Here is a 53,964-nt window from a genome sequence, read left to right on the forward strand (position 1 = left end):
TTGGTGTTCTAGACCTGTGGATCCTCCCCTTAGGCTGGGGGGAGGTCCTTTAGAAGTGGGCGGGCTTCGCCCGCCCACCCCTGGGATGCCAATAGGCTAACATACCTGTTTCTCAGTACTTTATTGTAGCCATCTGGCCTTGCCCCATCACAATGTATATACAGTTTAATTCCAGTTACCCTAATTCCTGTATTCTGAAAACCCTAGTTATTTGAGTCCAAAGTCTGTCCCCCATGTAGCCCTATGTTACTTAATAGCACTTCCATTTATTGGAATGCTCAGTTGTACCTTGTGTCTGTGGGTGTGTGCACATAATATAAAATATACTCTATGTATCTTACATTCCAAAAGCTGTCTCTTTAAGTTAAAAAATAGTCTGGAAAAACTTGTTGAACTTTGCTGATTCCTCACTTAGAAAGACATGTACATAAAAGTAAGATACAATTTTAGTCCTTCTCTACCTTAGGGACAGATTTTTTAAGAGTGCCTTGAGTCCAATTGCATAAACAACTGTGAATACACATGTGTACACCCTCTTTTTAGGAATCTAAATGGCTATTTTAAATATACAAATATATTTGATGTTCACAATTGCAATAGTTGCACACTGTAACAGGGTCCACGACCTGCCCCTCTTCCTGGGGCCCGCCAATAGGGCTCGGAGAGGCCTCTGGGTTGTGCAACACCTGTCTTTGTTTAGTTAATGTTGTCGCACCACCAGTGTCCATCTATATACAACTTTACAGGTTTGGTTACCTCCTTTACAGGAAGAGTCAGCCTTCAGTTGAGAGGCCTCTAGCTCCTTACCTGGCTGGCTCCCTCCCAGCCTTTATAGCCTTTGGCTTGTCAAGCTGACAGGTGTTGCCAATTCTCAGGTCTTGTCCAGCAGCCCCAATCTGCTTCCCTTGATTGGAGCTGACTGCGCATGGGCTACAGCATCCTGCTACACACACACATTTAAGCATGCACCTGATAGTGGACCTCAGTTCTCCGTTTCTGAAAACTTGCCTCCTCAATCACTGTGTGCTTCAGGTTTGGTCTCTTGATCTCTAGCAGAAAGTGAAACACTGATATTTATACAACCCATCTAACTTCTTTTTTCTTTAAGGGGCATGTTCTAATAGTATTATCATATGTTGTAAATTAGGATTTTGACATCTGTTGAATGCATATTGTCTAATAATAGACATATCAAAAGTTTGGTGTATTATACTGGTCAACTGAAACAAATGAGTTAGTCCAGTTGGAAAACAGCAACTGTTTAATAAACTAAGTAGTTAAAGATAGGCATGTTAGAAACATCCTAGTCTAGTGGTCATCTAACTTAATATTTTGTCTTTTGGTGGTGACCCGTTCCAGCTGCTTCAGAGAAAAGTGCAATAAACCTCATTATAAACAATTCTAGAATAAACTGCTTATAGAAAGTTTCTTCCTTACCACAGGCCAATTAAGATTAGGTTGTCTTAAATCCTGAAACATGAGAAGCTCTGTCTCATGTAATTGAGGCTATTATCCATATAAATGTCTAATATTTTGTTCAATCTTATTAAACTCATGGCCTCAATGCTATCTTGTGGCAGTGAGTTCCACAGGCTTATGCACTGTGTAAAACATCAGTTTTAATTAGCTTTAAATTTGTTGCCTTTCAGTTTCACCTCGGTCTTGTTTTATAGGAAAGGTAAATAGGAGTGCCTGACTGACCTCATTCATTATGTACAGTCCTCAATCATATCCCCCTTCATTGGTCCTGTCTCCAGACTAAACCATCCCAATCTTTTTTAATATTTCTTTTTTGAGATGTAGTTGCCAGAGGTGAGCATAGTAATCAAGGTGATCATGAGCAATGTATATAATGAAACTATATAGTGTTCTGAGTATTTTCTGAACTAAATATGTTCTCAGTGGTAGCTGCTAATAGCTGCATTCTTTTGAAGATCTGGCCACTTGTCTAAATTCCGGTGGTTGCTACTAGTTACATAGTTTGAACATATTATGGTTATTAATATAACTTGCTTTGTTTATAAACTACTTAAGTGAAATATTTCTAGACAAGGAAAGGAGCAAAGGATATTAGGGTTGCCTAGCTACCTAATGAAACATGTTGATTATCTTAAGTTTTACATCAGCTTTTGCCTTACACAGACAAGTGCTAGTAAAAACCAAGTCTCCTAATATCTTGTAGGCAAGGTTTAAAATACTCTCTGGTACAGGTGAAATTTATCCAGGAATTTAAATCACTGCATTGGGATATTAGTTCTTGGATTTTTATGCTACATATATAGAGGTGAGAGGCTATTTTAGGGCTCTTGTAAAGGTGTCTGGAAGATGCTGATGTTACTGTGGGGGCCCAAGGATTTGAAATAGGCTTCAGAAAAGCTGAACTGCCAGTTTTGATATAGCCAGAAGGGAAAAGGGAGAAAAGAGAGGAGAGGAAGTGGGGATACATGATTGATCTTTTCCTCCGCCCTTTTCTCAGCTCTTCATTTCTTCATTCTTAGCTCTTCTTTCAAAACTCCATTTATAAAAAAGAAATACTCCAATAGAACTTTGTTTATTTGAGAAGTACATGTTTTTTAAAAAGTTCAAACACACAAAATATAATTACAGGCAAAACAAATACAGGACAATGCTATATCAAAAAGACAAGTTCCTTTAACAGATCCCTGTAGTTGCTCCTCGTCTTTAAAATCAATTTTTCTAATTTGTAAATAAAAGTAACTGGAATTTGTATTGTTCAAACTTTGTTTTTAGTCTTTGAGTGCAATTAAGAAGCAGATGTGCTCAGAAAACCTTCCAAAAACAAAGATGTTTTCCTCCCTAATTACGGAGTGATTTCCTCCTCCTCACCCCCAATTATCCATAGAAAGTACAATACTACAGACTTTGGTGATTATTTGCAACAGGTCATTTTTCATTTTAAAATAGTTTAAAATAGTTATAGGATAGTAACTTTGCACTATCCTGTAACTATGGATTTTATGTCTGGCATGGCTTGTGTTACTGTATAATCAAAAGAAGACGGGAAGTTGCTAGTACTATGGTGGTATTTCTACAGGCAGCACAGAAAAAAGATGCAACACATTTTACACATGGAAAATAGACATAGGCTATTCTGTCTACTTGGTCATATAAAAGAACCTAAAACTATTGTAAATAGACCTACAAGACATCTCTGGCTACCAACTAATAGCAAAGTACAATCGATTTGAGGATTGTGAGCCCAATTTGTAAACAGGCACAACTCATTAAAGATAATTGAGTGGTGCTAGTTTACACTATTAGTAAATTTGCCTAGTATGCCTAAAAACATCTGTTTTATAGTCAGACAGTATCTTAGTGAATTGCTCCTATCATAGTTAATGGTACTATCTTCATCCACAATTTATTACACAAATCAGATAAATATATAAGAAAGGTCTGATCATGCTCTCAGTTGGTCCAACCTTGCAGTGAAGTTAATGGCCATTTTGCCCAAGTAAACGTGCAATATCAAAAGCTGTGATGGTGCAAAATGTCTGGAAGATGTGCAAGTACTGTTCTTCTGGCATGCTGGAGTAACCACATGAGCCAGCAGTGCACCCTTATTCTCATCAGACGTCTTGTAGTTACCCTTTGCTGCTAAATATTTAGCCATTTACTGTTCATTCATCAATTCTTTTAAGTTTTAAAAGAATTGAAAGTCAAAGTGAGAATATATTTTTGGTAAACATTTTTACATATTATATAAGCCCCAAGGAGGAGGGCTGTGCAACTCTGAACCCAGTGGGAGAGACTACAGGCCAGAGAGGCCAGGACTGAGAGGGAACAAACCTCAAGGAGGAGGGCTGTGTGACTTCTGAAGCCCAGGGAAGATTTTCTATTTCAAGTTTATTTGTATTTAATAAAGTAGAATCCCAGTAGGGGAATTTTGTCTTGTCCCTTTTTGAGCTGTGTGACATTCCCAAGAATCCTGACAGAAGGGTAACTCAAACAAGGGGTGCCCGCAGGGCCACACTAGGTCAGGAGGGCAACAGCCTGCCACAAGCATATAATTACCAATGGGCAGAATCTGACCCCTATTACTGCATCACTGAATATCTTTTGAGCAATATGCTTATTCTACCAAACCAAGAATATCAACAGTAGCTCTTAAAATCAAAGTAAGAAATCATATTACTATACAACTGTACATTATTGCATTAAAGAGTTAAAATCATGTCATTCTCTGGACACAAACATTTATCTTAAAAAAATTGTTTAAAACACATTTTTACATTAATTTAGAGCCAAGATAACATAATTATATTTATAGCCTTCCTGATTGAAAAGGAAGTGGACTATATTCTTGAAAATGAATCCCCTTGGATGCTGTAATCTTCATAACCTCTCCGTTTAAAGCATCATCTTCAATAATCATTAACAGTCCTTTGGCAATTAGTGATGGGCTACAGAAAAATAAACATTTTTTCCATTTTGAAAATCAGACCTGGCACAGAATACCTTCTGGGTTATCTTAGTTTGACAGCATAATGCACTGGAAATTGTGGAAAAAGTATGTTCTAAACCAAGTATAAATAAAGGTTTGCATAAACGCTTGCAAAATGAACCATCTACAATTTGTATAGATCTACTTCCAGGTCTTTTGGAACTATAGCAGAAGTAGCAAGAGCATTTCTGGAAGGATATGGGGTCATCATAATTTGGATATGCAAAAAATATACAACTGCTACTTTGCAAGTGAGCCCTTATAGGTCTAGTCATTGGTAAATACTTCAGATGTTTAGTTGCCTCTTAGATTACTATCAAAGTTCCCTGAGTGTGATAAATGCTATAGGAAAATGCTTCACTCTACTGCACTGCCGATCTCCTCTGTTATGTATTCTGTATTTGTTTCCCCAAACATGCTTCCATTGACATTAACTGGAGAGCAGTGCAAATTAGAGAGGAGAATTTTACCCTCTGTAATTTGCAATAGTGAATGTAAAAGTTCAATGCTACTCAGTGAAAGCAAGTGATGTCTGAAAAAGCATGGGCAAACCACTATGGTGTTATGCTTTGAGGTACTGCATGAATCACTATCATCTTTGAGACTGGGTGTGAACATACCATTCTGTTAACAAACTGTCAGGATGAGTTAACCATAACCTTTACTCCACCTCAGGTAAAAGTGGATAGTGAATCCTCCCAGGATTTTGGACTAAGTGGGCTGGAGGGGTTTGGCTGTGATTAGGTAGGAAGGAAGAACGTATAGCAATTGAGAAGGCAGAAAACTGGCAGACTCAGAGTGACAGACAGTCTGAAGGAGCAGCTGAAAGCATGGTGTTTGACAGCGGAAGAGACCTGGGGAAAGATTTGAGTTAGCGGTGCAGGCTGAGAAGAGTGCTCTTGCTGCTGTGAGGAAAAGAAGCTGTTTCCTGCTATTTGATTCCTTTTGTGTTCAGAGACACAGAACTTTGTACATTCTTTGTAAATAAATAATATTTAATCAAAGAAAATATCAGACTCAATCAATTTCTACTTCCAACTGGAACAACCCCAAGGCCCTGAAATTTGATTAGCTGCTTGGTTTGAAAAGGGACAACAATGATAACATGGTTGAGTCCCTTTCTTTCAGTTGCCTTCTCTTTTGTCTCACATGTGATTTGTGCAGAAATACAGTACAGACATTGGTTATGCTGCCTGCTGTGGATCAGCTGCCTGTGGCACTACTACTTACTTTCCCTTCAACTATAGAAGACAAAAGAATATTATGTGTAGCTTCACTTACTCCATAACACCATAGAACTTCATCATGTCTTTGATCTCATCCTTGTATTCATAATATTGTCCCATATTCTCTTCTTTATCAATAGACTGAAGAATTGGTGTGTTAACGAACCCTGGACAAATTGTATTTAGTCGCACGCCATAATTTCCCATTTGAGCCGCCATCTACAAAAGTGTCAGACACATTGTGTTCATTTTCAGCATTTTGTGAATCTTTACAAAGGCTAGTAAACATGTTGCTTGATACAATCAGACAATCAGCAAAACTAACAGTAGCATATTAGCCCTTTATTTATCAATGGTTGATGTTGGCAAAAAGCATAAGAGGGCTCTGAGGGTGGCAAACTGGCTATTGATCTTGGTCTTACTTATGGCCTTTTATGATAGGTGCATGTGTGTGTCTTTCTGATTATTTTATATACATAAAAAATTGTTTTACATAAAATTGGTGCTCAAAGCAGAAACTAATTTGGTTCATGGTTGGGCGAGGTCGACATGAAGAAGATGAAGGCCATAAAAAGGAGTGTCACTTGCATCAATGCATATGAGGGTACGTCTACACTACAGGATTATTCTGATTTTACATAAACCGGTTTTATAAAACAGATTGTATAAAGTCGAGTGCACGCGGCCACACGAAGCACATTAATTCGGTGGTGTGCGTCCATGGTCTGAGGCTAGCGTCGATTTCCGGAGTGTTGCACTGTGGGTAGCTATTCCGTAGCTATCCCATAGTTCCCGCAGTCTCCCCCGCTTAGAAATCTTGGGTTGAAGAAGCCCAGTGGCTGATGGGGCAAAAATTCTTGTCGGCGGGTGTCTGGTAAAATGTTCGTCATTCCTTCCCCTCCGGGGAAAGCAACGACAGATAATCATTTCGCGCCCTTTTTCCCTGGATTGCCCTGGCAGATCCATAGCATGGCAAACATGGAGCCAGCCGTTCAGCTTTTTTTTTTACAGTCACCGTATTGTTACTGGATGCGCGGACAAGAGGTGATACTCCAGCGTACACAGCAGCATTCATTGCTTTTGGCATGGATAGGCAGACGGTTATCAGTCGTTTCATTGTACATCTGCTGCCGGTGGTAAATTGGCAATAAGATGATGGGTTTATCTGTTCCTCTGTACTGTTCTGGTTTATCATGGTGCCCCTGGGCTGAGTCGTGGGGGTGCCAAAGGGCAAAAAAATGGGAAAGACTCCCTGAATCAATTCCCTCTTATGGTTTCTAAAATAGAGTCAGTCCTGCCTAGAATGGGGCAAGTGTGCTAGGAACCAGTGTATCAGAGAGACAGCTGCTCCGTGTCAGATCCCGCAGAAATGATGAGCTACATGCCATTTACGGGGGGCCCTGCCAACAAACCCCAACTGGTGCTTCCCTCCTCCCCCAACCTTCCTGGGCTACCATGGCAGTTCCCCCCGCCACCTTTGTGGCATGAAGTTATAAAGAATGCAGGGATAAGAAAACGTGACTTTGTTAGGAGATGAAATGAGGCGGAGGCAGCCTCCGGTGCTATGACAGTCCAGGCAGGACATTAAGCGGTATGGGGGAGAGGAGCCAGCATGCCACTGCATTTGCTAGTCCAGGCAGTACGAATCTTTTCTAAACATGAAAGGGAGGGGGCTGATGGAGCTCAGCCCCCAGTTGCTATGATGAGGACGGTTACCAGCCGTTCTGTACCATTACTGGGAATGACCAGGAATCATTCCTATTTTTACCCAGGTGCCCCCAGCCGACCTCACCTGAGGCAAGCCAGGAGCACTCACAGGCTGATGGTGACGACGATATCAGTCATACTGTATGGTCTGCACCAGGGAGGGAGAGGAACGGATACTGCTCTTCACTGCTGCAGCATCACGTCTCACCACACCAGCATTCAGTAGGACATAGGGTGAATGAAAAAAGTCAGAAAAATGATTTCTTTCCCTTTTCTTTCACGTGGTGGGGGAAGGAGTAAATTGACGAGCTATACCCTGAACCACGCTGGACAATTGTGTTTGAACTACAGCATGGGAGCTCAGCAAGAATGCAAATAGTTTTCAGAGAATGCTGTTGGGACTGTGGGATAGCTGGAGTCTCGTACCCTTCCCTCCTTCCCTCCATGGTTCCATTTTGATTCTTTGGCTTTCCGTTATGCTTGTCACGGCAGCACTGTGTAGCCTGAGATTTTTCAAACGCTTTGGCATTTCGTCTTCTGTAATGGGAGCTCTGATAGAACAGATTTTGTCTCCCCCATACACGAGCAATCCTGTTATCTTCTGTACGGTCCATGCTGGAGCTCTTCTTGGATTTGGGACTGATCACCAACCCGCGGCTGATCAGAACTCCCACGTGGCAAACAGGAAATGTTCAAAAAAGTTCGTGGGACTTTCCTGTTACCTGGCCACTGGCATCGAGTTCAAGATTGCTGTCCAGGAGACGGTCACATGGTGGCATGTGGATACCCCCCGGGAGGCCAATAACTGTCGATTTGTGCCACACTCACCTAAACCGATATGGTAATACCGTTATTTTACCGCTACTTCCCCGTTTGGGAGGGTACAAATACCGATTTAAAGAGCCCTTTATATAGATATAAAGGGCCTTGTAGTGTGGATGGGTGCACAGTTAAATCAGTTTAATGCTGCTAAAATCGGTTTAAAGGCGTAGTGTAGACCAGGCCTGAGTCTTGATTACGTTCTAGATTGTATTCTTTAATCTATAAAGTCAGATGAACAATTATACTAATAGCTCCTGGACAAGACTACCTCAGGTTACTAGCAAAAATTCAGCTTGTGTACCCCAAGATTTCTTGGCATCATTACCAGTTAAAGAAATGGTGGTGGTATTGATGCTTGAATGTTTCAGGAAAAGTTTGAACAATATATTCTTTAGCAAGCCAAGACCTTGCATATACCCCATATTTTGCTGAGGATTATTCTGACAGAAATCTGAACATTTTCTTTCCTTAAAACAGATTTTTTTTGGATCTTTTCTCATCAGCAATGTCAGCTACAACTATCAGCATTATGGCTGGTATAATGATATAACCTTATACAAAAGAAGCAATTGACATCCTAAAAGTAACCCCAGCAAACCTTGTTTTTTTTTCCTAATAGATAAAAAACTTTTTCATAAGAAAACACAATAACATGACTATCTCAAACCACACCAAATTCCAGCCCCAAACTTTTGAATATTTTCCACTCACCTCCCTCACCACAGAAAATTGGGATTCCGTCCCTTGTCCTAGAATGACTCTCTTTTTGACTGCCTGTTCACCACTAAATTGTTTAATCTGAGGTTTACCATTTTTACTGGAGCCTTATCCAGAATCATCTTTAGGAGCTGTCCTCCTAAATCTGGCGCAATCAACTAGAGTCCTAAAAGTTCTAAATTTCACCTGCCTGTGTCAGGCTGCACCTTCTTCTCCGTTAGCTGGTAAGTATTTTAAGTCCTATTGTGTTTCTCCAGTGTTTTATTTTCTTGCGTTCATTAGGAAGTAACATATGCTCTCATTTTACCACAGTTTTTGTTGTTTGAATATTATATTTTTTAAATCATGCAAAAAATTAAATTATATACTGTCATGTGCAGACTGTGGCCAAGGTGTGGTATATGACTCCTATTCCCAAACTAATCTGCATTAGTTAACCCTAGAAGATTCAGAGGTTTGGGAAAACGTTTTAAAAGTCTGCATGCTTAGCTAAGTATATCTCAGCTTCTTTGGGCTGGAAATTTGACTAGAAATCTCATGTGAAGGGGCTATTCTCAAATTGTGCACACAACTGGTCTATGCAAATACATGATCTTGTTATCCTCATACTTCCTTCAAGCCCTTTCCCTCTACTAGTATCTTGCCATAAATTAGACAGAAGTTTCTTGTGCCAGTATTTGGGGTATTCAGAGAAAGTTCTTTGTACAACAGCCAGCATAGGCTCCATCCTGAATTCGAGTCTTCCATTGTTACTACCACACCAATGTTAAGTAATCAGAACACCTGAGTCAGCCTTAATAATGGGGAGCACTTTTCATATTCAAATCATTTTCCCCACATTTGCCAATTTACAGAAGGAGAAACTAAAATAAATTGTCCAAGGTTGTCTATTTGATTGATTGTCTTTATCCTTTCTCTATATCACCCTCATTGCCGTTACCTAAGAAGAGTATTGCCCAAAGCTTGTATTGATCACAAACCCCACATACACCTCCATTATTACCCCCGTGAAATGAAGGAGTCTCCAGCTACCACCTTAAAAGCTTTTATTAAAACAAAACAAAACCCCACACAGCACTTCTATAGGCACTGTTTTCACTTGCATTGCTATAGAGAGGGAAACTGAGAAAGTAAGCTTGTTCTCAAGGAACTACTGATAGTGTTTTTGGCTACATATACTCACAGCTATAGACCGGGTGAATCCAATTATGCCATGCTTTGTAGCACAGTACACTGGTTGGTGTGCAGCAGGCATGAGTCCTTGAAAAATGAAAAGAGAGTTGAATATACACATTAATAATCAATACCTGTTGAGATGATAACATGCACAATCAAATGTAGCAGTCATTACTAGTTAAAATTTCTTAATTCTAGTTGTAATTTTGAGGTCAAACTGGGGAAAAGGAAAGGGTAAAAGACCAGCCAAAAAACAAATAAACAAAAACTCCAGAATAGAACAAAAAGGCAAGAGAGAGTAAGGAGACAGGAAGAGACGCATAAGAAGAGAACAGCATTGTTCACAGTCTAGCTGGAAGAGCATGTCAAGTGGGGTACTGCAGGGATTGGGGCTGGGGCTGGTTCTATTCAATAGCTTCATAAATTATTTGAATAATGGTGTAGAGAGGGCATAAAAGTGTTATAAAGTTTGTGGATGATATCAAGCTTGGATGGGTTGCAAATGCTTTAGAGGACAGGATTAGAATTTAAAATGATCTTGACAAACTGGAAAAATGGTCTGAAATAAATAGGATGAAATTCAATGACAACAAATGCAAAGTACTACACTTAAGCAGGATTGATCACTTGCATAAATACAAAATTGGAAATGACTGTCTAGGAAGGAGTACTGCAGCACAGGATATGGGGGTTATAGTGGATCACAAACTAAATATGAGTCAACAATGTAATACTGTTGCAAAATAAGTGATCATCATTTTGAGATGTATTAGCAGCAGTATTTCAAGCAAGACTTGAGAAGTAATTCTTCCACTCCATTCAACATTGATAAGGCTTAACTGGAGTACTGTGTCCTATTCTAGGCACCACACCTCTGAGTTAATGATAGAAGAAGTGGCACTGGGAAACACAAGATATCTAAGTGAAGAAGGCATGAAGATGAGAGTGCGAAAAGACAGGGAACAGTGGAGTAAAGGGCTCAAGATGGGGAGCAGGAAGAAATCAGAGCAGAGAAACAGGCTGGGCAGAGTTCTGAAGCATCTTAGAAAGAAGACAAGATTAAATAAGATGTAGAAGGCAACCCTTTTTATTATGCTTAGTACAAATGAGCCCCATTCTCAGTTGGCCTCTGGTAAAATAATACATCAGTGGACAGATTCAGAAAGGGAATGATGTTCTGGGCAGCAGACTAGATAGATGATTTTCATCATGACGTGTATATCGGAATGGAGCAAGAGGTGTTTTATGGAAGCCAAAGAGAGATGGGATGTAATAGCCAAAGCATGGACAAATGCTTTAGTTGTAAGGGGAGGAAGAGTTGGATTTTTCAGAGATTGTGGGGAAAAGAACCAACATGATTTGGCTATATTTGGAAAAGAAAAGAAGCAATATGAAAATGATGCCTAGGTTGTGTCTCTGTGTGATGACAGTGGGAATGGGCTGGGTGTGGTATTATCAGTTGCAAAGGAGAAGGAAGGAGATGGAAGAGGCTTTGAGAGGAAAGATGAGGAGTTCAGTTTTTGCCCAATTGAGTTGACATTAGCAGTAGGATAATCAAGAGAGACAGAGAGACCATGAATCTATTTACACTAGCAATTCTATAGAAATCCCACTATACTACAGGGACCTCAGTCACAAGGGGGCTAGCAGGCATACTGACTAAATTATAATACAAAGGGACTGCGAACTACAGCTGGAAGTTATATAACCGTAAGCACAAAAGCACAGCCTGTCCTAAATTAGGAAGATAAAACTCAAATACATTCCTGAAAGGAGATGTCATAAAACTTGGATGCTAAAGTTACTGCACTAATGTTTGTTGTTTAGCTCTGAGTAATGGAAATCACCCCAATTTAAAAAAATCTGTTTTTTCCCTTTTGTTTTTGGTAAGTAATATCAGCAACAAAGGGTGTGATTCATCACAGTGAAGTGAACTCAAGCAAGGAACTATGTACTACTCAAGTCCTTAATGTGGGATTTCAGTAGAGATTAAGTGGTGCATAGGGTGTGGTGTGGGCTATCTGCTCTGGAGTTAATTTCACCCAAAGGAAATAATTTTCTGATAAGGCACAGCATTAAAATTACAACACTGACATGAAAAACAATATTTCAGTGTTTAAAACATCTTTATTTCTTCTTTATTTAAATGCTACACTGATCCAGTGAAAACAGCACTTTTATTAGCACTATTCACCTTGGCAGGATGAATAATGTATTACAATGAAATAGTGGTGCCTTTTAAGTTGTGCAACTCCCCAACTCATATTGAAAGATCCAGCTTTTGGATGCTTTTGAAAGCTGTTACAATGGATCACTGTACACTGGCACCTCTAAAGAAAGAGTGCTTGCTCTGTTTCTGAACTTCCATCTATGACATCCCTTTAGGCAGGAACCATAGGCCTTTCTTAAACCATGCTTTTTTATGACTGTGGAGCGCTGTCAATGAGTTTACACCCATTTGGGTTTGTCCTCCAAGAGTAGAGCATTTCTTACTTTCTGTGATGTAAAGTTAGCACCAGTTATCAGTATTATCCATCACACCTAACTTATTTGTTTAATACCACAACATACTGTAAATAGCATGAAGGCAATCTTAATGAATTTACAGTTGAAAAGGCAGATACAAGACAGGATGCGTTAGGAATCCAGAAGAAGGTCTTACAGGTTATTTAAGCAAGCTGCTGTTTATCTGAGAGAGAGAGAGAGAACAGATAAAAAATCAGAAAATTAAATTTATAAAGCATACCTAGCTGAGAATGAAGTGGAAGATGGCACACCACCTCACTTAGATGTCAACAGACAGTTTCACTAACCCTACAAGTCAGAGCAAATTTTCCTTTCATTTACTCTTTTCCTGATTTCTTGGCAAGCTGACAAAGAGGCAGCTCCTCTCCTTGGTAGTCCCTTTGTTTTTAGGGTGTCCAGATCACTCGTTACCATTTTAGATGTGAAGTGAGACTTCTAACTAAATCTGTTTGTTCATTTGTGATGGTCAATAGTTTTAATTAAATTTCATGATCCATAAATTGGGAAATTAGCATTGAAGATGAAGGCTGTATGTCAGAGTTGCATTTGTTAATATTACCACTTTCTTTCAGTCTATTGAACAGGTTTGGTGAATACACAATATTAATTAAGTAAGCATTTCCTCCTAGGTATATTTCTTCCATGGACAGGGATTTCCCACTGAGATTTGAACAAGCATCCCTTTTTAAATACGATTTATTAGCATGTAGTTGGCCTTTCATCACTCCTTTCCCCATGGCTGCATTGTTAGCCATCCTGAGATAAAATGTTATTCTCTTTATTCATTATCTTAAAGTTGTTATGGCTTAGAATGTTGCAAAGAGTAAGAGCCAAATTATGCAGTCTCACATGGCTACTCCTGATTTCAGTGGAAGCTGAGAGCTCATCAGAAGATAGTGGTTGGTGCCAAGAATATACTGTGTTAGAGATCATTATCACAATACCACAGTAAGTATATATATTCAATGTGTTATATATTAAATTTGAATGGGTCCTTGTATGTCGCCCACTTACTTCTGTCTTGCTAAATTTGCACTGATTATAAAATAGTTTTTGTGAAAATGATCAAGGACAAGTTTTGAGAAAATGATGAAATTTATTTAGAAGCAAACTGTTAAGTATTATTGTAACATGTTGACCAATTTTTCCATTATAACAGACTTTTTCCCGTGTTTGTTTGTGTATATTTTATAAAAGATGCTTATCAAAGCCTATAGGAACATGTATAACAATTATTTTTAAAAAGTGAATGATTGTTGTAATGCTAACTTAAAAAGTAGAATTTCCAAGCCTTAAGACAAAACTCAATGGTCCTTCTTCTCAGACAAAAAGCTGAAAAACAGAATCAACTTGCAGTATGATCTGAAGGTCAAAATCTCTTTTGGACCAACAGAGGTCCAACAAAGGAAACAAATTAAAGAGTTGATGGATTTGTAGCTGTGCTATGGGCTGAATGATATGAGACAGAGATGGGGTTCACCAGAGGCTCTGGTTTGAACTCAGTTCACTCTCCCTGTGAAGACTTTATTGTAGGGGTTCCTGTTTACCCCAAATAGACACCAGCTTTGCAGAAGTCCTTTGCTGCATTCCTTCCAGAACATTTTACAAGCAGCAAAATCAAAGTCCCTAACCCATTCTTGTTAGCTTGTGTTTCCCAGAGTTCCTACCCTGACTTCTGATCAGCACAATCTTTTTTTTTTCCTTTCTTGTGTGAGAGCATCACAGTTCTTTTTAAGGTATTGACCCTAAAATCCCAGTCCTGTAACCACACACATACATGTTTAACTTTACTTCGATGAGCCTTCCATTGAAATCACTTTATGATAGCAAAGTTCAGCATGTGTAAATGTTTGCAGGATCAGGACCTAAATTGGTGTGCTTTCTGAAATACCCAGTGCATTGTCTTCTGGAGAAACATCCTATGGAAAAAGCAGCACATTGGCAACTTATGGATCCTGCACCCTGGAGTGTAGGTCACTTGCAGGGATCATCTGCATATACCTCACTAAATCGTTTCCCTGCTATTGCAAGAGTCTCGGGCAGGGGAGCACCTTGATCTCTCTTATTCATTGCCTGTGGCACATAATAGTCTAGTCTCCTGTATGTTGTAATACATTGGCCTCATTTTAGTTGTTGGGTTTAGTGTGTGGGTGCTGTTGGTGGCTTGTGATATACAGGAAGTCAGACTGGATGATCTGGTGGTCCCTTCTAATGTAATATTCTAGGACTCTAACAAGTCAGTATGTTCTTACACTAACTATTGTACCCACTTTTAAGTCCTCTATAAATATATTTTGCTTTTTCCTTTCAGAATCCAGATGGCTCAAAAGGCCTAGTGTATACCATAGCTTCATGACAGCATAAAATCTGCCAACATTACCAAACAACAAAACCCCAGCCAACAACAGAAACCCACCCAGCCCAACCATCCTTTTCAGTTTTTGTTGTCAACCTTAGTAGTTACACATAACATTGTATCAATTTTTTCTAGGTAGGTATAAAACCAATTTATACAGAAATCACAACCCTCAAAACTATACTCTAACGGTATCCTACAAGAGGCATTAACCTGTTTTACTCTCCTTAAATGTCAAGTGATATTTATGATAATGAATTCATTTAGAAACCTGTGGCAAGCTCTCTTCTATGGGGCCAGTTCTGCAACTACACACACAAAACTCCCATTGTCTCAGAGGCTTAGTGGTATAACTTCCTCTTTTTATATGACTGCATAACTCCTTTGAAAGTTATCAGATGCTTTATAGCCTTGAGAGGCAGCATGCTCAGGGATAAGCAGAGGGTTAGTAGTCAGGTACTTTTCAGTTCTAATCCCTCTTGTGCCAAAAACTTGCTGTGTAGCCTTAGGCAAATGAGTCTTTTGCTGCCTCTATTTCCTAACTCAACCCACCTCACAGAGGGGTGGTAAGGAACAAGGCCTTGATCCTGTAAAGATCTGGCCCCAATTCAGCAAAGCACTTACTGTAAAGAATGTACATTCTTTACATTGACTTCACCTTGCAGGACTGAGCTCTAGGATTTGAACCTTCTCTAATTAAAATCAGTGACAAAATTCCAACAGAACTGAAGCCTAATTAGTGTGTGTACAGGATTTTGAACATGCAGTGTTAAATAAGCATTAAATGACTATTCTTATTGCACACAATGCGAGACAAAGATGTTTGCTAGGTGTGGAGCCTGTTGGGTGAAGACATACTTACAGAGAATTGAAAAGAAAAACAAAAGTAATAGAGAAATGGGTTTGTTAATGGTCAACAGAAGCTAAGTCTGCTGAAAAAACTGGGGGAAAAAAAGAAACTCACTCTAGTGAGTGTTAAACTACTTAATGGGGAGTTTTATGTGTGCAGTCACTGCAGGATTAGAGTCTTAAAAAAGAAAGTATAATCACAATATACAAATAGGAAGTAAAAAAGCCTGTGTCAACTTTTATAATCTGCTTTTTCTGATGACGTTGGAAACAATTGCTAAACTTATGCTATGTAAAAAAATAAAGAAAGCAAAGTACACTTTGTTTTTTAAAGAGATAGTCATAACCATTAGAGCAGAATGATCACATTTTAAAAAATGTAAAAGTAAATAAATAAATCTTTAATTGATTAATTAAACAGACATTTGTAAAAGCTTATTAAAATCTGAGAGGGCTTGGTTACTAGATCTTAAAAATCAAATCATGTTGTAATGCACTAGGAAACGTTCAGATCCCGCAAGCCTGGAGGCAAGACTCATATCAGTACTGCAGACTCAGGCCTCACAGTGCAGTACTCTACCTTTGCTCTCTTTTTGTATGTTTATATACTGTGTGAAACTGTTTAATCTTTCACTAGGGCTGATGGTTCCTTGTCTTACATAAGCAGTTGATATTTTGGGCCTGATCCAACATTTGTTGCGGTTGATGGAAAAAATCTCATTGACTTCAATAGGCATTGGATCAGGCTGTATTATCAATGCTGAATTAGGGCTACATGAAGACATGTAATGGAAAAACTCATGTGAGGCTGTGGTGTGTGTATGTATGTAAAACTATTAGTTTAAACTCACATAGCTCCAATGCATAGTATAATTGGGGTGACTTGGGTTTCTCAGCTGGCAGGTGTCCTGATATGCAGGGGAACTCGGGGTATCCAATCACACTACTCCCTATACTCACTCAGTGCCTCCTCCTACTCTGCTCTATACTCAGAGCCTCCTCATTTAATTATTTGTGTTGCAGTAGCTCCTAGGACCCCTAGTTATGGACCAGGATCCCATTGTACAAGATGCTGTACAATCGCAACAAAAAGACAGTCCCGGTCCAAAATAGTTTACAATCTATATATAAAAGACAAGATTATTTTCTTACTCTCAAATCCTCAGCACATGGTTTGAAAGTATGAAGTGGGACCAGGCTGGAATCAGTGCTGACAGGGTCGCTATTAATTCCTGCAAGTATTCTCATCGAGCCACTCTTTTTAGTATCAACAGAGCTAGTACAACCTAATGGGTCTTCCAAAGGGGTAGAGGAAGGAGAAAGACAGCTTCTTTTGCTCAGCTTCCCTCTCTCTCATGGATTTTTGGCCCATTATAGAGGATTTTCTGGTATTTCCCTGCCCTCTAAATTTAATTCCTGTTGATCTATATATACTACAAAAATTAAACAGTTTGCAGAATAAACTCAGAATATAAATGTTTCCTCTTTAGGTCTATAAATATTGAAGACTATCGTTTCAAACACATAATATACTTCAAATACAGTTTTTGGCTTTGCAAGATAAAATATTAGTGAAGTATAATGAATTAAGCTTAGCTGATGTTCACTTAATCTACAAATATTTGGTAACCTTGAAGGGAAGATTAAAAAATTAGATATTTATACCATACTCATCATTGTGGGATCTGAGACTAATAGTGCAGGAAATTACATAGCCCAATTGGCTGGGAAAAACAGTAGCCCTTCTCTATTCATTTTGGAGGTCACTGCAAGATAAGTAAATGTTATACAAGTGTGAACAAACAACAAAAAGATCATGAAAAAAGAAAGAAAAGAATAAGGAATATATATGGATTAATTTATTTTAAAAAGTACCAGCAAGGATTTAGATATAAGATTTTCTTACCTGCCAGAGATGATATATTAATGATTACCCCTCCATTTCCTTTTTTCATGTATTCCAGACCAATGTATGTTCCTCTGATCACAGAAGTCTGATATATGAAATATAAAGGGGAAATAAATTCTAACTTTGTCCTTTTTTCTTTCTTCTTCTTGAGCAGTGAGGCTTTTATTTATAATTTTAAGTTATTACTTAGATAACCCATAGTGGGTAGCATTAAAGAAGAACTGCTGCAGTTGACATAACAATAACAGCACTGAAACAAATATTGTATGCTTAATTATTGATATACTATACAAGTCTTTTGCTTGTGAATGAAAGTGATCAACAAATTAAACTTTTCTTTGGACTTGGGATTCATTAGTATTATTTATTATGCACAGATGGTGTGTTTTGCATTGAAGAATATACAAGTAACTGACTGAATCCTCAAGAGGTCCTGAGCCCTATAACTCTCAGGGTTCCAATTGGAGTTTCATATGTTTAGCACATTCGAGGATTTGGCTTAGTGACATGGTCCCTGTCCCGAAGAATTTAGAATTTAAAGTCCTCATTCTCTTCCATTAAAGTTAATGGAAGTTTTATCATTGGTTTCTATAGGGTAAGATCAGTCCTGAAAGACTATACATTCAAGGATCAAAGAACAAGGCACAGCGGGAGACCCAAAGATCTATAAGGTAAAACATAAAAATATATAAACAAAAGGATGGTGATGGTATAATGTTTTATATAAGCTAGTTACAGGCTACATGGGAGAATGTTTGCTTTTTCCAGAGGGATTGGAGGGAAGGAAAACTGATACACTCAGGCCTTGCCTAATTCTGTCTCACTGAGATCCATTACTGCACTCCTCTTGCGGTCAGAACTCACTTAAACTTATAGAAGAGTTCCAGGATAAGGTCCCAACTGAAGAACTCCCCATGCCAGTGCAGAACTTCACCATTACTTCTTTAGTGATAAGTTTTTGAAAACTATTTCCTTTTAATTAAATATAATAAAAATGTGGACTTTTGTCTAGATCTCCCTTTGACCTCCAGTTTTTCCTAAAATTGAAACCTAACTTAGGTGATTTTTCATATTCCCAATTCCATTTAGTTAGTCAAACAAAAGGGATGCCTTATAGTCAGGAAGATTATTTCACTTTTTAAATGAGATGTTTTATAAATATTATTCATGTTTAGCACTCTTTACAGGACCCCACTTTAAATTAAGGAGTTCAAATGACAAAGCAGCCAGTCCTGCAACCCCTCTACACATGTAACTCCTAGTGAATTCATTGAGAGTTCTGAGCGGGTAAGGTTTTCACAATTAGTTGTAAATGGGGAGGATGGAAAGCCCCCAAAATAATAGAAATGTAAAGTCAAAATCAGTCAGCCTCCAACTAAACCTGTTGTAAGGAGTGGCCAGTTAAATTGGGGAAAACAACAACAACAACAAAAACCTCTTAAAATATGAGAACATTAATTACTTTGCACTAGTTCAGTAATGTTATCTAAATTGCAAATACCAAACTGGAATGATTTTAAAGGTGAGGTATTTGTGTGTGTTTTTATTCTTCAGCTATAAACTATTTTAACAGTAAATGCAGTAGATATATTTAGCCGCACACTATAAAATGTCATGTAGAAATCATGGTCCAGATCTTGCTATACTTATACAGGAAAAACTCTGGTTCACTTTAATAGGAGTTTTGCCATGTGAGAAGACTGCAGGATCAAGTTTTGTATTCTATCATAAGTACTTTTTTCAGTGCCCAGGAGCATGTGAGGCACTCAAGTGTAAAATACTTCATTTTTTTCCCCCAACTTGTAACAAGAAATTCCAGGGTATGTATTACTGATAAGTAAGTAGGGACAATGTACAACTATAGGAAAGTTTGCTTTATTTTTTTTTAAATACAACACATTTAATTTTTGTTCACTATTGATGGGATTGTATGTTTACATTGTATGTGACCTATATTAAATTATTATCCCTTTCAAAATGAGTAGTTAGCTAAATTTGGGGTTGAGGGCTGCTCCAGTTAGGAGGAGAAATTAATGATAGTCAGGTGTTTTCTTTGATGCAATCTTGTTTATTTACAAAAAATGTGCCAAGCCTGTTTACCCTGAACACAGGAGGAACCATACAGGAAATATTTTCTTTGCTTACAGCCCTAAGCCTCTTTAGTCAGCACCAGACCCAGAAGCTCTAGGCTTTTTCTCAGGGCCACACTCCATATTTGTCCAGGCTCTGTCTGTTTGTCATCTTTACATTCATCCCAAATGAAAGGCAACAGTTAGTACAGCAAGATTTAACCCAATGCATAATGGTAATATGCATCCTTGTGTTTCTGATTTCTCTTACTGAAGGAAAAATTGAAATCTATAGGAAATACTGGCATATTGTTGATTTTAATGTCAAAATACACAAAAAGTCTGCAGATGAATAGTGCCACAAGTTTCAAGGAAAGAGCTATAATTAAATCTTCTGCAAGTTGCAGAGGTCACCTTCATTGATTGGTCCATCAGCCCTGACAGAGAGAGAACAGATCACAACATATTTTTGTGTTGTTCTAGCCAGTCCTTCAGCCACTCGCTGGCCAGACTGTCACTGGCACTGGACACCCGATCAGCAAAGCGAACCACAGCCCAGAACCCCTGAGCTCAAGCAATCCACTAGTTTCAGTGTCCCAAGTAGCTCGGACTACAGGCACACGCCACCACACCTAGTGTTACAGTGTGCTTAAAAATTATCTAAATCAGGTTTAGATGAGAGTTCCATAGCTCATCTATATCTTAAAAATGGGCTGAATATAGACACCAAATGTAAATGTTCCCAAATGTAGGGAAAGTTTGGATTTGGATTTTCAACATCAAAGTTCTGATCCAAGGTTTTGCTTTGAGCTTTTTTCTATTTTAAATGAATATGTATGTGGAAACTAACAGATCTAGGGCTTGCCTTCTATACGGGGGTAAGTCGACCTAAGTTACACTACTCCAGCTATGTGAATAACGTAGCTCAATCGACTGTAGCTTAGGTTGACTTACCCCGGTGTCTTCATGGCGCTGAGTTAACGGGAGACGCTCTCTGATCAACTTCCCTTGCTACTCTTGGAGAGCTGGAATACCGGGCTTTACCGGAGAGAGCTCTGCCATTGATTTAGTGGGTCTTCACTAGACCTGCTAAATTGATCCCTACTGCATCGATTGCAGCAGCACCGATCTCCCTGTAGTGGAGACCAGCCCCTACTATCGTCAGTGTGTCCTAAAGACAGTATACAATACCCTGTTACACAATCAGTCAAAACCTGTTACAGCAGATAGAAATATGAGAAACTAATTTCCCTGCCCAATATGTAAGACTGGGCATTGCCAAAGTGTCAGCTGAGATGTTGGAAGTAAATTGAAAGTCTGTTCAGCCAACAGCACACACTACCCATTGATGTCAGTAGCCTTTGATTTTGACCCTAGGTGAGTTGTAAACTGGACACTTATCAGTCTTTAGGTTTGCAACTGCTAATACATTTATAAATATCTTCCCTAATATTTGTGAAAATTGCTGACTTCCTCATTCTGCCTTCTGTTCATAGGATCATTATGCTCATACACTTTTCTGTTTGGGCCCAATCTTATGATGTGTTTAGCAACTTCAACACCTACGGCTGTCAACGGGAATTGAGGGTGCCTTATAGGAGCAAGGCTTATGTACTCTCTTATACTCCTAAAAGGAACAGTAGGGCTGTTTAATGTTAATTGTACTATATAACCATCAAAGGAATTATTAAAACTATGTGCATTTATGCCTGATGGTGCTGCCCTAAGATATAATTATTCTAGTGATAAACAGTAGCCACAATATATAAGGTGAAAGCAGCTAAATTGTTAATAGATCTGTTAGTTGGGACTTTAGATGAAGAATGTTCTATACATGTGATAGGTTGCACAGAACCCACACTAAGCTCCATAGGTAGGTCCCTACCAAATTCATTGTCCATTTTGGTCAATTTCATGGTCATAGGATTTTGAAATTCATAAATTTCAAGATTTCAGTTATTTAAATCTGAAATTTCATGGTGTTGTGACTGTAAACATTTTTAGACCTTAAACCTTAGTTGGTCCCATGCTTTGCTGCACATTGGGCTTTGCCATCCTTGCCTGTCAACTGCCCTTCTCTCCAAATGTTCCCATTTCATGTTGAGGTGCTTCATGTTGTTCAGAACTGTTTGTTTCCATGTTATTCGCAGTCTTCCTCTTTTTCTTCTTGTGTTTTCTGGCTTCCATTCAAAGGCGGTATTTGGTAAGCATTTTTTTTTCCATTCTCAGTTCATATCCCGGCTACTGATGTCTTCTTTTGTAGATTATTTGTGAGAGGGTGCCTTGTCCAGTAATTTTTCTGACTTCTTCATTCATCTTCCTATCTCTGTATGTTATTTTCAGTATTCTTCTCAGACATTTGTGATGAAATGCATCCAGCTTAGGAGTTCTGTAGGTGTCCTGACCCAAAATGGGCCTGTGGGAGGGTCACAAGGTTATTGTAGGGGGGTTGTGGTATTGCCACCCTTACTTCTCCACTGCTGCTGCTGGCGGTGCTGCCTTCAGAGCTGGGTGGCTGGAGAGCGGCGGCTGCTGGCTGGAAGCCTAACTCTGAAGGCAGCACTGCCACCAGCAGTAGCACAGAAGGAAGGATATCATAGTATAGTATTGCCACCCATACTTCTGCACTGCAGAAGTCGCCCCCATGAAATCTGTATAGTATAGGATAAAAAGTACACAAGACCAGATTTCATGGGGGAGTCCAGCATTTCTCAAACTGGGGGTTCTTTCACTCCCCTTGGAAACTGGTCTTTTGTGTACTTTTACCCTATACTATACAGATTTCATGGTCCGTGATGCTTTTTTCACAGCCATAATTTGGTAGGGCCCTACCCATAGAGAATCAGATAAAGGACCTATTCTGTCCTAGAGAAGCTGTTCAGCCTGCAGGGTGGAAAGGGAGAATCCCACATGGGATAATTAAAAGAAATAAACAAATAGGAAAGGGAAATAGCTCAAGATTTTTTGAGGAAGTGCTCTTCCTCCCCCCATCCCTTCCCTCCCTACTTCAAGGAAGCAATAGAGCCAGATGACTCCCAGACTAAGTCCCAACCATACAAGAGGGAGACCCTAAGTAGATGACTGCTTTATTAACGTCATCAGATTGCAAACCTTCCTAGACTAAATTAATACTATTAATATTTCTCTTGGCTGAAGCAAGCCAGCAAGTGTTTGGATGTGACTCTTGCCTTTAGGCCAAGCTGAGGAAAATTTTGATCTTAAATATGATGGGTTGTCTTCACTACAGAGTTAACTTGGGCTCTGACTCGAGTGTTGTCACTAACCTGGCTCACATCCACAGATAACAACCCTTCCCCTATGTGTAATGGGGCTTTACACCTGAGCTAGATGCCCCATTTGGGGGTAGAAGCTAAAGCTAGACTGCTGCTCACACTTGGATTGGTAGCCCACTCATTTTGAAATGTGGACAAAGGCTAAGCCACTTGAGTGCTGATGGTCTTCCAATGCCTTCCCACAATTCCCTGCACGTGACCAGAATGACAGAAGAATTGTCCCACAATTCACTGGGAAAGAATCATAGAGTGTCTCAGCTGACTAATACAAATAACGATGGGATACTTCCCCTACAAGTCCTAGTGATGCACACAAGTGAGTGCAGCACCAGAGTGTATGCAGCTGAGTGAAAACACTGGAGTATGGCTTTGCATTGTGGCTGCTCACACCTGGGATAAGCCAACCCAGATGCTCACACCCAGGCGCTGATTACTCAAGTTAATGCTGCAATGAAGACATACCCTGTAAGTAAGCCAGAAAAAGAAACTCCTTGCAGAAAAGCATGTGCTTTAAATAGAGATAGTATTTGTTTTGCCTTTGTTGTACTCTCCACTCTTGCTGGTATGTCACTCTACAGCCTAATGCTCCCCGCATACTTTATACTTTAGGAAATACAACTTTGAACTCCCACTTTTGGTATCAACCAGAAACACTTTGGCTGCATTTTGGAGGAAAGTCTCCCAGATATTCCTTCACGATACTATAAAATATGGTTGATGGAAAGCCAAACAGCCAAAGAACAACCTTCACATTTCTGTACAACATAGCTTCCAGTTTTGGATAATAAGGCAAAAGGATATTTCTGAAATTGCCTCCAAGCCAGACAAGTATAAATATTTTTCTGTAATATGACCTTCAGTGCAATGATGTAGGACTAATGGGAGCATGTGAGGAGAGAAGTGCCTTCTGGTTTGGTCATTCTTATTACACACTTTGAGAAAGAAATGTTGACCCTTACTCTTAATCACTGATAATTCTTAAATTAATGCATTCATCTGTAGTTTTTTTTGTATTTGAAAATAAAAAGTCACTAAAAACCTGTTTTTGTTCTAACTGCTTTAATGTATATCTGCTATAATGTATATCTGCAGGAGAAATCATGTCAAAAGATAAAGTATGTTGCCCTTGAAAACGTGACTTGTGATAAATAATCCATTTACAATTGTATTCAGCATCTTGGATATTCTGCATAAAAATTTTAACAACAGAGATCAGCAAACTGTTCAAATTAGAAACCAAACAGTTATTAAATGCAGGTAAAGTGAAAATTAACAAAGCTGAAACATCAGCACTTATCCCCTAGCTACCAAAACCCACTATCAGTATCAGTTCTGAAAGTAATCTCACTGCTTGCCAGAAAAAACCACCATCTCCATAGTGGTGGTGATAGTTTTCTTACTTAAATATACACATTGATTTATAATGAATAATAAGGACACTCGTCATTACACTATTACAGGTCTGAGTATTCTGCCAATAAAAGCAATTGCACTACACCAGCTGCCAATAGAAAGCGTATTTACCATGCTACTGTTCAGCAAAGTTATAATCATGAGGGTAGAAACTTGTCTTAATGTAATATTAGTTTACTTCTGCAATCCCAATGACAGAATTGGATGAGAGTACTTCATGCATGCCAAAGCACCAAACACTAATAAAGACAAAAGTAAATCCCTGACGGCATGCCATTGTTTTGCAAAGTAAATAATTGCACCATGAGGCAAAACACATCAATGTAGCTGTTGGAGTACTCAATCCCTACCATATATTATGACTAATGACCCTAATTAACATGCTAACCAGTCATTTATGTGTAAATGAGAAGCTCAAAAATAAAAGTTACAAACTCTTAGCCTCTTCTTGTAATCTTCTACCCCCTCAGTGGCTTTATAGTTTTAGCTATATGACTAAACAGAAAATATTCTGACATGCTGTATCTAAGCAAAGCCTGACACATTTCTTCTGGCTCTAGCAAAATGCCTATTTAACGTTGTGTAATACTTTGATACGTTGACATACTTATCACCTTTAATTCAAATTCACAGGCTATTTCTATATCATTATGAACTTCCTCGCATGATCTATAAGCACCAGTGCAAAAATGTGTCCATTTTCACTGACTACTTCAAACCTCATTATCAGCTATTACATTTGACAAATGTTTATTCTTAACTCAATATATGAGGCATTTCTAATGATACAGGGATTCAATCTTATTGCTCTAGCTCCTTGTAGCAGTAAAACACCACACCTTCTTACCTAGAAAAGCTAGTATTTCATGTTGAGAAATGATTTCCTGCATTCCTGTAACACTGGAGATGACTATTATGTTGTTACAAAGATGAAAATGCAACTGATGTGTTTGGGAAAATGTATAGACCCCTTTATCTCTTTACTCTCCAAACACTTTTTATAAATGTGTCAAAAACAATCTACCCTATGTTAAGAGAAAACAATTGATGTGGGCAAGTTCATAAAGCAAGTTACTGGAGACCTGGAATTTGAACCTTGGTTGTTTGATTTTTATATTTTCTTTGTTGCTTGATTGCCATCATACTTCATGAGCTATATATAAAGTAAATGAATAATGCATGAGGTACCTGTGAGGCTTGAAACTAAATGCTGCTGGTAAGATCTGCACTGCCCAAGTCAGCTGAGGCGGGGAAACAACATGTTGCTGTTCTCCGGGCTGGGATGTGTGCGGGGGGAGAGTTGATCCCGTCAGGGTTTGGGCTTCAATACTACATTCTAGGAAGCAGGGTTTAAACAGTTTCTCGTTACACTATAAACAATTTGCCTCTCAGTGTAGCATTTGCTTCAACATTAGTCATTGTTAGCATAAACTGAGAGTCCATAAACCAGCAAGATGATGCTTAAAGTACAATTACTGAGGTAAATCTGCATGCCTTTTTCTAATGTGTTCTTCCATGATCCACAATGGCATGTGAGTCACAGATATGACTATTTTCAGAGCTTGCAGATTTCTTTTTATACATATGGTCTGATCCTGCTGCAATTGTTTTCAATGGGGCAATTACAATCACTTTAATAGAAATAGTTTTCTTTTCATGGGCCTGAGCCTATCTGGAGCATTGGCTTAGTATGAGAGAGTACTAGTGAGCTACTGAATTGCAAGGATGATTTCTCTTTTATTAACTAGTAGGCTGTTGGCTACTTGGCTTGATTCCAGAAAGGATCTAAATCTTTGCCTATGCCATTTAATTTCTTTCAGAACGCATCAATTAAAAAAAAGAAAAAGGGTTCATTTAATCAGTCAAGCACAAGGCTATGAAATTGTGATTTTCCTTTGACGTAATCACCATTTTGAAGATTGTTAAACTATAATCCAGTGCACCCATGGGAGTGAAATCTGGGGGAATATGCATAAGTGACTGGGGAAGCTCGAGAGGGTTCAGCACTGGTTTCAGGGCCTAAGGCAGTTGGGCTGCGGAGTCCCACATCACAAGGAGAGGTGCTAGAAAGGAGGTCAGCACCTGAAAGTGTGGTTGGGTCCCATGACAACAGCCTGGTGACCATACACTAAGAAGCTCAACCAAGTCTGTAAGATAATCTTTGTCTTGCATTTGGCTAGGATATTTGAATGGATGAGAGTATTAATTCAAGATTCTTTCCACAATCCCCAGTGCGATGTGTAGTTCTTAAAAGTTTTTTTTGTTAATAAGGGTTCCAAACACTTGACACTATTCTAGCTTTCAGAAGGGGGGAGAGAGATTGCAGCTGAAGTCAGCCCACTGGAGTTTTTATTTATGCATTGGTTTGAATTTATGAATTGGTTAGATGAAGGTTTCTAACCATCAGAGGAGTGAAGTTCTGGAACAGCCTTCCAAGGGAAGCAGTGGGGGCAAAAGACATGTCTAGCTTCAAGACTAAGCTTGATAGGTTTATGGAGGGGATAGTATGATGGGATAGCCTAATTTTGGCAATTAATTGATCTTTGACTATTAGCGGTAATTATGCTCCATGGCCTGTGAGGGGATGTTAGATGGAGTGGGATCTGAGTTTCTACAGAGATTTCTTTCCTGGGTGTCTGGCTGGTGAGTCTTGCCCACATGCTCAGGGTTTATCTGATTTGGAGTCAGGAAGTAATTTTCCTCCAGGACAGATTAGCAGAGGCACTGAGTTTTTTTTGCCTTCCTCTGCCATGTGGGGCAGGGGTCATTTGCTGGAGGATTTCTGCACCTTGAAGTCTTTAAACCTTAATTTGAGGACTTCAGTGGCTCAGACGTAGGTTAGGGGTTTGTTGCAGGAATGGGTGGGTGAGATTCTGGGCTTGCGTTGTGCAGGAGGTCAGACTAGACAATCATAATGGTCCTTCTGACCTTGAAGTCTATGACTCTATGAATGCTGGGCCATGGGTGGCGTTCTAAACTCAGAATCTTTAGCAGTAACTGGGAAATGGCTGACCTGTCAAGTCCCCTGTTTTTCCTGCATGCTTGAATCTTCTGGGGAACTGGAAGACTTAACAGAAAGTGGGAGAGATCATAGCAGCTAAGAGTGTATTCTAGTAGAACATCTCATCCTCGTTTCCAGTCAGAAGACCTCAGAGCCTAGAGTTTATAGGATGAATGTGTGGGTGGCTGGGGAGGTTGTAGAGTACCTCATGCTGTATGTGTGAAGTTGGGATTTTTTAGTAGAGCTGAGGCTTTGGGAAGAGAAGCAACAGCAGGGCCAGCAACAATGGCAGAGCTGAGTCTCGAGATGGCCTCCATAATTCCAGCTCTCACAGAGCTGGGCAGTGGGTCTAAAATAGTCCCCTAAAGAGAGAGTCAGTGGAGTGGTAACCTGGGTCTTGGGAAACAGGAATTAAATTCCCTGCTCCACCCTCAATGTGTGGCACTGGACAAGTCACTTACTCTCTGTGCCTCAGTTCTCCATCTGGGGAATAATAGCACTTTATAGCTCACAAGGGTGTTGTAAGGATAAATATGTTAAAGAGTAAAAGCAGCAGAGAATCCTGTGGCACCTTATAGACTAACAGACGTTTTGGAGTGTGAGCTTTCGTGGGTGAATACCCACTTCGTCAGACGCAGGTAGTGGAAATTTCCAGGGGCAGGTATATATATGCTAGCAAGCAAGCTAGAGATAACGAGGTTAGTACAGATCCAGACTAACACGGCTACCCCTCTGATATATGTTAAAGAGTGTGAGGTGTTTAGCTATTACACTAATGGGGGCCATGTAAGTATCTTAAGTAGATAGAATTTGACAGGACTGATGAATGGGCAAAGCTGTGACATGCTTCACTGAAATACACACAGCAAAACCCTGACCCATAAGACAGTAAGCATATGAACGTCAAAATGTGGGGAGTTCCCTCTCCTGCCCCCATAAATGTCATTTGATGAAGTGGAGTCCGTAACTTAAGGATTTAAAGGCATTTCAGTGACCTGTAAATTTTGATTTTCCTTGAAAATAATAACCCAGTTGCCTTCATGGGATTGTATTTATTATTAAATACATTCTGCACCAGGGTGTAAACAGGTTAAGGGAAACCCCAGAACTAGAGACTGAATCAAATGTTCTGTCAATGCTATCAGTTATACCTCTTTAAACTGCAGATCCACAAAGTTACTGAGCACAGTGGCTTATTTTTTTTGTAGCTCATATGATCAGGAGTTAGATCAGCACTATTCCATTCTTCTATCTGCAGGACCAAGCTATTTAAGTTCTTTGTAGGATCAAGCCCTGAGTGACTGTGACACTAACCAGGCTTCAATTCAGAAATGGAGAAAACTTCACCAATCTCAGTTCTCAGACAATTTTTACCTTTCTATAAATAGTTTATATAAATGAGATGATGAAAAATGTAGAATGACAGATCTAATGATGTCTGCTAGCCTCTCGCAAGTTCTGCCCAGTAATAATGAGACTCTTGCATGCCTGAACAAATTCTATGTTTGTATTTGAATTTTGCCTCTTTCTAATAACTGTTGTTAGGCAACTGCAATATCTGAGCTTTCTAATGCTGCCAGTGAAATATATGTAAAACATGCAGTGAAATATGGGAACAAGAATTCCTAAATATATTTTATTCAACAAATCCAACTAAATTAGTTTTCAAATCTTTAGTGGAGTTAAGGCATCAAGTTTCTTCCTTCCCGTCTTAGACTCCCTTCTCCTCACAAATATACACACACTTTTTCTTAGTTAATCAAGTTTAGAAATGTTCAGAAAAGGATAACTATATATTCAAAAACATTAAAAATTAAAAGTGGTGATAAATTAAGTTTTTCTTTTTAATGGCAAATATTTCAGCTGAACATTTTATTACAGCCTTGGCCTCTTTATCTTATTTGTTTATGCTCTTGTCTAATTATTATAAAGTAGCATTATATAATACTGCTCATAATTCTTGTTCTCACAAGACAGAAAAGCAAATTAATGTTTAATATGCATGGTAACTAAAAATATTAAGAGTCTACTATCCATAATTTAAAGTAGTGAACAAACATTTTCCTACCAGAATGATTCATAAATTTGAGGTTAACACATGGAATCACTTTTTATGATATTTTATGGATCTCGAGCCCAAGACAATGTACAGCTTTACATGCATAATGTATTGTGGCTATGACTGAATGTCTTAAAAGGGAAGCTGACATTGTGTCTAGAGGTTGAATAACGATCCAAAAATTGTACAGTGGCAAGCTTAATTTGGCATTCCCTACTCACATATCATGTATGTTGAGCGAGTTGAATCATTATTAGACTCTTTAACTCAGTACTCCAAAACAAAGCATTTTTTCTGTCAAGATGACTGGAGCTCAATACAACTGTAATTGAAATCAATGTAGCTATTTTTGTTGACTTCAGAGGAAAATGATTTAACCCTTAGTGTTGGGAGGTTTTTTTCAGTTAAAGTAAAAAAGTCTTTGTAGCACTATTAAAAGGGAAACAGTTGCATTGAGTAGAGTTAATCTATGGAATTCACTGCCATGGGAATCTTTTCATTGGCTGCCACTCTTTCTACATCTAGATCAAGCTTCTTGCCTTTACTCTCAAAGATGAAGATAAACTGAGGCAAAGGGAGTAACATCCTTGTGCTCAGAAACTATGGTAATGGGTGTTCTAGAAACACCGTACACAAAGAACTTAGATAAGTGACATGCCCAAAGTCACACAGCAAATGAATATCAAAATTGAAAAGATAAGGCAGGATTCCCAGCTCCAGATTCTTGATCAAACCATTAGTCAACACTTTTACTCATCCCTGTTCATCTTATATACAACATTCCACAATTGCCTGAGTGTATTATAGAGTTTTATTCCACTTCCTGTTAAGCTGGCTACCATTCGAGTACTTGATATGACAGCCAATGGTTTGATCCAGTGTGGCAGTTCCAGTGTTTCTATTTGTTCAGTATTGTTTTGTGCTTTTATTAAAAAATGATTTTTGTTAAATAAAATGTTGGCTGCTTAAACTGTTAATGATGACAAAGAAAGAAAATAAAGTACATGATTCCAGTTTTAACAAATAATCATAGTTAATGTATCCTGCTTATAATTTTAAATAGTTCTTTTCCATTTTAAAATATGGTTTTGTGGATGAGTTTAATGCTTTTGAGAATGATACATTGGTTAGTTCTAGGCATAATCTATGAGCAATCAAACTATAAACTATTCATTTCACTTTCAGCATATTGTAATTGATGCTAGAAATCTGGCAGAGAGAAAAGAACTTATATCCAGATCATTGCCTGGTAGCAAATCTGTCTTATGTGAAAGTGCATGGCAAAGTATCTGGTTTTCTATGTTTTAAAAACTAGATTTGAAACATCATATTCATACACTGCACATGACATATCACATACGTTTTGCACTTAATACTCTTTGCTTTTTGTCTCCACAGGGACTATGCCTACTTCTAAACTAGTGAATTTTGTGATTTAACTGTAAAGAGCCTTCCATGGAGATCACATTATGTTCTGGATATTGTGCCCAGTAATGTAACTTGTTAGGGCATGGAAGTGATGTCTCAGATCCACGTGGAAGTTTCTTGAAGAAGGCTTTAATTAGTGTGTCTTGAAGAAACAACCAACCTGGAAGTGCTAATGTTTTGTCTTTATTCATTGTACTGAGAGGTGATAGAACTTTGTGATGATTTCTCTTGTTCATCAGAAAAAAAAATTACAAATATAGCTTCCTTATTAAGTATGGTAAGTATCTCTTCAGATGATATCATGGCAAGGTCTCAGTCTACTTTAATTTTGAGTAATCCTAGGAAGTTTAACCAATTTTGGAATTAGGGTACATGCTGTCCCTCCTTCTATGACATATCAATTAGTTGTGTGGTTCTGATGCATCTGCCTATTGCATATTGTGATAGATTCCTCTTAGTAAAACACATATAAAAGATATCTGCTTTAGTGTACAGTGATAACAAAGACATAATTTGATCAATTAGATCACCAAATGTCTTTACATAAGCAGGTTTGCCCACACCAACACCTGTTGCCTCTTCCTCTATCATACAGCAAAATTACATATCTTGAAGACTTATGGCTGACAGATAATCAATGTCTGAATTTATTGAGCAAAATTTCTAAATGGACCCAATCAAACCTCTAAACTTACTGTCAAATTGTTATGCCCATGATTAAATGCATCCTTATTTTTATGTGCACAATTAATTGTGGACATAAATGACAGTTAACTGTCTTGACTACCTGATTTTGTGTCTCCAAATTAGGTAGTTAGATGGCCAACTACAATCATTTATACTCTGAGTTAACTGCTAGTATAAAAATAAAGGCATAATTGTGTCATGGCATAATTACAGGCTGTTTTTTAAACTCAGACCATTTGTGTATGTCTATACTGACTCTGCACAAATCTGTTGGTGTCATCATTTCTTCTTGTGAGATACTGTCATCAGTTCACAATGCAAAATATCCTGGATGTTAATCTTCTAGCATGATCCATATGAGCTTGAAACATGAGTGGATGGAGTAATATATATAGTTCAGTATGTTAAAAATGGTATTTGATTACAGTGCCATGGAAAAGAAAATAAGTTTATTAAATAAGATTTAAGCTGGGAATCCTATCCTGGGATCTCAGCTGAGCCTGTACTGAGACAGACCTGTCTGGTGCAAAGACTAGTGTGGCTAGACTTGTAGGAATCAAGGAAAACAAGAATGTAATTTAAACTGTAGATATGATGTCAGTCCATTTTTTCATGCTGATCTGTTTTTTTTCCTGTCTTTTTTTAAAATCATAATTGATTTTGCACCTATAGCATGAGCTTTCTATAACTCACTATAGTATAGTCCATGTCATTTAAAAGTCTACTTTCCCTGATGTTTTTGTCAGGAATACATTGGAATTCAGTGGCATCCATCCTGAAAGGCGTAAAAGCTTCTGCAGGGCACAGACTTAATTGGTACTGATTATACTCTACTACATAAAGTAAAAAGGTCATTAAGGCCCCCAGATTTAGGTGCCACTGAAATCCATAAAACTCCTTTTTGGTAGGCACCTAATTTCCACTGTAGAAGTCCCGTTAGAGGCCTAAATTTCTGCCTCTGGGCATGTGCACTGCTGACTCAGCTAGGTGGCCAGACACTTATCTTATGCTTAAGCCCCAATGTGATCTTTAAACCAGGTGAAGAGAGGTGTTGCCTAACCTATATTGTGTGTGGGGCCTGATCCAGTAGTTAGGCTTAGAACATGCCTAACTCCACAGAAAATGGGAGGGAGTGGAGAAAGGAGGCAGCCTCCTTTAGACCTGAAATTAGGGAACTTGCATGGATTAGGGCACTCACAGATTCAATTCTCCTCCTTGCCAGATTAGAAGATGGCACAGGTGAGTGCCACTGGGCTATGGGATATACTGATGTGAATCTCCCTATGTGATGTGAGTCTCCCTATCTCTCCTGTTTAAGCTGTTCCACTTTGCATATTTAATTATTTATACATTGAGCCAGAGAGAGTGAGTGACTCTTTAGTCTGATAGTTAGGGCACTCACCTGTTCAAATCCCTTCTCCTCTGTCAAAGAGAGAATTGAACCAGGGTCTCCAGGATCCTGGATGAAAGCTTATAAGGAACAGGCATCTCCTCCTTCCTCCCTCCCTGCACAACTGCTTTCTGTGGAGTTCAGCCTATATCATTGCTACTTTTGCAAAAAATGTCTTTAGTGCCTGACTCCAGGAAAGGGTTCCCAGCTGTAGAATAGACACCTTTCTCCAGCCCCGGCATGTGTACCTCAATCCCTGAGCGGGGCAGGGTTTAGGACACATCCCTCTCATTGACATCTGCCATTGGCTAGCTTAAACAGCTCCTCATTTAGCATGCTAGCTTTTGTGGATCCCATTCTTAGGCATTTTTCTCTCCTCTTGTATTGTATAGGGAGCCTACGAGCTTAACCCAGGCTTTGTAGATTCCACTGTGGATGGGGTAGGGTGGGGAAAGGGATTAGGTGCCCAAAAATGCACGTGTTGTAACATCTAAGTCCCTTTGTGAATCTGGGCCTAGAAGACTAACTGTAGAAATACTTCATTTAGGACACTTTGATTTAAAAGGTAGCTTCAGCAAATTATGCAAAATAACTTCTGCTGCCACTTCTACCAAAATGTCTGTGGATGAATCCATTTTTAATGTTAACACATCAGTAAAGAGGGCTCAAGGAGTCTCCCCCATCAACATCTATTACCCCTATATAGGAGTTAGATACTATCCATTGAAGAGTCCCAATGCCAACACCAACCATATGAAATGAGATAAGAAAGGTGGTGAGGTTGGGCAATGACCTTGCTCTCCACCTGTACTAGCCACTAGAGCTGCCAGCAGCATGCATTCCCTCAGGCTCCCAGAAGATATTTCCAGCTAGCAATCTTTCAGTGACTTCTGCTTTAGCATGGCCATTCTTCACCCTTTCCAGTGCACCTCTGGCTGTAAAATCCATAACCTAGCCCTGTACTTTTAGATCTCATATCTTGCTCTATTAGCGAGTTGCCAAATTCCAACAGAGTGTCCATGTGATTTTGTTTCGTGCTGTATATGTTTTGATCTAATTTAAAACATCCTCATGTATAAAAAGTCATTATCCTAAGAAATGATGATTGAAATTATTTTTTGCATATGTATCCTTCATTGGAAGACTGACATAAAAATGACAGGTTTCAGAGTAGCAGCCATGTTAGTCTGTATCTGCAAAAAGAACAGGAGTACTTGTGGCACCTTAGAGACTAACAAATTTATTTGAGCATAAGCTTTTGTGAGCTACAGCTCACTTCATCAGATGCATGCAGGTGGAAAATTACAGTAGGAAGATAATACACAGAGATCATGAAACAATCAGTGTACCGACACACTCAAGGAGAGTGATCAGTTAGGTGAGCAGTACCAGAAGGAGAGAGAAAAAACTTGGTAGTGGGACAAAGTGGTTCCGCTATAGCTAAAGAAAGATCTGGGAGTGAATGGTCATTACCCGAATATAATGATTTCCCCGTGTTTATTGCCCCCTCACATCTGTCCTCACAACCTTGTCACGCGCAAAATAGACCAGTGATTACCACTATGAAAGTTTTCTCTCTCCTCTCTTCCTTTTTTTTCGGCTAGTTAATTTAGCCACCTTTAACTTGAATTCAATCTTCATTAGGTGCATATGGATAACTTAACTTTCTTCTATTGGTGGTTTTGTCTTTTATTTTTCTTTTTTTTTTTGTTAAGTACTCATTTTTATTTTGATTTAGTTTTTGTTCACTTCTTTGCTCTTTTCCTAAATAACTCAGGTGGCATTCGGTTTTAGAACACGGGAGTCAACTCAAGGCAGCGCACAAGCGGCCATCAAGTGTGGCAAGACTAAGGGATGCACTGTCCCGCTGCTGTAATGCTCATAGGCTAAACCCCCTCAGCCAGAATAATCACAAGGACTGGATAGGGTACGGGTACAGGTTCAGAGTGGAACTACCATCAGCCACCTCCTCTACATGATGACATCAAGCTGTATGCTAAGAATGAACGAGACACGACTCGCTAATCCACCTGACGCGGATCTACAGTGAGGATATCGGGATGTATTCGGACTGGAGAAGTGTGGCCGATGTAGTGAAGAGAGGGAAGTAGTCAAGACTGATGGGATGGAACTACACGGCAGACATACAGATCAGCTACAAGTACCTTGGCGTCCCACAGTCACATGAAACCACGATGAGGAGCAAGAAGACAGCAACATCCAGTATCACAAAGGATAAGACAGGTCCTGAAGACCAGCTCAGTGGGAAGAACAAGATCACACCATCACGGATACGCCCTGCCAGTCATACAGATACCCTGGCCGTATAGTGAGCTGGCCAAAGGAGGACATGGAGGCTGCCGATGTGAAAACCGGAAGCTCCTCACAATGCACGGAGTTTCCACCCCAAGTCCAACACCCAAGACTGTATACCAGCCAGAAAGAAGCGGGTGGGGCTTGGTGAGCTCAAAGCACTGTCCTGATGAACCGCGGAACATCCAGGAGTACATCAGGAAGAGGCCCCAAAGATGACGCTGAGAGAATGCCTAGGCAGCAGCAGACATGGAGGAAGACCAGGAGAAGAAGTGCCATGGCAAGACAAGACCCTGCAGGATGTACCATCGACAGATAGCTGAGGTGGCTGACATTGGAAATCCACCAGTGGCTGAAAGGGCTGGACTAAAAGACAGCATGAGGCACGGATCATAGCAGCATAGGAACAGGCACTGAGCACCAGATCCATGAAGCAGGGCTACACACTAGAGAGACCCAAGGTGCAACTGTGCAGAGAGCCCAGAGACAGTCCAACACATAGTGGCAGATGTAAGATGGCAGGCAGGAACAGCATACACTGAACGCACAACCAAGTGGCTAGCATTGTGTACAGGAACATCTGCACAGCGTATGGCCAGACCCTCCAAGATCAGATGGGAGATTCCACAGAAGGTTGTAGAAATAGCAGGGCTAAGAGCTGGGACTTCCAATCCAGACGGACAGGCAGGTACTGGCCAATCACAGACATCGTGGTAAGACAAGGAGCAAAGACAGCGGGGTGTAGATATAGCAGTGCCAATGACAGCAAACGAAGAAGATAAAATGAGAGACGGAGAAAAGTACCAGGCACTGAAAGAGGAACAAGAGATGTGAAAGTGAAGGCCAAAGTGGTCCCAGTGGTGGTAGGAGCACTCGGGGCTGTGACTCCTAAGCTGGGTGAGTGGCTCCAACAGATCCCAGGAACAACATCAGAGCTCTCTGTCCAGAAAAGTGCAGTGCTAGGAACAGCTAAGATACTGAGCAGAACCCTCAAACTCCCAGGCCTCTGGTAGAGGACCCGAGGTTGAGGAAGACACATACCACCCATAGGGGTGAGAGGGGAATTTTTTTTTTTTTTTACAGTGAAACCCCACAATAATGCGATGTTTGGGGTCCAAAAACTTTGATCGCGCTAAATGTGGGGTCATGGTATAGCGGGGTTTGTCGGTGGTCCCCAGCATGGTGCATTGATGTGCGCCGCCTAGTGCCCAGCAGGGGAGAGGAGCCGCGGCTCCCTGCCTGCTGGGGACAGAGAACTCCAGGGTTGTGGGCGCCGGTGCTCTCTGTCCCCAGCAGGTGCGGGGCCGCGGCTTCTCTCCAGCTTCAAGAGGAGTCGCGGCTCCCTGCCTGCCGGGAACAGAGAACTCCTGGGCTGCGGGCGCCGGTGCTTTCTGTCCCCGGCAGGCGCGGGGCCACGGCTTCTCTCCCGCTTCAAGAGAAGCCGCAGCTCCCCACCTGCCAGGGACAGAGAGCACTGGTGCCCGCAACCCCAGAGAAGCCGGAGACAAGCTGCGGCCCCACGCCTGCTGGGGACAGAGAGCACCGGCACCCACACCCTCAGAGTTCTGTCCCCAGCAGCTGTGGGGCTGCCATTTCTCTCCCCTGCGATGGTGTTGGGGACCATTGGTACAGTTCCGTACTGTATAATGCCTTAAAGGGGAGCCAACCTGTGATCGCTTTATATGAGATTTCACGTTATGGTGGGGCGCGTTATTGTGAGGTTTGACTGTATCTTCCTACTGTATTTTCCACTGCATGCATCCGATGAAGTGGGCTGTAGCCCACAAAAGCGTATGCTCAGATAAATTTGTTAGTCTAAAGTGCCACGAGTACTCCTGACATAAAAATATCTTTCATGGCTGTAATCCCATGCAAACTCTATATTAACCCCTCTTCCAAGCTTCCTGTTGCTGCCCTATTTGCAGGTGAAAATCACTATATTTGGCATTAGGGTTCATGGGAGCGATGTATAGAGGCACACTGAATCCTAACATGGAAGCAGGTCTTTCCTAAATAATGGAATGATTGTCAGAATTTGAAAGGTCAGGTCATAAAGTAAGTCCTTCCTGACTGATAGCTTTTTTTGGCATTCAGATCTCCAAGCTATGTGGCTTGAAAATGGAACCACCCAGAAATGGTGACTGAGAAGTGAGCCTCCAAGAAGTGAGCCCCCACTTACAACATTATTTGGCAATGGGAAGTTGGGATGGCATTGGAACGGTAGTCATGTATTAACAAACAAGTATTTTGTTTACTTGGACTTTTCAATGAACCAAAAACAGTCTCTCACAAATCCACAGCACATAATTTCTTCCTAAACTTCACTTTAGGTGTAATCAAGCACTATAGGCTGGGATTTTCAAAGAGGAAAATTAAATTAGAGTTGAGTGCCTAACTCCCTTAGGCCTCTTTAAAAATTTCAGCTTTAGGTAATACAGTATGAACATTTTAAAACAGATAATGCTTACCAAATTAATTTGTATAGTGCTTTCCCAGTCCTTTTCATTATTCACTCCAGCATTATTAACCACAACATCCAGCCTTCCAAAATGTTCAATTGTTTTTTTAAAAGCACCTACAGTAAAATCCAAGGGAGAAAATTCCTTAGCTGTCTTGTTTCCCATATATTTTAAATGTTACAAATGGAACGCAAGGCACAATATTTGTTACCCTACCAAAGTATGTTTGTTCATCATTTTTTTAGACAGTTAATGTTAAACACATACTTTGTTAATGTTTAACAAATACAACACTTGTCTAACTATTCAACAAGTATTAACAGTTACTCTGTTTAAGATTGTTAATGGAACTAGAATAGTACAACCTTTTCACTCAGTACCTTCTGAAATCAAGTGTTTATTGCTTGATCTTGAATTTGTTTGGGTATTCAAGGAATTCAGGATCTGATTCCCTCTGTGTATCTCTTATTTTAAAGAAAAACTTTACAGTCTGAAAAACTCATAATTGAGTTTGAATTCAAATTATTTTAAGAATGAGTATATCCTTACTCAATGTAATTAATAAATATTGTAAATCTTTAAATGATCAATAATTTACCATATTCCTTGATGAATTGTACCTATTTAGGAGTAATTGATGTGCACCCTATTTATAAAGTTACTGACTCATAGCCTCTCAGATTCAATCTCATTCCTTCTGTTGTTGGCAAATTGCCTCCACAGCGTTTCTCTACATCAGTCAGAATTAAAATTATTGGGCCAGATCCTCAGGACCTCTATGCTCAGCACAACCTATGTTGGTAGGGAACTCCAAAAGTGGCTTTTAGACACCTTTTGTGGGTCCCTAAAGGGGGCAATTATTTAAGAATAAAAAGCTTATAACACTTTTGTGGTGCCTGTTTTTTTTCAGGGTTGCAAAATACTCAAAGACAAAAATACATTTTAAAAAAAGTGCACAGATGTTTGTACTGTCAGACTCTGACTCAACAGCAATGTGTGCATATTTCCCAGTATTCTTAAGGGCTTTATCATAAAACAGTGAATAAGCGTCATTAACATTTTCTTTGAACAGAAGAACTGTTTTGAGTAGTGTCTCTGTGCATTTTACTTTTTCTTTCCTCCAAGCATTGTTCATCACCCTGAACACTTGCTCCATTGAATTGTTTGTCGGTGGCAAACAAACAAATACTACATAGCAAAAATATATTAAATGAAAATATTGTTGTAATAAAAATAATTTGATGAAATGAAAACCCAGGCCACATCAGATTCCCTGAAAGATATTCTTGAGACACCAAGCCATTGTGGCTGACAGAAATACTCAAAATTACAACAGAGCTTTTCTCCGGCCACCTCCTTTTCTCTGGCCATACCCCTACTCTAGAATGGGTATAGCGCCAACAGCATCAGGTTTGTGTCACTCAGGATTTCTCTAGTTAGAGAAATCACCAGGTATTCGGTTAAGGCTGCCAGAGCACTGCCCAGCAATTTTAGAAGGGGTCAGAATATGGTACAATAGTTATTTTTTAAACACGAGCATTGTATTGTGTTAAAAACAGCTGAAAGCAAAGATTGCATTCATCTAACCTCCCTTACCTTTCAGAGTTAGTGACAACATTATCCTCCACTATAATACTTTGATATTTTAAGGGCTCTATTTTTAGTTTCCTGTCTTTTCTGTTTTGTGTTAAGATTGTTGCCTACTTTGTTCTTCAGCCTTTGAACCTAACAGTCTCTAACCATGTTTCCCTTACTTCCTTTGGGTCCCAATCCTGCACTATCAAAATTAATTGAAATTCTTTGACTTCAGTGGGAGCAGAACTGGTCACTCAGGGAATCAATGCAATTTTGGATCAGGCCCTTAATTTGATCTCAGTTTCAGAATTTGGCTTTATGCTTCACTTGTTTTTCATCCTGCTCTCTACAGAAGCTGTTCAATAACACTGTCCTTGACACATAGCATTGGAAGTCTTCTGTCTTAGAATAACAAAAACAAAAAAATTTTGGTTTATTCTTAATGATTTGTATATCATACCTATAACTATACAAATCATCTTGACCATACTAGGAAAAGAACCAAATACGTTTCAACTGTTCATATTGATGTGTTGAAAAAAATGTTGATTAGTTTATGTAGTCTATTGCTGGCAACAGGTTTGTCAGGCCACAGTGATCACATCTGTTCAGGCTCCAGTCACAAGGTGACATTAGCCCTTTAAGAGGGAGCAGGGTCAGTGCACCTTGTGCGGTCAGATGATCCAGATTAGGCTTTAAAAGAGGGTACCTGCACCTGGGAAAGGAAGAGACCTGGTGAATTAGGGCTGGTAGAGTCCTCTAACAGGAGCCAGGGAGAACCTGAAAGGAACTGTTTAGAAAAAAGGCCTCCAGGGAGAAAAGCCCTGGGTGGCTGTGCTCAGGGAATAGGACACATGAGCAGGAACAGCAAAACTGACAGACACACCTGGGAGAGGAGGCAGTGAGAGCCTGAGAGGTAAAGGGGAAAAGTATCCTGTGACTAAAAGCCAGGGTGAGCTGAAGAACTGTTTTTGTTTCTTTGGACAATAAAACTGCTGAAGAGAGACTATGTCTTTGAGAGATGGGGAGAAGGCTTGCCTTGTTACATGTCCATATAAAACAAAAGAATTTTGTTAGCATTATGATAATTAGTAATTTAATTATTGTATTTATTTTGCATATACATCCATTGGGCCTGTGTTCTTGGCGCTGTATAGAATATAAAATACCACCCTCTGAAAACATAAGCACATTAAAATAAATGAGAAGATCCAACTTAAAAAAGGGGATATGAAAAGGCATGGAAGGTGGGTATAGATATGGATCAAGGCTGATCTTTCTAAAACTGCTTTGTGGAGAAAAGTGGTTTTAAGGTGATTTTTTTTTCAAAAGTAGGTTGAGACAAAATAAAACAGATCTCTGTGCAGAGAGCACTCCACACTGTTGGGCCATGCACAGCAAAAAGCATGACCATGACGTGACTGCAAATGTGATAGTGGGACCCTGAACAATGTGCACAGTGTGGCTGCAGACTGTGTTCCTCATCCTGCAACCTATTTCATAGGGGCAGTCGCATGTCCATACAGCGCTCCAGTGAAGTGACATAGGGATTTGCCCACACTGAACAAATTGTAGTATGAGGACCACTGTCAGTAAAAAAGCTTACAGAGTAGGTAGTCGCTAAGGAATTTAAAACTAATAGAGTCAATTTAAATTAATTGATCTACTTTATAGACAACCCGTATTAAAAAGTTGGAGATAGGCACAGTGTAGTTATGCTCACTTACACAAGTGAACAATCAGATTGCTGCATTCTGGACAAGCTGCAAATGGCTGAAGTTTTATGAAGAAAGAAGTTAAATAATCACACATTGCTTCTGTGAAGACTATCATGTGATAAAGGTGCAGTCAGTAGAATTTATGAGGCAAAAGACAGAAACTATGTGTTTATATCAAGTCTGACATCTTTTTCCATGGAAAGAACATTCACATAAGTGACCCAAGTTTTTTTTTTTTAAACCTAACTCTCTACCTCTGAATGAATCTGTGCAAACAATCATGGGATGTTGTTATGAAACGTTTGTAAGATGTCTGTTGTGAAATGCTGCATAAAAAGTAAATATTATCCAGAGCTCAGTGGAGAGGTTTATTCCTGAATACAGGCATGCACAAAATCACAAATCACAGGAGTTGATGCCTTTTTATCTATAATGGTTTAAGTTAACATTTAAAAAGCTGTATTATAAATTATTTCTTATCTTAAAGAGCAACATTTCATCCTCAGCATTTAAGGCCAGATTCTGATCTGAACAATAGCAACCTAAATTCAGACTAGTTCCATTATACTTCAAAGTATCCATTGCAGATCACTCAGATCAGAAACTTATCACCTTCATGTTGAGAAGAAAGATGCATTTTTGAGTCTGCCATGAAGCTTTATTAAACACTTTACATATTTTATTAAGTAAATACTCTACTTTATTAAACACTGTACTTTAAAGTTTAATACATTACTCATTAAATAACCCATATCTTATGCAGAGGCTTTCATACAAAAGTATCACAAAACAGTGACTTCTTTATCCTGTTTTTACTATGTGCCAAGTCCTAAAGCCAAAGGCACACACTGGTAGTAGTATTTCACATTTCCAGAGTGAAAAACAGATCCTACTTGAGTCAGCTAGTAAGGGATCAGAAATAGGCTGCCCTCCAGAAACCTTAATTGCACAGTTATAGATTCAGTAGCCCAGGTTTGTTCAGGTTGCTGCATGTTATGATAGTGCAGAATGCTGACAGATTCCCCTCCTTACCTTGCAGTTGCTCCTGATCTGTAACATCGCACTGAATGAACAGAGTCCTCTGAGCTTCAAACTGCTCATCCAGGGCAGCTTTGCTCTCCTCGCCGGCTTCGAGGTTCCGATCCACGAGAGCTACCTGTGCCAGGTGATGCACGTGAGAGGAATGAACACCGCATTTGTAAGGCAAGGAAAATTCAGCGGGACATACTACATAGCAGGGAGAGGACGTGTCTAAGGCCCCTCTTGTTCCAACCCGCACCCCCCAGCTGCACGCTCCGCGGGAAGGAAAACTTGCCCGAGAGCAGCAGGTAACTACAGCGCGCAAAGAAACTGAGGGAGGGGCTCTTGGCTTCCTAGAAGGCAGCAGCAGCCTCTGTGGAAGAGACCCCTTAAGTAGGTAAGAGTGGCTCAGGGATGGCGGGGAGTCCCCCGGCGCCCCGCATGCAGCCCCCGGGGCTGCGCCAGGGACACACGCGCTTACCTTCGCGCCCTCCTCCAACAGCGCCTGGACAAAGGCTCTGCCTATGCCCTGCGCCGCGCCAGTCACCAGAGCCACCTTGCCATTCACGTGCATGGTCGCTGCTTGCTAAAGGCTGAACGCTGCGCCGGTGTCTGTCAGTCCCTCGCCCGGGCTCGCAGGGCTCTGGGGCGCGCGCTCTCGCGCTGGGTATTTATAGAGCCCCTGTCTCCCTTATCTTCCCTCACAGCCGTGCCTCCGTGGCCAGCAAGCGAGAAGGAAGCTGCCAAGCACAGTGTGGATGGGGAACCTAACTCGGTGTCACCTGCCCTGTAGTTCACTTCCTCCCTCCCCCTCTTCCTCCTCCTGCCGCCGCTGCTGCGGCTCCTTCTCCCCTTTCTCTTGTTCTGGGACAGTGCTGACACCCGCCCAGGACGTGTCTGTGGGGTGGCGCAGGTCACTCCTGGGAAGAGCGTCTTCATGAACCCCAGGTTGACAGGGGCCAGCAGGGGCGCTTTGCACGCTCAGCTTCCCCCTCTCGCTGTTTTTTTTTTCCTAAACAAACAAAGCGCGAGCTGCAGACTCTGGGGACAGTTCCTGCCTCTTTTCTTGCCCTTTGCGTCTGGACAAATGGCGTGAGAACAAGTTAGGGGACTTTTGATAAGGTCTCTTGGCAACTGCTCAGGTTTTATGCGTTTTGCTTGGCCCATTTCGTATCAGCAGCAGGCTAAAGAATTGGAACAAGTTTCAGATCCCGAAACAATAACAAGCGTGGAGTCTCTCCTCAGACTCCTAAGTGCATTGCTGGGTCCCATGCCACAGTCTCTCCCCGCCCTCCCCCCACAACAGCTGGGGGAATCTCCTGTGTGTTCATACCTCCCCCCTGGTTATCATGTCTCTGTCACTGCTTTCTAGAAATGTTCGAACTATCAGGTTACCAAGGTAAATAAGATACTTTTTAAAAGTGTAATTAAATCTGTCATAATCGATTCATCACAAAATATAACCTGGGTTTTATTAAAGGGACTTTTTATTTATAAAGTACTTTCTGTCTCTCCACAGAAAACACGGTCTGAAGAGTTAAAAATGTAAAATTAACAACAAGCAAACCTGAAATAACATACTTCTAAATAAATAAAGTGCTACAAAGCCAACCAAAGTAGTTTCAGTAAGAACAGAGGAACATTGAGGCAAATCCATGCTTGGTGTAACTCCATGTAAATCAAAGTATTTACACCAGGAGTGAATTTCTGCATTCCTGTAGTCCCATTGACTCCAATGGGAGGTTTGGGTGTACAGGCATTAAGGATTAAATCCAATATATTTTATGCTTTTCTAATATATAGATAGATGGATACAAAATCAGAGTAATTTTTAGATGGCACATACATTTCTTATGTATATAGAGGGTCTAGTACTTTGTTTATATAGGCTGAGCTGTACACCTAGCTGAGCCCCCTGGCCTCGTCCCCAACTCCTGCTTATGGCCAGAACTCTATGATTTTTGTGAAAGTCAAAAAAACAGGCTCCAGTTTTCCTATTTTCACCAACATCAATCTGGATGTGGGGTGGGATAAGGATTCCAGTTAGGGGGTCAGCTGGATTGGGGACAAGGGACCCAAATGAGGGAGCATGCTGTTAGTGTGGGGGTGAGGGGTCTGTATCGTAGTAGTTAGCCAGAGTGGTAAAGGAAGGGCCCAGATGGTAGCAGATTTATTTCCATTAAAATCTGGCCCACAGAGTGCCCATTTGGTGCTGCAGGCAGAGGAAGATCTCTGGTGCCCTACTCTCTAGTAAAAGTCTGACACTAAACTCTGAGGTCTCTGTCTCACCAGCATATCCAGAGTGACCAAGTGGTGGTTTTGGTGATAAACAAAAGTTATAGCACTACAGATGGGGAAATGCCATTGAGTTGAAGGTAGGGCCTCCTTTTAGTTGGCCAAATATTTGAGGAGTTATATTCTATTAGAATGTAACTGTTGTTTTTTTTTTAAAGCCAAACTATTAAATTATCTTAGTACTAGTATCGTAAATGAGAATGATAGATGTCTTTACCTAAATTAATTGTTAAAAGTCACTATTTCAGTTCTATGCAGTATAACCAATAGTATATTTAAAAAAACACATTGCATATTTAAAAAAATTTATTGTATGTGAGCACTACTGCACATTGGTTCTGACAAGGACTAATCTCGCAAGGTGCTGAATGCCCTCAATCTTGGGGTCAGGCCCTGAATGAGTAAAGAAAGATTTTGGATAACAGCTGAGTATTGGTGTTGAATCATCCCTGCCCTCTCTTTGCCTGATGTAATTACAGGAGAACCTTTAAACCCCCAATCTTGGCACAATCTTTAAACAGTACAGTAGTATGGCAGCTGGAAATAAAAGCAAAACAAAAATATGTGAACCCCTCCCATGCCTCACCTCTTCCAATTTTGGCAACACACACTATAAGGAGCTCTCTGTTCTATTGACTTGACTATCAGATTCTACAGCAATGAATTTAGACTGTGTTTTTAATGTATGTATGTTGTGTTCTAAGGCACAGAGTATGTCAGGACTGTGAGAAGGCTATTTAACAAGCTAGGATGTTTGATTAAAATTAGGAGATCAGCCTACTAGAATAATTAATTTCTGCTAGGGTTATAAGGATTTTAGTGTAATTGTAACTGATAATATTCTGTCAGTCTCATTAAAGGGAAACTCACAAATAGTTCAGGCCCACACTTTTTGGTATTTGTATGAATGCCAGATCTGGGTTATCTGTAATTGTTACATACCACTGATATGATAGAGGGGGCTCTCTGAAGCCTCTTATTAAAGTCCTGTGATCCATTGAAAGGGAAGGTTGGGGCAATTTCTGTGTTTTAAATGATGTTTCATTTATTGTTTGGCTCTGAAGAGGAGGAACTTTCAAAAATAGTGATCAAGAAGGTTACAAGGCTACATACTTGGCCCTCTCCTCTTCTCCCTCTACACTCTGTCTTTATAGTTGACCTCATTCACAAACATGAGTTAAAATATCTTCTTTAAGATGACTGCTCACAGATCTAACTCTCTACTGTCTGTCTTTCCTGTCAAGCTAAAATCTTTGCCTTTCTTTCTGACTTGTAGGTGTCGAGCTGTCAGCTTAACCTCGACATGCCAAAACAGAGTTCTTAACTTCCCCCTATTTTCCCTTCCTGCTTCCAAGACCTCCTTTCTCAGTTATGGTGGACATTACCACTATCTTCCCTCTGCCTCAGGCATATAATGTAGGCATCTCTCTTTAGCCCTACAGTTCCAGGTTATAGCTTGTCATTTCTTGCTGTGCTTCAAGATCCAGCTTTTCTTCTTCAAAAACATAGCTAAAACTTATCCAGATCTTTATCTTATGTCTCAGTTCCTGCAGTTCCTCCTCTCTGACCTTGACAAATGCCATATTGCCCCACTTTGCATTCAGAACGTGGCTGAAAAGATCATTTTCCTGGCTCATCATTTTGACCGTGTCATCTCTCTCTTTGCATCCTTCCACTGGTTCTGCTTTTTCCATCACTTAGAACAGAAATGACTCTTTTTATTTTAAGGCATTGTTTATCCTCAGCCTTTCATCTGTTATACACTATCAACATGTTGACTTCCATCTCTGCTCTGCCAATAATTTTGATTGCTCATTTATCAAATTTTTCAAGAGCCTGTGCACATTCTTCCATGCCGCCTCTTATGCATGGAAGGAGCTTATTGTAAACCGCCTCAGCACCACTTCATTATGTTACAGGAGTGCGTGGGTGAGATTCTATGGCCTGCGTTGTGCAGGAGGTCAGACTAGATGATCATAATGGTCCCTTCTGACCTTAAAGTCTATGAGTATGAGTCTATGTTCCTTCATATCCCTCCTTAAATGCCCCTGTGCCATGATGTCTACAAAAATCTTGACAACAAAAGGAATCTAATGTGCTGTGATGATTTCTAATCATTCAGAACTTTTACATTGTTACCTTGTGCTCCCCTGTCTTGGTGTTGTAACCACTCCTTGTCTCTCATTTTATACTTAGACTGGAAACTCTGAAGAATGGACCATATTACACACACTCACACATAGTTAAATGTTTACTTACTAAGGAGCAGTTTGGAGAGGTACTTCTAAAATTACATACCTGAAGGAAGCAAATGCAGCTTCTGTGCAGTACCACAAATACCAAGATAGTCTGATGGTTTCTTAATAAGAATTTGGATTTGTGTCTGTTTTAGGTACTGTACTTAAATGACCCCTACCACTGTAATATCTAAGTTCCTTACAATTTTAATGTATTTATCTCCTCAACAACCCTGTGTGGTAGGAAAGTACAATTATTTCAATTTTAGGCTGGGGAACTGAGGCACAGAGACTAAGTGACTTGACCAACATCATACAGGAAGTCTGGCAGAGTAAGGAATAGAACTCAGGTCTGTCCAAAGTCTAGACTAAGGCTCCAAGCACTGGACCATCTCGCCTCTTTAAACTGAGTCTAGCATGTTAGACTACGTAGCCACACTACTAGTCATAACTAAATGACTCTAATATTCCTGGCTTCCCCTTGAGTTCTCAGTTCTCTGTTCATTGTTCAACAGTGACATTGTTCAAATCGCTGGTAGAATTGTTTACCTCTGATTCTCATGGCTGAGGCAAGGGGTGTGAGGTAACATGCCTTTTGGCAGATCCCTGTCCTGGCTTTAATTTCAGTTGCTGGTCTAATAAATTAGTCTTTAGTGGTTCTGACTTCTCTGACAGCCCCACAACAAATAAGATTGCTCGGGTTGCAAACATCAGTTAATTATGATATCTGTAATAAAACTAAGTTGAAATATTTAAATACTGTGGTGTGATAATTGTTGACTTTCTAAGTTACTGTGTAATAGAGATACCATTCAGAGTCCATATTATCACTGAACTTTGGAATATCAAGACTCAGCCCATTCTTTATTGCATTTGTAAATCAATAAACACTCCTGTTAAAGAAGGTACAATAATACTATAACTGGCACATGATCTGAAACATACCGCCTGAACTTTGGACTTTGCTGCTTAGAGGTACACATTCTGTTTTCTTTTACTTGATTTTGGAGTTTTCCGGTAACATGCAAGCTCAATAACAAAGACAAAACAAAGAAAAGTGCACACAGAATTGAACAAAGGAACACTTCAACATTGCTGTTGCATACCACTGCATACACCTCATGGAACGACAAATATGTTCTGGATCTCCATAATGTAAATAAAATCAGTCTCTGTGACCAAAAAGACAGAATTAATTTGTGCTGGTCATTACACACTTACTACAATCCACTATCACATCGAGAACCAGGTGATCCACCAGTCTGAAGCAGGACATAAGAGGCATGTGTCAAACCCAGTCCAATATGCTGTTACTAAAAATAATCTTCCTTGTCAGTCATCTGGGGCCATAACCACCATCTCCCCCTTTCTGAATCCCTCCTTGGGCTCCCTGTTGCTCTGTGTATTAAGTTTAATCTTTTTGCTCTTGCTTTCAAGGCAGTAGCCCAGTTTCCATCTCTAACAACTCTTGTCACTGTTTTTCCTTGGTCCTCTACTACTCCAGTGACACCAGCCTCCATTCCTTCTCAGTTTCCTCCTTGTATTCACAGCTATGTCCCTTCTGCTGTGCATGTAGTGCCCTCTTTAAACCTAATTCTTTCATGTTACCTGGGGTGGGGGGGAGGAAAAAGTTTTTGATTACCATAGAAAACCCCAGACAAAAAACCCTGAAAGAAAATCTAGGCAGCTACCTCGCTTCAATAGCCAAATGGTCATGTTATTGTAATCCTTGTTCTTGAAAATTTGAAGAGTAATAATTAAACTTTTAGGTTGGAAAGTTAATTAATTTTTCTGGAGGTCATTAATTTTTCTGGAGGTCATGATTCACAGTACTCCATGAAACCAGCCAAAGCTGGCCTCTGGGTTCTGTAAGCACCCTGGCTGAAGTCCCACCATTTCTGGGACAGTTGAAGTGGTTTAAGATTCCATACTTCTTACATGACAGTGTCCCAAAGAATCATCTGACTGCACAAGACTGTGGACATGGTGCGTGGAGGTTGTTGAAAAGTAATTTAGTAAACTAAACCAAAGATGCTAAACTGGGGTATGGATGATGATGCCGAGTCCAGTGAGCTATACTTTTCCCATCTGTGTGGGTGCGTAGGGAGGGAAGAGATGAGGTAAAGAAGTTCTCCCTCATCCCCCTTCACACTCTTGCACAGGATATGGGCACAATACATTTAAGTCTGGAGAGACTGTGTCTGGTCAGAACAACAGGAGGTGTTAGACTCCAAAAGTTGCATGTAGTGGTAAAATTGTGACTCATTGCAAGGCTGGCAGAGCTGACTTGAGTACCAAGGAATGTACTTGCTGCACTCATGCAAAAGATGATGGAATTGCTGCTGCAGCACTCACTAGCTAGAATTATTCCTGGGGCCCTTGTTACAGTTTGGTCTTCCTTCACCACAATATGGCCAGTGGTACAAAAGACAAAATATTGCCCTAAAGTTGCATTTTACTTTGGAAACACTATAAACAATTTATCATTAAAGGTTACTCACGCTAACAGCTGCTTGGTTTTTTGCAGCAATTAGTGTTTTTACTGGAGCTCTAGCAGATAAATACAAAACTTCCTTTTCCCCCAGGACTCTTAATGGCAACGTTTATGAATTTAGCATTCAGTTTTAATAATAGGAGTTATCATATCTAATCAGGTAGTGGTCCATCTGTATCCTGACAATAGACCATAAAGATGGAAAAAACTCCATTGGGGACAATTTTTCCTAAACCCCACCAGTTATGCCCTAAATCCTGAGGGTTTATATTCCTAATTTTATTTATTTGTTGTGAGAAAGGAGCTCAAACATTTAATTTTCAAAAAGGAATGAGTTAGTTTAAGTTAGTCACATTCCATAGTTTAATGGTAACATTGGCATGAACAAAGCGTGTATACAGACACACACACACACCTTCATCTCTATTGGAATGTACACCATCATTTGCAAATTCATGACATATTATGTGTCAGTTAAACATGCAACTACCACAAAGAACTATTATCAAAAATCACAAGTATGGGAAGGTATTAAGATATTCCTATACTGTTTTGATAATTAAACATTTTGACAGGATGTTTTGAGAGGTATCTACTTCTTTATAGTTAATCTGCAGCTTTCATTCAAACATATTTATAATTAGCAATACTCAAAGAATGTTTTTAGATATTCTTGTTATCAGATTAAGCCTTTTAGCCTCCTTCTGCAAAGCAGGACATAGAAACCATCCACAAAGAGGAACATAATTTTTCTTTATTGCCTTCACGCGATCCCCATTGTAAATTTTCATTATCACTATACATCTCCTTTCCTTCCTGCTTTTCTTTGCCCCAATACCTCCTTTTCCACTCCTTCCTATCATCTTTTCCCCTCTTCATTTTCCTGTGGCTTTGAATTCCACACTGCAGCTTTAGTAGGATGCAAGGAACCAGACATCAGATTGTCACGTTTTAATTCTTGTCCAAAGTGTGGGGAGAAGTGGCGGGAGAAAGAGGAGAAAGTTTATTTTATAATCACTCTCTGAAACATTCGTCTCTCCCCACTCAATGGTACATTGTCCTGAACATGCAGAAAGAAAGACAAGATACAAGGGAAGTGCTATAATCAAGCTGTGACTTTTTTAACTCACCTGGGAAATACCCAGCAATAAGTCATACAGATCATTATCCCTTCCTTAGTCATTCCCATGTATTTGGGATGGCTGCTATCAGCCTCCCCCCCTTCCCAACCTGATCCCTGCCCATTGCTGGCACCTCACCACTCTCCCCTTATATGAGGGCTAAGGAGAGTAGGAAAAGGGGGGTTAATTACTTTAAGTCGCAGCTGCAGAAACTGTCGGAAGCCTGCATCCCAAGAAAGGGGAAAAAAATCATAGGCAGGAGTTGTAGACCAAGCTGGATGAGCAAGCATCTCAGAGAGGTGATTAAGAAAAAGCAGAAAGCCTACAAGGAGTGGAAGAAAGGTGGGATTAGCAAGGGAAGCTACCTTAGTGAGGTCAGAACATGTAGGGATAAAGTGAGGAAGGCTAAAAGCCATGCAAGAGATGCAGACCTAAATTGGCAATTGATCATATTTTTTATTTTTTTTTTTATTTTTTTATTTATTTTTTTTTTTAAAAAATACCACGTTTTTTTTTTTTACTGAATTATCAGCAGATAAGTCTGCTCAAGATGGTCTGTGAATGGGAATGTTGGATGGGATGAAGGATCTGAGTTACAGCATGAGAATTAAACTTTCTTGGTGCGGCTGGTGAGAATCTTAGCCCACATGCTCAGGGTTTAGCTGGATTGCCATACTTTGGGTTGGGAAGGAATTTTACCTACCAGGGCAGAATAGATGGCAGATCGGAACCCTGGAGGGTTTTTATGCCTTCCTCTGCGCATGGGGCATGGGTCGCACTTGCTGGTGGAATCTCTGCAACTTGAGGTCTTCAAACCACAATTTGAAGACTTCAATAACTCGGACATAGGTTAGGGGTTGTTATAGAAGTGGATGGGTAGGGTTCTGTGGCCTGCTTTGTGCAGGAGGTCAGACTAAATGATCATATTGGTCCCTTCTGACCTATGAGTCTGTACCAGACTCTAGGAACCTCAGTCCTCTTTCCCTAGCTTCCTTTCAGGATGCTTTCCCCTAAATTCACTTCTAACTACGGTTTATCAGGGACCTGGACCCACCCTGGAATGAGTACCTGCTGTTGGTCTGTGATGAAAGAGGATTCTGTTTTAAGGAACAAGGTATAAATAACTTCCCTTCCTTTGTGTGTGGTGGGTCACTGTCTCTCCTGAGCCAGCCTCTTCCAGTCTACCCTTGGCTTAGGTAAATACCCCCTTTCCCCACTCCTCATAATCCAAAAGCTGTGGGGAATCTCAAAAGCGCCACAATCTCTTTTCTTCCAGCCAAAGCCCTCCACCCTGCATTCAGGTTGTGGTGAGTGCATTCTCAATAAAACAGCCCAAGTCACCTTTCTGCTGTCACCTCTTCAGAATATGACGCGTCTGTTTAATCAACATACAAGTGGATTGATGGTCCAGAAATGTCTAAGGAAAGTCTGCAACGTAGTTGCTGCAGCGTGTGCTTGGCAATGGAGACTAGGCCAAATTCCAAACTTTCACCATAAGCAACCTTAGTAAAATCAGCAGGGTTGCATGGCACTTAAATCACTGCAGTGTATGGTGCATGTCAACAGCCACCACAATGTGGGCTGTAAGAAAAGATGGTAGATAACACTAGAAAGATGCTGTCACTTCCTCTTGGTGCAGCCTTTCTAGGAATTTCAGCTTCTCTTGACTAGCCCTCCTTGTTTGGGAAAGTCAGTTCCTGGACTCTCGCCTCCAATTAAATCTATCTGCACTGCAATTTAAGCCTTACAGTCTCTTGGCTGTTTTCTTGGAGGGAGCCTGATGTAGAGCTGTCACCCCTTTGCTATCTCAGGCCTTTTTGCCTCCCTTTCGTTCTCTGTGCTCTCCCCTTTCTAGCAGGTCTTGTTTCCTCCTTTGGTTGTAGCAGTAGGTGCCTACCTCCAGGACTGGCAGTTCTGGCAGCTGTGTGGGGTTATGATCAAGCTGCTTTCTTGTAAACAGGGGAGACTCCACTTCTGCCTTTATGTCTGGTAGAGGTTTTTTTTGACCCCATCACTGGCCCAAAAAGGCAGGTATCTCTCAGTTTGGGCACTCAGAATAACTAGTTAATAGAGGTCTTACAAAATAGTAGATAGCTGTATGGGAGCTGGAAGATCAGAATGGAGGTTCCTTACATATGCAGCAGAGGAAGGATTAAGTCATGAAAGAAAGTAATCCTCTATGGGCATATAATTAAAAGCCCCAAAATAAGCAGAATTTTACAATGTTTTATAATTACAATATTTATGAGCTAAAGGTGCAGAAGAATGTTACTTGGTTATTCATGTCTCAGAACATTCACTCAGAATAATTAAATATTACAAATGATAGAAATATGATTTCCAAGATCTGATAGTTTTCATCATAGCTGCATGTTTTACTGATTTAACAAATTTACAAATTAAACAGCGTCCATGCCAAACAAAATATTCTGAAATATATATGCATTCCATTGTTCATGGTAATGTTAGGATTTCACTATAGACCATGATTTTAACTTACAGATTCTTAGACATAAATTTGTATCTATCCTGTTTTTTCCATTGAAATTGAAAAATTAATTTAGTTGTGGTTGTCAATCTAATCTTTATGGCATAGTGTCTATGAGATGTAAACAGGTCTTTTATATATTATCATTATAAATATGTCTTGGGTAAAACAGAGAACTCTGACACTTCTCGCGCTTAAAAATCCTGGCCTATACACAACTCGAAATGCCAAAGGCTATTTGCATGCTAATGACTCTTACAATTCCTGTTCTGCCAGTCAGAAGAAAGGGAGTTAACTAATAACTTGGAACAATTCAAGAAGTGCAGGAATGGGAAGGGAGTCAAAGGGACAGCAAAAGGTTTCAAATGGGGCCAGCAAGTAGAGAACTCTGGACAGTGCCCCCTGCTCTGAGAAGATATCAAAAGAGTCAGTGGATGCCATACAATGGATCTCCACACAAAATGTGAGCAAATTTGATTCTGAGAAAGTGACCTCAAAGTCAGAGAGAGCCCACCAATAGTCAGGCTTCCGCTTCCTAGCTTAGAGATGACTTAGTGGAGCCATGTCCAAAAATAAAAAGATGAAGGGAAAAGTGAATCCAAAATAGAGGAGCAGGTTCTGGAAGATGCAGCAAAGGGGCTGCAGATTGGTACACTGGAGGTAGTTATGTGTCAGAGGGTATGTCTACACTACGGGATTATTCCCGTTTTACATAAACTGGTTTTGTAAAACAGATTGTATAAAGTCGAGTGCACACGGCCACACTAAGCATATTAATTCGGGGGTTTGCGTCCATGTACCGAGGCTAGTGTCGATTTCCGGAGCATTGCATGGTGGGTAACTATCCCGTAGCTATCCCATAGTTCCCACAGTCTCCCCCACCCATTGGAATTCTGGGTTGAGATCCCAATGCAAAAACAGTGTCGCGGGTGATTCTGGGTAAATGTCATCACTCAATCCTTCCTCCGTGAAAGCTACAGCAGACAATCATTGCAGACGCCATAGCATGGCAACCATGGAACCCGTTTTGCCTTTTGTCACTGTTACCGTATGCGTACTGGATGCTGCTGACAGACACAGTACTGCAGTGCTACACAGCAGCATTCATTTGCCTTTGCAAGGTAGCAGAGATGGTTACCATCCCTATTGCA

The 53,964-nt window shown here is 40.1% G+C and overlaps 1 protein-coding gene across 1 annotated transcript; it reads right to left on the reverse strand.

The window, feature by feature from the left end:
- Positions 1-3,729: 3,729 nt before the first annotated feature.
- Positions 3,730-43,135, reverse strand: HPGD (15-hydroxyprostaglandin dehydrogenase). Its single transcript, XM_032780175.2, has 7 exons — positions 42,660-43,135; positions 42,191-42,314; positions 37,875-37,981; positions 17,751-17,838; positions 10,121-10,197; positions 5,747-5,910; positions 3,730-4,424 (listed from the first exon to the last, which is right to left on the reverse strand). The coding sequence occupies exons 1-7, from the start codon at positions 42,750-42,752 to the stop codon at positions 4,286-4,288; spliced, it is 792 nt and encodes a 263-aa protein (XP_032636066.1). The 5' UTR covers positions 42,753-43,135; the 3' UTR covers positions 3,730-4,285.
- Between the last annotated feature and the right edge of the window lie 10,829 nt (positions 43,136-53,964).

The sequence above is a fragment of the Chelonoidis abingdonii genome, chromosome 5, assembly GCF_003597395.2.
Source record: "Chelonoidis abingdonii isolate Lonesome George chromosome 5, CheloAbing_2.0, whole genome shotgun sequence".
NCBI classification, from domain to species: domain Eukaryota; kingdom Metazoa; phylum Chordata; order Testudines; family Testudinidae; genus Chelonoidis; species Chelonoidis abingdonii.

Excerpts from the sequence above, each read along its gene's own strand:
- HPGD (XM_032780175.2), bottom strand. The coding sequence starts at position 42,752 with ATGCACGTGAATGGCAAGGTGGCTCTGGTGACTGGCGCGGCGCAGGGC. Across the intron at positions 5,911-10,120 it reads GATTCACCCGGTCTATAGCT|ATGGCGGCTCAAATGGGAAA; the intron begins GTGAGTATATGT and ends ACACTTTTGTAG. Across the intron at positions 4,425-5,746 it reads AAGTTCTATGGTGTTATGGA|CCCATCACTAATTGCCAAAG; the intron begins GTAAGTGAAGCT and ends ATTTTTCTGTAG.